We start from the raw sequence: 72,089 nt of genomic DNA on the forward strand, positions 1-72,089 counted from the left end.
CTGTATTATTCGGTGCTGGATTGAATAGGCTTTTGCTCTATTTGGAGACAGGCAGCTGTTGGGGAAATCTTTTTTGAGAAGCAACAGGTGGTGTTTTCTATTTCTGTCTGGCATTATAAAGACATTAAAATAGGCTGTATATTCAATGTATCTGTTTGAATACCGACACACAACTGTTATAGAATAACTCTAGTATCAAAGAAAACAGAGACACCCATTAAATGCTAACAGTGAAAAGCTAATGGTAGTCTGAATTTAAACTTCTAAACTAAGTATACTGGCGTCCTCCTCCAAACTCTTCTGTTATATAAGACTACCTGAATTATACAACGTGAACACACGACTGGTGCCTCTAAATCCCACTTCCCCGTCCAGTGCTCAGTTCTCTACCTCAGCACTTTCACACAAAGACAGATGGGCGAGCTGCCCCAAACGCCTGTCACCTTGTTTGGTATGAAGACAAGCGGCGTGCATTACATGGCAGCATCCGGAACAGATTATGGCAATTTTAAACGTCACAACAAAACCTGATGTGCACTGAGAAAAGACGAAAAAATATTGAAAAAAAAAAAATTAAAAATGTTTAAAAAAATATGTGTGAATAGTAAAAAGTATTATTTAAAAATTATATTAAATAAATAAAAATAAATAAATTTAAATAAATTAAATATGATTGTGATAAATCAAATAAAAATATTTCATTAATTAGTGTACATGGTGCATTTAGGTTTAAAAAGCAATTAAATTACATATTCTGGCTTGGATAAGAAAATGATTAGTGACTGGCAGATTAAAATTGTTCATTTGTATTCAAATGGCAGCTTTGATGAAACTGCTTTGCTGTCCTGCTCTGTTACACCTGTCATGTCTGCCAGCTGTTACTTTCCTTCTCCCTAATTCCCTTCCTGCTTCTCCCTTATGGGCAAAACAGCTCAGTGATGTTGAATACACTGCTGTCAGCTTGCTCGGGTTAAACTTAACACTTAACTGCCTCTCTTGAGATTGACAGTTTAAGACAAACTCACAGCTGTATAAAGTCCCATAGGTTGCAGAACAGTGCACAAAGCTTAATGGGCATAAAAGTCCCAGTGCACAATAATACACCGGTAGATTACTATTCTGGCACTTCTGCATCTTAGCAAGCAGGGGATATGGAAAGGCGCTGATGATAAGAGCTGCTGATATTGAAATGCCTGCCATGCTGAAGACAACCTTCCATAAAGGAGTAAAAAAGCATGTCAGGAATGTGCACAGAGGAGCCAAAGCAGAGGGAATTTTTTCCTCAGGAATTCGTTCATGTCTCCGTACTGAGAGATCTGCTGGCCACTTTGGCATGCATCCGTTTTGTGTATCTAAGTGCTCAGGAATGTAACAAATTTCATAAATGTGCATGTGTGTACAGGGAGCAGTTGTCCTGGGTTGGTGTACCCCTACACCAGGCTCCTCTTGCGGGGAAGGAGGGCGTGGCGGTGGTCTCCGGAAACCTTAGTGACTCCTCCAGTGGCGACTCGGCAGGTGGAACCCGGCGGAGACACGGCCAGTCCCCTACTCGTGTGCGTTTCGAAGACGAGTCGGAGAAAGACGCTGAGGTGCGCTACCTGGAGCGGCTACGCCAGAGGCGCAGGGCTGGAGAAAGAGCGCAGGGGCTGCTGGTGTCCAAACCCACCTTGTCGTCTTACATCAATGGACAGGCAGAGACAGGACATGGCTCCAATGATTCTATATTCTGGAAGACAAAAGCCAAGAAGAGTTTATTGAACGGCAAAGGTCCTGAGACAGCAAACAGGCAGTGCAACTCTTGTGGGACCTTTCTAAATGAACCCCACGGGCCTAGCTTGAACTCAAATACTCTGGCTTTGCCTAATGGGGAAGTCGAAGGGAAAAAGATACCATGTTGGGTTGCTCCCACCCTTCCTAACCGGCTTGTCCGGATCGAACAGATTAAGGAGACGTACATTGGGACGAGTCCCGCTATTGTCCACAGCGATGGAACGCATTGCAGTCCTGCAAATACCGTAAGCGGTAGAGGTACATTCCAGAAGCTAAAGAAGAAGGTCCGGAAGCAAGAGAGCAAGCAGGAACCCTTGTACGTCAATGGCCTGAGGGCTCCAACACCTCCGGACTGCAATGGTGGAACTCAAATGTGTCTCTCGAATGGACTAGCACTGCCACTCAACCCCTATGCCACGGATCCACTTGGACTGGGACAAAGAATCCCAGTCACATGCAGTCCCACATCGAGCAAGGGACCTGTGGCACCTCCATTGCCCCCCAAAGGAGAGCCATGCAGCTCCCATGTTTCTCAGCCAACCCCTCCACCTCTCCAACCGAAAAAATCAGCCCTGAAATCCAGCTCAAAGAACCGCTCTAATGGTAAGCGGACCGTCACACTCATATCTTCGCCGGAGTACAATCTGGACTCCACAGAGGCAGCGGGTGCTGTGGAGAGTTGTCCTCAGGAGCAGGCTTCTTCTGGTTTGGGTTATTGGGAGGACAGATCTCCAATGGTCACCCCTGGTCCCATACTCAGGACGAGCCCAGTTCTGTGTGCTCGAAACTCACCCATACAAGGAGAAGAAAGGCTAACAGGTTAGTTTAATTACATTGGCTTATAGCAGTAGTCAGTAAGCAGGGGTCTCCATACTTGGTCCTGGAGAATCGGTCCTGCAGAGTTTAGCTCTAACCCTAATTAAACACACCTGAACAAAGGTCTAGGCATTTTAGAAACTTCCAGGCAGGTGTGTTCAGGGAAGTTGGAGCTAAACTCTGTAGGACACCGATGCTCCAGAACTGAATTTGGAGACCCCTGATCCAAAGCAACTTACCATACACCAGGGATGTACAACCTGCTCCTGGAGGGCCGTTATCATGCAGAATTTAGCTTCAACTTACCTTGAAGTCCAACACACCAACAAGTAAGCCTAAAAAAACTTTGATTAGTTGGTTCAGGTGTATTTAATTAAGGCAGAAGCTAAACTCAGCAGGACAATGGCCTTTCAGAAACAGGTTTGGACAACCCTGAATTAGGGTTAACGCAAACCCTCTTCTTGGAGAGCTACTGTCCTGCAGATGTCAGCTCCAACCTTAATCAGGCACACCTGAACCAGCAAATCATAGTGTTCAGGGCTAATTGTCAGTTACATACAGGTGTTTTAAAATAAGGTTGGAACTAAAGTCTGAAGGAATGTAGGTCTCCAGACACACCTGACCAGCTAATCAAGGTCTTACTAAGCATACGAGAAACTTCTAGACAGGCGTGCTGAGGTAAGTTGGCGCTAAACTTTTCAGGACAATGGCCCATCAGGACAGAGTTTGGACACTCCTGCCCTAAAGAAACATTGGGTAAGTGCCTAGATCAGGGGTCTCCAAACTCGGCCATTGTCCTACAGAGTTTAGCTCCAACTTACCTCAACAGATCTGCCTGGAAGTTTCTAGCATGCCTAGTTAGACCTTGATTAGCTGGTTCAGGTGTTTTTAATTAGGGTTGGAGCTAAACTCTTCAGGACAGTGGCCTTTCAGGACAGAGTTTGGACACTCCTGCCCTAAAGAAACATTAGGTAAGTGCCTAGATCAGGGGGCTCCAAAATGGGACATTGTCCTACAGCAGGGGTTTTCAAACCTGTCCTGGAGCCTCCCCTGCCCTGCACATTTTGCTTGTCTCTCTCATCTAATACACCTGATTCAAATCATCAGCTCATTAGTAGAGACTGCAAGACCTGAATTGGGTGTGCCTAATAAGGGAGACATACAAAATGTGCAGGGCAGGGGAGGCTCCAGGACAGGTTTGAAAACCCCTGTCCTACAGAGTTTAGCTCTAACTTACCTCAACACACCTGCCTGGAAGTTTCTAGCATGCCTAGTTAGACCTTGATTAGCTGGTTCAGGTGTGTTTAATTAGGGTTGGAGCTAAACTCTGCAGGACACCGGCCCTCCAGAACTGAGTTTGGAGACCTGGCCTAGATTAAGGGAACTGTGGTGATTGCCCTTTGACTCAAACCAGCAACCTTTCTGGTTACTAGCACTGAGCTTTAGTCACTTAGGCATGACACAAAGTCTAGTCAAGCACTAGCTATTTTTGTGTTACACAAGTGTCCTACCTACTAGAACGTTCATGTTTTTTAATACATATTTGAGCACACTGCCAGTGATCAAGCTAATATTTAGCACTGTGAAGGTTAGATTTTAAATGCACGCTTGCATAATCAAATCTAAAAATGAATTCCCAGAATCAAGCAGCAATTCCAGGTAGACCTGTGAGCCCTGCTCCAGTCAGCAAGGTGTCACCTTCGGGTGAGCACATGTGCGCTTCTCTTGACTGCGTTCCTGTCCCACTGGGGATTGTCCAGATCAGCAGATCCACACTGTCCTGTTGGAGTAATCCCACAGTGGGCCAGTTGCTAGTGCGATCAGCTGTAGCTCTCTGACAGCCTTTTTCCATCTCCTTCAACAATTTTCCGTCTTGTGTGACGTGGATTGGAAAAACTATTTGACGTTTCAGTTACATAAATGATCGACTAATGTTCTACTGTTATTATCAACATATTCATATTCATCATGATATTTAACAGTATACATAGGATGTTTCATCATCACAGCCACGTTTTCCATTCTTTCTTAGATGCAGAACAGCACCAGAGTACAGGACAGCTGGGATCTGATGCAACATCCAGCAGTGCTGAATCAACCCAGACTCATCTCAATGACGGACACATCAGAGGGCCAATCAGACCAGTGCATCACAGGGCAACTAGCCCAAACTTTTCACAGTGAGTAAAGAGGGAAAGAAAGAGAGGTTGGAAATAATGAATGTGCTACGTCCATACCCACAGCTACCTCCCTTTACCGCAACCCCTCTTTTTTTAGGTTAAGGCTTTAACAAACCAGATCCTTTACTAAAATGTTCAATCCTTTCCCCGAACAATATAATTTCCGGGGCCACAATCATACAGATTGCTTTGGCACTTAAAGCTCAAAGTAGGTCAGGGGAGATGTGGGCCAGGCTTCCTTATGACTATGTGTTTGTCTACTACAACACTGCCACCTACTGACTGAGAATCACAATTGCATAAACCTTTATACAGATGTCACAATCAAAATTGCACCTTATATTACAAATAATGAATAAAAAAGACAGAAAAACAATCTAATGAAATACACCAACAAGTCACTGGAATAGCAAATAACATACTGAAATAACCTGTTTTTCAGAGCCGGGATGGATGCAGAGCAGCGGGAGGGTCGACCCAAACTCTCCTTGCGGCGGTTTTTCTCCGCCATGGGGCTGAACAGCGTGGGGCTGCTGGGAAAGGGACGATCTAGCAGCATGGATCAGCTCAGCCTGCAACCTAAACCCAACTCAAACCCGAATCAAAACACTCGACCGACTTCACCCTCCACTTCCCCCAGCCCCACACACAGACACCACAACCAGCTGAAGAAAGCCCCCTCATTGCAGACTATACGTCTGGTTAGCATCTATGATATAATATCAGCCTTCAGAACTCCCTCATTAAACATCTGTAATATGTACATATTTTTATTAATTACAATTGAAGAGATACTACGGATGCAGTTGCATTGATGTGTCAGTGTGCTACTTTTTTACAATTTCAAGGTGATAATTTGGAGAGTGGCTCTGACTGTATCCTTTCTCACCACTAGGGGTCTCCCTTTCTCCAGCTGAGGAGATCTTCATCGGCTCAAAACCTTCAAATCCCCAGAAAGAAAACAGACCGTTCCTCTGCATACACTCCGGGAGAACAGCCCTGTAGTCCTGTATTAACCAGGTACAGCTTCACAACAAACTAATTAATAAAACTAATGATGCATCACTTAAAATTACACCAAACAATATAATATAATATAATATAATAATACAGTTGCTAAAGAAAATGTTGTATTGACATTAATTTTGATGAATTAAAAAAAAATCATAATTTTTGAGTCATCAATATTTTTTTTTCAGGGTTACATTATCTGACCTTATTTATATTGTAATACATTGTTACATACCATTAAATGTATTTATTATTATTATTATTATTATTACAACTACATGTAATGTGTATTATATATATATATATATATACATTTTTTCAGCCATTCATTTACAGCAAATATCAGAAATTGTATGTATATTATAAATATTATAATAATAACTGACCTTATTTATATTGCAATACATTACTACATACTATTAAATATTTGTATTATTATTATATTTAATGTATTAATTTGAATAAATAAATAAATAAATCTTTATATATATATATATATATATATATATATATATATATATATATATTTGTAATATATATATATAATGTGTTTACGGCAAATATCAGATATGTTTTGCATATTTTAAATATTATATTGAACACACTTACATAATATGAATATTATTTTCATAAATTTTTTTAAATATTTACTTTTTTACTATTATCTTCAGTCATAAATATTACATTTTTAAGGCTATATTATATTTATTAAATATAATAAATATATTTATATAATTTATAAATATATTTATATAAGAAATATATATTTATAATAAATATTATAAATATAATTAATAAAAACTGCTATACTGAATATTTAATATTTTATAACTTAATATAACATTTGACATACAATTTTATTGTATTAAAATATATATTTATAAACATATAATTGCAAGTAAATATGTAATTATAACTTAAAAACACCATAAGGCCCTTTTATAATATAATAGAATTGAATAGAATAGAAATGCAATTGTCATACTGACATTTTCATGAATTAAAAAATGTATATGTTAAAATATATATTTATAAACTATAATCATAATTACAAGTAAATATATTAATATAATTTCAAAACGTCATAAGGCCCTTTTATAATATAATATAATGTATAATATAATAGAAATGCAATTGTTCTACTCATTTATTTTCATAAATTAAAAAATTCATAATTGTAGGGCTATCATATATATATATATATATATATATATATGTATGTGTGTGTGTGTGTGTGTGTGTAAACATTTAATATATATTTAAATAAATATTATAAATATAATTATCTAATTAAAAAATGCTATACTTAATATTTTATAACTTAATATAACATTTAATATACAAGTAAATACATAAATATAATTTTAAAATGTCATAAGGCCCTTTTATAATATAACATAAAATAATATAATACAATTGTTGTACTGACATTTATTTTCATGAATTAAAAAAGAAACAAGTCATAAATATTTTTATCTTAATATATCTTAATATATACACATTTGTTATAAATACCTTTTATAACAAATAGCAGAAATATTATTTATATCATAATACATTATTACACACTGTTACATCTTTTTATTATTTGTACTATTATATTTGATATTTATATAATATTAATATACATACATAAATATATGCTATTAAATCTATTTATTATTTAAATATATTTAAAATAAATGCTATACTTAAATGCATTTACAGCAAATTTCTGAAATTGTATATATATTATAAACAATAATAAACAAATATACTATTTACATATTATATGAATATTATTTTCAGAATTTCTGAGTCAAAATATGTTTTTAAGGCTATATTACATATGTTATAATAAATATATTTAAATAAATATATAATATGCTTACATAAATATAGATTACTATTATCCTTTTTATTAAATATCAGGATTTTAAAATAAAGAGTGTCTAAACGTACCCTGTCTGCTTTTCATGTCTTGCCGTTGACCTATATCCATCTGACACCATTCCCGTACTGTGGTAACGCCACAGTACACACCACTTGATCGCAATAAATCTGCCCGTTTACCCCTTTGTAACCTTTTAGCGTTACGAACGATGGCAATTTAAAGCATGACGTTCTGTGGAGCATGCATCATGTTCCGGTAATGTTCAGACAGCTGTCGTGTTGTGCAACAGGATAAGTATTTTCCATTGACTGGGTCAGCAGCAGCAGCAGCCATGAAAAGACACAGAGAGAGAGGGAGGGAGCGAGGGAAGATAAAAATAGAGGTGTGTGTGTCTGCCAAAGAAAGACATGGAATGCAGGGAATGATCACCCGTCTACATGCTGTTGCTATATTCAGCCTCTTGCGTGCGTTACTAAACGCTGCCCTTTAAGCGTGTGTGTGTTTGGGTTGTTCACAGTGCCAGAGAGTGTGTTTGTCGCCGGCGTTGTGATTCAATAGCGCCTGAGAGCGTGTTGTGTTTATGAGTGTGTGAATGTGTGTGTGTGAAGGAGATAGCCAGAGAGGAATTCCAGCCCCAGTGACTGGAGAAGAGCTGCAGCTTACATCATCTTTCTCCAGAGCCAGTAAGAAAGCAGAGAGCCGCTAGAGAGACGGGCTATAATTGGACACTCGCTCGCATCTGACGAGAAAGAATGGGGGAGATGAAAAAACAAGCTGAAATACAAGGAGCAAGCACTGCCATACGTCTAGGGATTATCGTTATTTGAAAAGCTTCCTTGAAAATTTTTCACAGTCGTTAAAAGAAATTCTTTACAATAATAAATATTAAATGGCTGTTCTAATCTAATCTTTTATGTTTTGGTAAATAAATTTGTTATAATATAATCATGTGTTATAATGTTAAAATGTGACGGTGCCTTATGATATATTGTTTATTTGTATATATTTTTATTTATTTAAGATTTGATTGTGTCTTGTTTATTTAGCCTTTACATTTTAAAATGTTTCTTTACAAAAACAAACATTACACTGGTATTATATTTTATTATATTAGTTTTTTGTAAAAAAAAAAAAAATTGATATACTTAATATCTATATAACACATTTATAATACAATTGTAATGTGTTAATGTATATATTTAGAAATATACAACTATAAGTAAATTGAATTATTTTTTTTTAAATATGTCATAAGGCCATTTATAATATAATAAAATATAACATAATATATATTATGTTATAAAGTAATTGATATCTCATTATATTATAAATATTATCTAATAATAAAAATAAATGCTATACTTAATACACGCATATATGTACGCATATAACATTTAATATGTAATTATTATATTATAAATACAATTATCTAATAATAAAATAAAAATACTATATTTAATGTATATAACATTTAATATACAATTTTAATGGGTTAAAGTATATATTTAGAAATATATAACTATAAGTAAATATATAAATGGAATAAATAGAATTAAAATATTTATTAATTTAAATGTCATAAGGCCCCTTTATAATATAATATATATATAAAAATGAGGGTGTAAAAATTAGATTAATATATAGGATAAATAATGTTATTAAATTATAATTATGATCTAATAGTAAAAATAAATGCTATACTTAACATACATATTTAATATGCCAACTTTATATATTAAATTATATATTTATAAATAGATAATATAAATAAAAGTAAATATATAATAAAATAAAACTACATGAGGGTCTGTTATACAATAATTAATAAATTAATATGATATATTTATTATATTATAAATATAATTAATAAAAATAAATGCTATACATATATATATATATACACACACACACACACAACATATTGTCACGATGTAGGCAGGAACACACGAACAACGACGTAGTAAAAGACGAATATTTAATAAATCCAACGGAATACAAGCAGACACAGGAACAGCAGGGTAAGACATCCATATAACATCAAAGACCGACAAGAGTACTGGGAAAACACACGCCTTAAATAGACAGACTAATTACAAACACAGGTGCAGACAATAAGGGAGAAACCAAAAACACTCAGAACTGCGGGGGAAAATGGGAAAAACCAACAAGAAAGTCCGGGGGTGTGACATTACCTCCCCCTCCCGGAAGGCACGTCCTCGTGCCGACAAACAGACAAAAGGAAACAGTACAAAGTCTTAGGAGGGGGCTTAGGTGGAGGACGGACTCCCGGGAGGAGGACACAAGATAGAGTCCAGGGTGGTGACGGAGGGAGGAGCCAAGGAGGTGACAGGAATGGGCTGGAGCAGGAGGAGCCAGGTGAGACCCAGAACGCAGCCAAGATGTATTCCCACGGTGGAGCCGATGGAGGGAGGAGCCATGTTGGAGGAAGGGCTGACGACTCCAAGGGGCCGACCGACGGAGGCGGAGCAGGTGGTGGGAGAGCCCGAGGCGGAGACGGAAAGCCGATGATCTTGGGTGACACCGCGGATCTGGAGGGCCAAGGCGGAACCCAAGGCTCTGGCGACCAAGGCGGAGCCGGAGCGACAGAGGACCGAGGCTGTGCCCGCGGGAGGGAGGAGGTCCACAGAGCCGGTGGGACGGCGCGACGAGGCACAGCCGGAGGAGTAGAGTCCAGAGGCGAAGGTGGGGTGACGACTGACCAGGGCGGAGCCGGAGGGACGATGGTGCCCGGTGGAGCTGGTGGATCGACGGGCGACGGCGGAGACGAGGGAGCAGAGAGCCGGGGTGGAGCCGCAGGGTCGGAGGGCCGAGGCGGAGTCCAGGACTCTGAGGCTGGAGGCGATGGTGAGGGATCCTCCAGCCATGACACCAATGGAGACTGGCAGACCCGCGGCGAACCCACCGCACAGATGGTGGGCTGAGGGTGAGCAAGGGGACTGACAGAAGACAGCGGGGATTCATGAAGGCTGGGCAGAACCAGCGGAGATTCAGGACTAGGCAGATGAGGGAGGGTGGGTGGGAAATCCAGGCAGATAGGTATTTCCATGACACAGTCCATAACATCCCCATAATCTTGTTTCAGCTCACCCTCAGTGATAGTGCAGTGGGCGGGGCTCTCTACCGCACTCTCTTGCTCCACGAAGCACTCCACCGTCGCAGATGTAATAGTCAGCTCACGCACCTGATCAGCAGTTTTGGCCCCGTCGGCACTCCATACTGCTGTCGCTCCGGGCTCGGGCTTCCCGTCTCTGATGGGCTCACAATCCGCGGGTCGGGGTGGCTGGCTGGGCTCTGGGTCTGGAGTGGCACTGGCGAGATTCTCCTGGGAACGGGTGGGAAACGAGGGTTTGTTTCTCGCCAGTGTCCACTCCATAAACGCGGCGAAGTCCGCTCGAGGGCCGTTCTCGGACGACGACGCTCTGCATGACGCATTGAGACTTGCGTCATAGAATGCACAGAGCGCGTCGTCCGAGTAGCTGGTGGTTTGAGCTACGAGCTGGAACATTAACGTGTATCCCTCGAGCGGTAATTCCCCCTGCTTCAGCCGTAGCAGGATGAATTTTGGACGTAAAAAGGAATCCATGGGGAAACACAACGGAAACAAAAAGGACTGGAAAAAACAAACGGGAAACAAAACGGAGGTGAACACGCAAAATAACTGTTTTGGTCGGTCTTTCTGTCACGATGTAGGCAGGAACACACGAACAACGACGTAGTAAAAGACGAATATTTAATAAATCCAACGGAATACAAGCAGACACAGGAACAGCAGGGTAAGACATCCATATAACATCAAAGACCGACAAGAGTACTGGGAAAACACACGCCTTAAATAGACAGACTAATTACAAACACAGGTGCAGACAATAAGGGAGAAACCAAAAACACTCAGAACTGCGGGGGAAAATGGGAAAAACCAACAAGAAAGTCCGGGGGTGTGACACATATTTAATATGCAATTTTATTCAATTAAATTATAATAAAAAGAAATATATAAATATAATTTACAAATATCATAAGGCCCCTTTATATAATATAATATAACAATATTATATAACTACACAAGGGTATTTGTTTAAGCAATACTCTTCAAAAATGATATATTATTATAAATATAACTATCTAATAAAAAATAAATGCTCTACTTAAGTATAACATTTAATATATAATGTTAATGTATTAAATTTTGCATTTCTAAATATATACATATAATTAAAGAAAATATATAAATATAATTTTTAAATTTGTCATAAGACCCTTTTATAATATAATATAATATAATATAATATAACTACCTGACAGTGTTTATACAACACTCTTCAAAAATAATCTTATATTATAAATACAATTATCTAACAATAAAAAATAAATACTATATTTAATGTATATACCACATTTAATATACAAATGTAATGTATCAAATTATGTATTTATAAATATATAATTACAATTAAAAGTAAATATATAAATATAATTAAAAAATATATCACAAGACCCTTATATAATAAATTAATTACTCTTAAAAAATCCTATACTTAATATATATATAACGCATAATGTATTAAATTATATTTTCCAAACATAAATTATAATTAAAAGTAAATATAATTTTAAAATATGATAAGACCATAATATAATATAATATACATAATTATATATTTAATGTATTAAATTACATATTTATAAATATCTAATTATAATTAAAAATAAAAAAAATCTAAATATTATTTAAAAATATATCTGCCTAGTAACCAGACAATACATACTAGAAATGAAATAACAAGATATTAAAAACATTTTTTAGTGGCTCTGTCATAGTGGTAGCAACTTTCACAGTCAAGAACCACTCACATATTTTATAAGAAAATAATAAAAATAAAAACAAAACTGCTTAAATGAACAATTCAAAATAATATATTATAATTAGTAAATAATAAATAACTCAGCATAAAATCTGGCATTAAAATAGTCCTCTGTGTGTTATAGGGGTCTTCAGCGTGCCTTGAGTGTAGAAGATGTGGGACGTCCCAGTGCGGTGCGTCCAGTGGGACGTGTGGCTCAGGCCTTCCCTGACGGCACCATCCTACTGGAGCTCTCCAGACCCCCTAACGGCCCCTTCGGCTTTCTCATCTCACGAGGAAAAGGCAGACCAGACTCAGGTGAGGACCTCCCACTCCTATTTGCATGCAATTCTGACACAGTCAGAAAGTTTTAAGACTAACCAGCTTTATGTTTAAGGGGTGTACGTTGAAGAAATGGGCGACAGCAATATGGAGAAACTCTACGCGGGGCTGCTCGGGGTCGGGGACGAAATCTTAGAGGTGAACGGCGAGAAGGTGTCGGGACTCAGTCTGGATCTGGTGACCCGTTTAATGACTCAAAACAACACGGCTTCAATCCGCGTGCTACGACACAGACGCCCACAGCGCTAAGTGAAGACTATACTCTTCCAGAATCACATTTTGTTGCAGTCAACGTAAATGAATAACGACAGGGATGAGTTTGTGTAAACGGCAGTATTACGTTTTACCAACCTTTGGAGTTTTATGATATCACAACAGTCTGTATTAAAGGGATAGTTACCTAAAATTGAAGTATTTGGATACATTTCATTACAGTCCAGTTTTAGTTTTGGGTAAATTTATTTCTGTTCACACCAAAAACAATAACTATAACAATAATGACAAAATGTTCATGTCTTTCTTCATTCGAAAGAAATTAAGGTTTTTGACAAAAACATTCCAGGATTCATCTCCATATACTGGACGTCAATGGGGATCAGCAGGTTGATGGTCCAGATTGCAGTTTCAAAGGGCTCTACACAATCCTAGCCGAGGAATAAGGATCTTATCTAGTAAAACAATCGGTTATTTAAAAAAAAAAAATATATATATATATATATATACTTTATAACCACAAATAATCATCCTGCACTAGCTTTGCATCCACAACTTCTAAACAGGTGGAGCTGGGGAGGTGGAGGGTTTCTGAAGTGCGCTGCTACAGCAAACACTAGCCAAGTATTTGATTGTATTTAAGCAGCAAGCTCATTGGCTGCTGATATGGCAAAAACCAATTAGCAACCAGATCAGACTGAGTTAGAACCAATGACCTGCGGCATCTAGAGTTTCATGATAGAACTTTGCATTTATCGTTATAGGCCGTGTTCACACTTGCCGTCCTTTTTCAAACTGCCAGCGTCTGTTTTACATTCTAATCCTATGGAGTAAACCGTCTTTTCAAAAAAGCCCTAGCGCTTTTTTTAAATGCCACCGCCGGCGTCTTTTTTTGCAGCTCAGAGCGTCTTTTTAAGTTGAAAAAAGTTGAACTTTTTTTAAGAAAACGCCCTACGTCAAGCGCTTTTTTGACAGCTGACCAATGACAAGCGAGTAGCAGGACCTATCGTTTCCATAACAACAAAAACAACAAGAGAAAACGGAGAAGTTGCCGGTAGATAATCTTATCGTACTAGTTTCGGAGCACAAGGAGTTGTATGATATGAGTAAACAACTCTATCATAATATACATCACAAAGAGGCTCTTTCTCGACATTTCTTCACCACACAGCACTACGCTACTGTTGCAGCTGTTGTTATAGCGACAAAAAGACACACTCGGCTGCTTTTTGTAACAGAACGCTGCCAGCTTTTTTTTTTACTAAAAAAACGCCCTAGTCAACTTTTTCTTGTCAAAAAAGACGCCAAGTGTGAACACGGCCATAGTCAACACTGTAGTTATTGTTTTTGGTGTGAATGGGCCTTTATTTTCAGCGGTACCTTAAAAAAAAGAGACTATTGAAGGTGTGGTCACATTAGCGAACTTTCAGTGAAAATTTGCATGCAAAAACAGGCATGTTTTCTTTTGTAAATAGCGTAGAGACAAAGCCCATCTCAAACTAAAATCACTTTAAAACCAGCTTTCTGTTGGTTCGTGTGGAGAATTCGCGCAACCAATTCGAAGTGAAATCTACGTTGAAACTTTTTCGCCCTCATATGAGACATAGTTAAATATGACTGGTATGATACTATTGTTACAACATCAATGCATGATATAAACTCAAAATTGAGAGAAATAAAGTCGAGATATAAACTCACGATTCTGGGTTTTTTTCTCAGAATTGCATGGTATAAACTCACAATTGTGAGAAACAGTCAGAATTGCAAGATAGAAACTTACTTTTTCTCAGAATTGCGTGATATAAACTCACAATTGCGAGTTATAGTGTTAAAATTGAGGTATCAACTGCAACCCCTTCAGCCGTGATTTATTCACGATACAGCACGGCCTCAAGTACCTTATTGCTTTTATAAAACGGTTACCGCACAATAAAAATATTAAAATCAAAAATATATATTAATTTATACATATTAAGTTGTACGTTTTCATAAAGTAAAATCATTAACTGCCTTCCGCTGTAAAAAGTAGTCCCTAACTGCTGCAGCTGTGTTTACGTTGCTAAGGGTGGTTTCTAAGGGGGTTCAATGATACACAAAACCGTTGAGTGAAGCGGTCATAGCAGTGCCGTATCATGAATACGACACAGCTGCTGACCAATCAGAATTGAGGAATGGAACTAACCGTTTTATAAACTCGCGATTCTTACTTTTTCCTCAGAATTGCGTGATATAAACTCGCAATTGCGAGAAATAGAATTGAAAAACTTGCAATTCTAACATTTTTCTCAGAATTACGAAGTCAGAATTGTGTGATACAAACTCGCAATTGCGAGTTATAAAGTCAGAATTGCGAGGTATAAACTCACTTTTCTCAGAATTGGGTGATATAAACTCAAAATTGCGAGTTATAACATGAGCGTAATCTTGAACGATTTTTGCCCTCACATGAAACTAAATTTATACGAATTTCAGCAAACGGCGTTAAATGTGACCGCACCTTGAGTGACACTCATTGGCTTGTTTTTTGCCAGAATGTTACTACCGCTACAACAGAATATTATATCTGTAATACAGTCATATATGAAGGACAAGAATATTTCATGTACTGAAAGTTAAACTCAAGTGTTATTGAAATGAAGAATGGTCTAAATGAACATCAATGTTTATCTATCTTCTGAACATTTTGTTGCATTTAAATCCTCCGTTGCTTTTGCATTCGGTTCTAGTACGAAACCTTCTCCATGCTGCTGACAAGTACACAGATCTATATCGTACACGGTCAAAGAGGTTTATATCCTCAGTGCAAACGCTGCAGTCACATTGATCATCAGCTTTAAATGCTCTTTAGTAAATTGATTGGATATTTCTCCATGAGCCAGCACTTTGTTATGCCTCTACAGTGCAGTCTGACACCATTAGCATGCTGTCCTGAAGGATATCAGTATTACGGTACGTGCAGCGCAGAAAGATACCAACCTAATGTATTTTGTTACAGTTATTTATATGTGTTCCTATGAAATAAAACAACTGGCTTTTGAGGGATGGCTTGGAGTATTTTTTTTCTTTCTTATATTGTTAGTAGGAGCAGGAATACAGTAAAGAAAATTAAACTAATTTTTGGAAATAACTGTTCATCAGCATTATGCTATAAATGGTATGGAATCAGGTTAACTTATACTGAACTGAAATATTCCTTTTAAGGGACAGTTCACCCAAAACTTAAATTCTTCATTTAATTTAAGACTTGATTTCCTGTATGTTTTCTTCTGTTGAACACATTTTGAAGAATGATGAAAACCAGACGGTAGCCATCGACTTCCATGGAATATTTTTTATCATGTGTCCAAACCAAAAGCAAATTTTTATTATTCGCACGAGTAGATTACGTACAAAGTCAATGCAAATTCGCACAGGATGACTTTTTTTTTATCAGAATTGTGAGTTATAAAGTCAGAATTGCATGATAAAAAAAGTAATAGTCATAATTCCGAGATTTACACAATTCTGTTTTTTTTTCTCAGAATTTTTTCTCGGCGCTGCATGATATAAACAATTGCGAGAAATAGTCAGAATTGCGACATAAAAACATGTAATTTTAACTTTTTTCTCAGATTAACATGTTAAGTCAAAATCACATGATATAAACTCAATTTTAACTTTTTTTCTCAGAATTGCAAGTTATAAAGTCACATTTGTGAGATAAAAAATCTGAATTGTGAGTTAAGTCAAAATTGCATGATATCAACTCACAATTGCATGTTATAAAGTCAGAATTGTGAGGCATAAACAATTCTGGCTTTTTTTCTCAAAATTGCATGATGTAAAAACTAGATAGATAGAAGATAAAAAACTTGCAATTGTGAGTTATAAAGCCAGAACTGCAAGATATAAACTCACGATCCTGACTTTTTTTTCTCAGAACTGCGTGATATAAACTCACAATTGCGAGCTATAAAGAGATAAACTCATAATTCTGACTTTTTTTCTCAGAATTGCGAATTATAAAGTCAGAATTGCACCATAAAACTCACAATTGCGAATTATAAAGAAATGTGGCTTTCTTTCTCCCAGAATTGTGTGATACAAACTCACAATTGCGAGTTATAAAGTCACATTTGCGAGATATAAATTCACAATTCTGGCTTTTTTCTCATAATTGTGAGTTCAGTCAGAAATGCATGATATAAACTCACAATTGTGAGTTATAAAGTCACACTGAACGATTTATATATAAAATATAAATATCTCACAATTTTGACTTAACTCACAATTCTGAAAAAAAAAATCTGAATTGTAAGATATAAACAATTCTGGCTTTTTTTATCTCAGAACTGCATAATATAAACTCACACCTGTGAGAAATAAAGTCAGTATTGCCAGATAAAAACTTACGATCCTGACTTTTTTTTCTCAGAACTGCACGATATAAACTCACAATTGTGTGTTAGTAAGAATAACGAGATCAAAATACAATTCTGGCTTTTTTTTCTCAGAATTTCATGATATAAACTCACACCTGTGAGAAATAAAGTCAGAACTGCGAGATAAAAACTCACGATCCTGACTTTTTTCTCAGAATTGCGCGATATCAACTCACAATTGCATGTTATAATAATGAGAAATAAATACAGTTCTGGCTTTTTTTTTTCTCAGAATTGCATGATATAAACATGCAATTGCGAGTTATAAAGCCAGAATTGTGAGATATAAACTCACAATTCTGACATTTTTCTCAGAACTGCATGATGAGCAATTGCAAGTATTAAAGAAATAAACTCATTATTCTGAAATGTTTCAGAATTGCGAGTTAAAAAGTCAGAATTGCACCATAAAAACTTGCAGGAATTGCGAGATATAAACTCACAATTCTGACTTTTTTCTCTGAATTGCACGATATCAACTCACAATTGTTGCAATGATGAGAAATAATTACAATTCTGGCTTTTTCCCCCCCAAGAATTACATGATATAAACTTGCAATTGCGAGATATAAAGAAATAAACTCATAATTCTGACTTTTTCTCAGAATTGCGAGTTAAGTCAGAATTGCATGATATTAACTCGCAATTGTGAGTCATAAAGCAAGAACTGTAAGATATAAACTCACAATTCTGACTTTTATGATGAACTCAAAATTGCAAGCTATAAAGAAATAAACGCATAATAATTCTTACTTTTTTTCTCAGAATTGCAAGTTAAAAAGTCAGAATTGCACCATAAAACGCAAGAATTGCAAGATATAAACTCGCAATTCTGACTTTTTTCTTAGAATTGCATGATAAACTCACAATTGCAAGTTATAAAGAAATAAACTCATAATTCTGACTTTTTATCAGAATTGCGAGTTAAGTCAGAATTGCATGATATTAACTCGCAATTGTGAGTCATAAAGCAAGAACTGAGAGATATAAACTCACAATTCTGACTTTTATGATGAACTCAAAATTGCAAGCTATAAAGAAATAAACGCATAATAATTCTTACTTTTTTTCTCAGAATTGCAAGTTAAAAAGTCAGAATTGCACCATAAAACGCAAGAATTGCGAGATATAAACTCGCAATTCTGACTTTTTTCTTAGAATTGCATGATAAACTCACAATTGCAAGTTATAAAGAAATAAACTCATAATTCTGACTTTTTTCTCAGAATTGTGAGTTAAAAAGGCAGAATTGCACCAAAAAACTCACAATTGTGATAAAGCAAGAATTGCTAGATAAAAACTCACAATTCTGACTTTTTTTTCTCAAAATTGAGATATAAACTTAAAATTGTGAGTTATAAAGTTAGAATTGCGAGACATACATTTGCAGAAAAAAAATATTGTGAGTTTATCTTGCAATTCTGACTCAGAATTGCAAGTTTATATCTAAAAATTCTGAGAAAAAAGTTTTTTATTTTTTCTTCAGTGGCGGAAACAAGCTTCTATAATAAACAGATGTCTTTGACTGCTGCGCTATGTCTTTTGAAAAAACGCGGTGTTTTAAAAACATCGCGCTAACATTAAAACAAGTTACATTTTAAAATGTAACACCTTGCGTGTTTTTCTGATTCAACTGCTCGTGTTTCACATTTTTCAACGCAAACGTGATCTATGTGAACGGCCCATAAGAATGCAGGATTGGGGGTTTCAATGGCAAAACGACACCAGTGGGTATATCCTCCAGACGTGTTTGAGGGTCTCGGGTCCTCCAGCTGTCAGGGTGAGGTGAACGTGAGGCACGTGCGCTGGTCAATAATCTGGCCTGTCCTCCTCTATTGATTAAACAATGATTGATTCCATCCTGCTCACGACATTCAAAACACACACGTACACAAAAACAACACCAAACAATCAAATACATGCATTTATTCACTCACTAACTAATAAAAAACAATCTCATTCGTGTCGTAATAGATGCTTATATGCATTTACCGGCATCAGCTTCAAGCAATTACACCCTTCATTACCCGATATTCATAGCTGTGTCACTGATAACTAGAAAAAAAGCTTGAGATTGTCCGTGAGAGCTGTTTAACAGGACTCTGGTGGGTTTATAGTCGTTTTGTATTCTCATAAATGTGATAGCTGCTCTCAAGTGCGGGTTCATGTTGTGTTTGTGTTGTGTTGTGTGTAGCGATGCTAATGAGCTCAGCTGGCGGAGGAGTGCGTCTCGTCCCCGCCCCCACCTCCACCTCCCCACGGGTACGAGAGCTCAGCTGTCCCCTCCACTTACTGCGGGATAAAGGAGCCCAACGCCGAACCTGCATCCTGCACCTGCTGCCTACACACACACACACACACACACACACACACACACACACACACACACACACACACACAGTCTTTCTAAATGCATCATTTGGAGCACTCCAGCTATGCAAAGCCAATTTTAGCCACAAATATCACCACTATTTTAAGCCAAACATTAGGGTTCTTGTACTGTCTCTCTCCTTCATTTTAATTAAAAATCTGTATCAAAACTGCAGTAAATGTTTTACTAGATATGACAAAAATATTAGTACTAATTAATTAGAAAAATGCAATAAAATATTAAATGTATAAATGCTGCCATTTTAATCCTATAATGCTATACAAATACTGATATTAGTAATCTAAAATATATTATAAATATTTATAATAATATGCACAATTATAATATTAAAATTATGATTATTACATGAAACAATAGTAATAATAATAATAATAATAATATACATTACATTTAAAAAAATCTAAAACAAATATATAATTTACATCCTTTGACAATGTTATAGAAATAAACATATTAATTACACAAAGCAAAAATTAAATGCATTCACTTTTATAATATATTTCACAAGTTTTTATATAAATAAATTCATCTGTTTTCATTAGTCATTTTTTATTTGTTTTCATTTGAATTCCTTTTATGTCCTCACGTCGACAAGAATTACATTTTGAATTTTATTTTTATTATTTTTTGCATATTTAATTTTTAAATACAACACAAACAATGAAATATTCATGCTGTAATATTAATCATAATGCTGTACTACATACATATAAAAATATTATTATGAATGTACATATTTAATATGTTTGTGTATTATATTTAAAATGTATTTAATTAATAAATGTCTTTATAATTTCTTTTTTATTACTTAATTAAAAATGTATTATTTAAAATATTATATGATTTAATTTTATAATACAAATATTTAAATATTAGATATACATAATATTACACTTATTTCTTTAAAATGTCAAATTGGTTATTTAAAATATATGATTTAATTTTATAACAGAAATATGTACATGTAAATGTTAATTAGATATCCATAATATTAAAATAAATAATATTGCACAAGTTGATGCAGAAATATGAAAATAATAATAATAATAATAATAATATATAAAGCTTCTATAAAAACATATGCAATACATTGTACAAATATGTTGTATAATATAAAATATAAATATATAATTTACATTTTTTGCATAGTATTTATATATTAAACAATATGCAATTTTCGTTTCACTTTATAATAAAAATATACATAAATATTACTTACGTAAATAAGTAATATTTAAGAATTTGGTCCACAAATATTATAATATTCATAATATATAAAGCATCTATAAAAATATATGCAATATAATATAGAAACATGTTATATAATAATATATAATACATTTTTTGCTTATTATTTAAATATTAAATAGCATGCAAACATAAAAATAAAACATGAATGCTATAATATTAATTATTCATCATTATTATAAATGAGCCAAAAATATCATTTAAAATTTGAAAAAATGAAATTTTTAAAAATATAATATAGTATTGAACATTTATATTATTATTATAGTGTATTACTGCTAAAACATGCAGAAGTAAATCATAAAATAGGCTCAATTATACATTTATAATAACATTATATATTTAATTTTATAATAAAAATATATAAATATAAATAAATATAAGTATTACTTACATATCCATAACATAAAAAGAAATAGTAATATTTTAAAATTTGGTCCACAAATTCGAAAATAATAATATAAAACATCTATAAAAATATAAGCAATAAAATATTACATAATATAAAACTTTTTCGCATATTATTGAAATATTTAATAATACGCAAACATAAAAATAAATCATTAATGCTAGAACATTAATTACAATAATGTACTATATACACAAGACATTTTATATTTTCATTTTATAATTATTATAAATGAGCAGTACATATTTAAAACCACATTTGTCAAAAATATAGTTTAAATATTTTAAATAGTTTAAACATTAAGAATGCTGGTTTAAATATAATATAGTATTAATATTTCGATTATTACTGTAGTATGCTCAAATTTGCACAACCCTATTATACATTTATTATATTAAACTAAAATAAATATCAATTTTTTTTTTATTCATAATATTATAACATAAGCTTTCTCCGTCTGGTCCACAGATGTGGTTTCTCTATAATCATGACCTCTACAATAGCTGAATGTAAGGGATCACTGAATACCGCTGTAGGTTCTGGTCCTGATGCTTTGGCTGTGTGGAGTTCAGTGGGACTCAGGTGTTGATCTTTAATCATTACTGGGCCAGACAAAAGAGGGAGGAAGGGGAGGCAGAGGAGAAAGACGCCACCTGTCATAAGATCAGGGAGAAACGGCCCCTCTCTAGCCTCTATGGGATGCTCCATCCTGCCTGCTGGATTAGAGGATCAATAGAAAGCAAAGCTCACCATCAACACAATCATCAATGCATGATATTCTGATCTAAGAGCCTGACAACACAACCACCAAAACACAACATTGATCATAGGATCAATACAAATTAAGCTCTATAAATTAAAATATAACAATTAAGGAGCCAAACACTACAGAAGCAAGCATCAGACCAAAAGCAGCCATTTTAATTAAAGCCATTTTAAGATGCCTTTAGTCAAAATACCTAAAAAAATCATATAAAACTACTCAATATATCACAGCTTTGCAGAGATACAGCCTCAAAAGCAGTTTAGCATCATGCCTCAAATTTGTAAACTTTTTGTCAGCACAGTGTAACGATGATCTGACTCGATTTTAGTGAAAATCGGACCAACAGTCTAGGAGGAGTACGAAAAAGTAGGTTTTTAACAAATCAAAATGGCGGACAGGAAGTTCGTCTGACTTTGGAATAATTGGTATGTATGTTGTCGACATGACCCAAGGAATGTTTTGAGGCCATTTTCATTACAAAGGCTAATCACTCAAAGGCTAATGCAATCAAAAGTTATTATCATTTTTGGAAATGTCATTATTAATGGTTAATGAATGGTTTATTATTTTTGACCAGTAGTTCATATACCAATTTGATATGGCATGGTCAGTGTGAGGTAACAATGGCACACACAAAGTTTGGTGTCAATATGTCAAAGCTTTGTAGAGATACAGCCTCAGACACAGTTTGGCATCATGCCTCAAATTTGTTGTAGTGCTATACAAAAGCAGTTTTGTCTATCAATAGGAAACCAATAACCTTTTGTCAGCACAGAGTGACGATGAACTGACTCAATTTTGGTAAAAATCAGACCAACAGTCTAGGAGGAGTACGAAAAAGCAGGTTTTTAACGTAAATCAAAATGGCGGACAGGAAGTTCGGCCGACTATGGGATAATTGGTATACATGTTATCGGTATGACCCAAGGAATATTTTGAGACCATTTTCATTAATAAAAGGTTTATTACTTTTAAACAATAGTTGTCGCTGTTACCAATTTGACATGGCGTGGTCAGTGTGAGGAGACAATGACACATACAAAGTTTGGTGTCGATGTCAAAGCCAATGCGTTCATAAAATATTGCATTTTACAATAAAATTCTAAATGGACGACACCCAAAATGGCTGACATGGGAAAAGCGGCTATCATTCGACTCGGCATACTCCTCCAAATTTAAAGAGACCTAAAGAAGAGATCTAAAGAGTTTTGTGATTTTTGGCCAAACCAATAAGTAGTTTTAAGCAAAAAGAACCATTTGTCATATCTCCTGACCACTAGGAGGCGCTTCGACAAAACTGTACAGGTAGCCTCAGGTCATGCTTGTTATTACACACACTAAGTTTGGTCTCAATACGCCAAACCATTGCGGAGATATAGCCTCATCCATTTTTGCGTGTTCTTCGTAGAATTTGTTCACGCGTTTTTCGAGAACGATTGAACTAATAAATTCCATAACTTTTTGCCAGCATGGTCTAAAGATAATCTGAGCCAAATTTGCTGCAAATCAGACAAAACATCTAGGACAAGTTCAAACAAGTAGTTTTTTCGAACTATTAAAAACAGTGAAAAAACGCTAACGCTTTTTAAATTGAATTAAATTATTATTCGAAAATTATTATTTTGACCTTATGGATCAGCAATTATTAGCATAAACATGAGTAAAACTTTGGAAAAGTGGTGGCGCTAGAGAGTTTGAGTTAGAGACTTCAAACTTGCTATGGTTAATGTTGAGACTGTCCTCTATCAGTGTGCCAAATTATATAACTTTCCCGCAAGTGGTTCTATGGGCTGCCATAGACTCATGAAAGGAAGAAACGGAAGAACAAGGAAGAATAATAATAAGAAATCTAACAGATACAAGAGGTGCCTACGCACCTTCACTGCTTGGCCACTAATTAACAAAATATGTATAATAAATGTAACATTTTTGTTATTAATAAACCAATTAAAAGTAAATCAACAGGAATTCAATCCGACAGCATTTTTCACTGATTTGTTTTTAATGGGGCTCAGAGCTTCACACAGTGACAAACTGAGGGGTTGTGGGTACATGGGGAGGTTTGACAGAGTTTTCTAAGGAAATAGGAGAAACAATGAGGGCTAAAAAAAAAATTGTCTTCAGGAGCAAACAAACATCTCAAACGAACACGTACAACTGAAATTCACACAGTCAGGAAGAACAGCGTTTATGAGCCGTTCATTACCTTGATCTCTCTGTTCCGTCACTGCGACTCAACGACAGTGACGTAATTGTGCAATTGTATCATTTTATTTGTATCGTAAAATTGCATAATCGATTCAGTCATACTTCGAACCAATCAGAGCTGAGCTACTGTATCATGCGACCGAGAGCAGTTAGAATCAGCTGAACACTATTATATGGACCGACAGAAATGTCTGAGAGATAAAAACACTGCAATTTTCCCTGTATTCCTCCTCATGCTTTTGAAAAAATATAACAAGAGTGATTGTTTGAAAACAGAAGGTTGGAACATGTCAAAGGGTAAATCACACAAAGTCTGTCAAAAACATGTTCAGGTCAAAGTTCACATTAAAAAACATGTTTCGCCTATAAGAAAATAATCCAGCCTATTTTTAGCATCACACTTTTTAGCATTATGTTATTTTCATGATTAAGCACATTTTTATAGCCAATTAACAATTCTGATTACTGTAAAATAAAAAAATAAAAAATACAGTAAATTACAAGAATTAAGAAATATTTGATGTATTCTAAGAAGTAGCATTGTATTTGTGAGAAAAAAAGTCAGAATTGCGAGATTTCAACTGGCAATTGTAAGATATAAAGTCAACTACGAAATTTTAACTGCCAATTTGGAGAAATAAAGTCAGATCTGCAAGATTTGAACTGGCAATTCGGAGAAGTAACATCTCAATTGTGAGAAAAAATTCAGAATTGCGAGATTTTAACTGGCAATTTTGAGAAAAAAAAAAAAAGAAAAGTCCGAATTGCAAGATTTTAAACAGAAATTTTGAGAAACAAAATATTCAGAATTTCAACTGGCAATTCAGAGAAATCAAGTCAGAATAGCGAGATTTTAACTGGCAATTTTGAGAAATCAAGTCAGAATTGCGAGATTTTAACTGGCAATTCAGTTAAATCAAGTCAGAATTGCAAGATCTTAACTGGCAATTCAGTTAAATCAAGTCAGAATTGTGAGATGTCAACTGGAAATTCAGAGAAATCAAGTCAGAATTGCGAGATTTTAACTGGCAATTTTGAGAAATCAATTCAGAATTGTGAGATTTTAACTGATTGTTTTGAAAAAAATTCAGAATTGCAAGATTTTATCTGGCAATTCGAAGAAATCAAGTCAGAATTGCAAGATCTCAACTGGCAATTTTGAGAAAAAAAAATTCAGAATTGCGAGATTTTAACTGGCAATTTTGAGAAATCAAGTCAGAATTGCGAGATTTTAACTGGCAATTCAGTTAAATCAAGTCAGAATTGCAAGATCTCAACTGGCAATTTTGAGAAAAAAAATTCAGAATTGCGAGATTTTAACTGGCAATTCAGTTAAATCAAGTCAGAATTGCAAGATCTCAACTGGCAATTTTGAGAAAAAAAATTCAGAATTGCGAGATTTTAACTGGCAATTCAGTTAAATCAAGTCAGAATAGCGAGATTTTAACTGGCAATTTTGAGAAATCAAGTCAGAATTGCGAGATTTTAACTGGCAATTCAGTTAAATCAAGTTAGAATTGCGAGATTTTAACTGGTAATTCAGTTAAATCAAGTCAGAATTGCAAGATCTCAACTGGCAATTTTGAGAAAAATTCAGAATTACAAGATTTCAACTGGCAATTCAGAGAAATCAAGTCAGAATTGCGAGATTTTAACTGGCAATTTTGGGGAAAAAATCAGAATTGCGAGATTTTAACTGGCAATTTTGGTGGGAAAAATCAGAATTGCGAGATTTCAACAGGTAATTTGGAGAAATCAAGTCAGAATTGCGAGATTTCAACTGGCAATTCAGAGAAATCAAGTCGGAATTGCGAGATTTTAACTGATAATTTTGAAATAAAATTCAGAATTGCAAGATTTTACCGGCAATTAGAGGAAATAAAGTCAGAATTGCAAGATCTCAACTGACAATTTTGAGAAAAAAAAAATTCTGAATTGCGAGATTTTAACTGGCAATTTTGGGGGGAAAAAATCAGAATTGCGAGATTTCAACAGGTAATTTGGAGAAATCAAGTCAGAATTGCGAGATTTTAACTGGCGATTCAGTTAAATCAAGTCAGAATTGCGAGATCTCAAATGGCAATTTTGAGAAAAAATTCAGAATTGCGTGATTTTAACTGGCAATGCAGAAAAATCAAGTCAGAATTGCAAGATTTTAACTGGCAATTTTGAGAAATAAATATTCAGAATTGTGAGATAAAAACTCACTTGCTCATTTTTTATTCAGGGGCGGAAACGTAGTAATGAAAAATGTACTTAACTGGCATGAAAATAACGTATAAAATTCAATAAAAGGCTTATTTTCGTATGCAAAATACAATTTCACATTGTTTTCTTTCGATTTTGGGGTGAAATATTACATTTCTTTGTGTGATTCACCCGAAAGAGATTATTAAAACAACAAACAAAAGCAATACAAATATTTACTTAAGATAAATGTACTCAGGTTTTCACAGAACATGTAGTGTTGTGTTGTCGAAAGACAACAAATACAATGATTTTCATAGTGACTGCTGCTTCATATGTTTCCATTTGAGTTAGCAGTGGAAATATACCGCAAACCAACAGTTTGCTAAAATAAGTATGCTAAATACTGGACGAACATCCTCACTATGCTGTTTAAGACTGCGAAACGCAACCTAAGGTTTTGTCACGAGTGCCTGGCTTTCTAAAATGAAATGTATGTTCACTCTCATCTGTGCTAAGGCACTGGCTAAATAGTGACCTATAACTATAAGAAACAGTTCACCCAAAAATAAACATTTGCTAAAAATGTACTAGCTGTAAAGACGTTAGTTGATTGACTAGAGTGGTGTAGATTATTGTGATGCTTTTATCAGCTGTTTGGACTTTCATTCTGACGGCACCCATTCACTGTCCATTGGTGAGTAAGTGATGCTAAATTTCTCCAAATCTATTCTAATGAAGAATCTTGAATAGCCTGAGGGTAAATCAGTTTTGAGCAATTTTTCATTTTTGGGTGAACTATTCCTTTAACCATTAATTGTCAAATTTAGCATTTATACTAAAAGTACATTTGGTCCAAAACTTCACTTTCATCCGAAGTGATCCGTTTTCAGACGTTCTACAGATTATAAACCAATTGTCACGCAATTCACATACTTAATGCTTACAAAAGCACAACGTTTTGTTAATATTCAAATTGTTAACCTATTTTGAGACCGTTATCCAGAGCGTTTAACATCAACAAACCAGTGCGTGTAAATAAATCTCACTAGTAACTGATCATCGATATCGAAAGTAAAAAAAAAAAAAAAGTAAACAAAGCACACAGAAATAAACACTTTGACAGTAAATAACTAATTTGCATTAGTATGATCAGTAACATACCCGCTTGAACAGTATCTGGTTTGTTAAACTCCAGTGTTTAGTAACTTATTAGTTAGTGTTGATTATTTACAGTGGTCTAAACCAACTATTAAAGCAGCGCATAGGCAATATTTTCTTGTAGCACATGATTTTTTTTTTTTAATAGTTCAGCGAAAAATGAAAATTACTTTATGATTTACTCACCCTCAATCCATCCTAGGTGTATATGACTTCGTTCTTTCAGACGAATACAATCAGAGTTATAATAAAAAATGTCCTCTCTACACTTTATAATGGGAGTGAATGGGTGTCGAGATTTTGAAGCACAACAAAATGCATCCATCCATCATAAAAAGTACTCCACACAGGGGTTAACAAAGGCCTTCTTAATGGAACTGATGGGTTTTTGTAAGAAAAAAATCGATATTTAAAATGTATAACCCTCTGGAATCTTTTTTTCAATCGTCGTGTGGAGCACTCTTTATAATGGATTTATGCGCTTTATTGGCCTTCAAAATCTCGACAGCCATTCACTGCCATTATAAAGCTTGAAAAGACATTTTTTAAAATAACTCCAATTGTATTCGTTTGATAGAAGTAAGTCAGATACACCTAGGATTGCTTGAGTGTGAGTAAATCATGGGATAATTTTAGTTTTTGGGTGAACTATCGCTTTAAGTGTTAAAAGTCATGGTCCGTTTGAAAGAAATGATTTACCCTGGATTACGACACAACTCGTACGAAATGATTCAGACCATTTGTGAAAAAACAGCCCTTGCTTTTACACGCCGTGCCCATTTGTTTTCAGTCTGGGTTGTTTAAGAAAGCAAAAAGGTACAAAGCAGTAGCTTTCTACTGTATGATGGACTAAAGATGGAGGAATTGTGTTTCTCTCCCAAGCACCTTCATTGGATTGACCGTTCGCAGGCGGGAGAGCTGTAGCGGTGAAGGACGGAGGAGTGCTGTTCACAGAACAATGAAGAGAATGATCACGACAAACAGGATGGCCACAAGAATTCCGATGGCACACCACTGTCGCCGATCTGCAGGGTCAAATGAGAATGTAACAGGTTAAAACTTATTTAGGTTAAAATGTTTTAACAGCTAATCCATACAGTCATAGAGGTTTTATGGTGAATGCAAAAGTAAATGTTTTCCCACTAAGTTCAAGAGAAGTTCAAATTTAATTCTGGGTTTCTTAACCAAACGTTTCCTTTGAAAAGGGCCGGAAGTTTGACTTCCTGTTCACGCTTTGCCATATAAGCCAATCACCTGTCACTTCAACAGGAAGTCAAAGGGGTAGTAAACAGAGTGGCAACCTTATGAATCATGACAAGTTTTGGCTTTAACATAAAAACAGTCCTAATTAGAATAACTTTGTTTCAGAAATACTGTATTTTAAATGTACAGATAAAATAAAAGTGTCAGGATGTCAAATTAGAGGTTTCAGTTTAATGATTGCTGAAATAATTTTCAGACTAATTTGAACCACATTTAAACATGTGAAATTGTAAACGAAGCATGCAGTATTACTCACCGCTGGTCATGTGAGAAACTTTAGCTAGTTTCTTCATGACGTTATCCAGTCTGGATTGAGTGCTGTCCATCTCATGTGAAAAATCATCCAGCATTCTGAATAAAGGTCAGACATCGATTCAGAAAGTTTAGAGGACTGTTAACTTACCCATACAGACTAGACAAACTGTCAGGATTCTCTTTCTTTTACTTATATATAAAAATATATAAAAACAAATCTAATACACAAAAAAATTATTTTTTAAAATCATAACAGAAATATCTTGAAATATTAAGTACCAATATATGCACAAGTGTTCTGATTCTGTTTTTTAATAATAATAAAAATATAAAAGAAAATGTATTATTGAAAGAAATATTTGAGAAAAATTAGTCTAAACTTTAAACAAATAATTATCTATATATGCTTTTTTCAAAATGTATGTGTTCTGGTTGTAATTATTTAAAAAATGAATAATAAATATATTAATAATATATATAAATTGGTTAAAATTATATATACAGACAGCAATTAGTATTCAGATTAGATTAGAAATAAAATAAAAACATTTGGGTGTATAAGATGTGGGAGTATAAATATATATATATAAAATTATGTATAAACACTACCAGTCAAAAGTTTTTGAACAGTAAGATTTTTTTTATGTTTTTTTTGTTTAAAAGTCTCTTCTGCTCACCAAGCCTGTATTTATTTACTCTAAATTATAGCAAAAACAGTAACATTCTGAAACAATACTATTTAAAATAACAGTTTTCTATTTAAATATATTTTAAAATGTAATTTATTCCTATGATTTCAAACCTAAACTTTTAGCATCAATACTCCAGTCACACAATCCTTCAGAAATCATTCTAATATTCAGATTTTCCGCTCAAAAACATTTAGTATTATTAATATTTTTATTTTTGATTAATAGAAAATTAAGAAGAACAGCATTTATCTGAAACATATTTCGTACCATTATAAATGTCTTTATCATCACTTTTGATTAATTTAAAGCACCCTCACTAAATAAAAGTATTCATTTCTATCATTTCTTTTATTACTATTACTGTTTTAAATATTGATAATAAAAATAATAATAATAAAAAAATGGTTTTTGGACAGCAAATCAGCATATTAGAAAGATTTCTGAAGGATCATGTGACACTGAAGACTGGAGTAATGATGCTGAAAATGTAGCTTTGATCACAGGAATAAATTATATTTTAAAATATATTCAAATAGAAAGCAGATATTTAAAAAAGTAAAAATATTTCACAATATTGGTGATTGTGCTGTATTTTGGATGCAATAAATGCAGACCTCTTTAAAAAAAAAAAAACATTAAAAATTTAAAATCAATTTTTTTAATAATCAATAATATCAAAACATACACAAAAACATTTCCTACCTACAGTAACTCCACCAATTTCAAAGTGACTTACACAGCTTGTTCATCCAGCTCTTGTCCGATCCTTTGGGACATGTTCTTCAAGACACCAATAGTTCCCGACACCAACTCCAGCTGCTCATCCTGCTGTTCTGCTATAAGCTGCAATGTACACATACAATAAAACACACTGTCAAGTGCTCATAAATATGGTATAATATGCTAATCATGTGATAATCATCTGTTAATTGCTATGTAAACATACCTGTTGCTGGGTCTGTTGTTCCTCAATGAACTGTGAGTTTGCCGTCTGTAGTTCCTGGTCCAGTCTAGTGTACTTATCAGCACTGGGTTGCCAGATTGGGCCACGAGACCCATCACCACCCATTAAAGTCTAATACGAGATCATAAATTGGCATGAGAAGATATGTAAACTATGAAATCATAATCTGGCTCCTGCTTTCTCTGTTTAATTACAAACCTGTCTATTTTTTCTTTCAGACACCGTAACGGCCATTGGACTAGTCATCTGGTCTTTCATCTCCTGTGAAATAAAAGTCCATTAGAGATATTCACATGCCATTGGTGTAAATGTGTGTAGGTTTCTCAAATCTGCTCACCCTGACTGTTTGCCTTGTGCTCGTAATGAAGGCTTTCCTCTTGGCCAGCTCCATCGCATCGAGATTGAACTTCTTTGGATTAGCCTCCACAATACTTAAACACAAGGTTAAGGCTACAACATATAAACACACATCCTGAACCATGTCATGTCCAAACATAGGCCGTCAAAAACAAAAGGATATTGATGGTCTCATCCAAGTCTTCCAAGTCCCATTCAATGGACCTCAAACTGTTCCTCAGCTCGTTGGTGGTCCAGTCCACCTCCTCCTTGCTGGCTCCACCCGAGTCCTGTAGCAGCTCCATCCATCTCTGATGAAGCCCCTGAGCTGTGTTCACAGCCTTCTGCACCTCTCTAATGAATAGCAAATCAAATAAACCTCTTTATAAAGTGAGGAACCCAACAGTATTTGAACTATGACAATGCAAATACTATAAAAATACTATAGTATAACAGAGTACTTTTTGCACCATGATAATATTCTGATTTTGGACATGACCATGATACCATGACACAATAATGGTATCACATGAAAATACCACAGTATTTTGATTTATACCATAGTATTCACATGACGTTCCAAGGTACCTCCATGAATACCACGGTGCTTGTTCACAAAGCATGATAATTTCATTATTTTGAACATGTACTAATGTAGCATGCCAAAGTACTTCCAGATATACCATGGTACAGGTCCAAAAATGTGGTAATTCCATGTTTTTGAACACCTACCATGTTACAGTGATAGTACCACATGGAAATACCATGGTACTTTGATTTATACCATGGTATTCACATGACATTCCAAGGTACTTTTCAGTATACCATGGTACATGCTCAAAAATATTCCATGGTAGAGTCCAAAAATGTGGTAATTCCACATTTTTGGACATCTACCATAGTACAGTGCTGCTACCACATAGGAATACCATGGTACTTTGACTTGTACCATGGTTTTCACATGACATTCCAAGGTACTTCCAAGTACACCACAGTACATGTTCAAAAAGCATGATTTTCCATGTTTTTGGACATGTACCATGGTACTTTGACTAATACCATGGTATTCATTTCAAATATACCATGGTCCAGATCCAAAAATTTGGTAATTCCATGTTTTTGGACTCCTACTAGGGTACAATGATGGTATCACATGGACATACCATGGTATTTTGACTTCAAAGTACTTACAAGTATACCATAGTACATAGTACAGGTTAAAAAAAATACCATGGTACTTTGATATACACCATGGTACTGACATGACATTCCAAAGTACTTCCAATTTACCATGGTAAATGCTTCTGGACATGTACCATTACTTACTTTGACTTGCACCATGGTATTAATGTGGAACACCAAGGTACCTTTTAAAAATGCCATGGCACAGGTCTATGTGGTAATTCCATGTTCTTGGACACCCACCATGTTACAGTGATTGTATTACATAGAAATACTATGGTATTCACATACCATTCCAAGGTACGTTGACTAATACCATGGTATTAATTTCAAATTTACCATAGTACAGGTCCAAAAATGTGGAAATTCCATGTTTTTGCACACCTACCATGGTACAGTGATGGCATCACATGGAAATACCATGGTATTTTGATTAATACCATGGTATTCACATGACATTCCAAAGTACTTCCAAGTACATGTTCAAAAAGCATGATAAGTCTATGTTTCTGGACATGTACCATGGTACTTTGACTAATAATATGGTACAGGTCCAAAAATGTGGTAATTCCATGTTTTTCAACACCTACCATGGTACAGTGATGGCATCACATGGAAATGCCATGGCCGTTTGACTTGTACCACAGTATTTACATGGCACTCCAAGATATTTCCAAGAATACTTGTTTTTGGACTTGTACCATGGTACCTTGACATATACCATGGTATTAATGTGACACGCCAAGGTACTTCCAAGTATACCATAGTACAGGTCCAAAAAAAGTGAACATTCTATGTTTTAATACCTTCGTATTAATGTGGCATGCCAAGGCACTTCCAAGTATACCATAGTACATGTTCAAAAAGCATGATAATTCCATGTTTCTGGATATGTACCATGGTACTTTGACTTATATTATGGTATTAATGTTGCATGCCAAGGTACCTCCAAATATACCATAGTACAGTACAAAAAATGTGGTAATTCCATGTTTTTCAGACACCTACCATGGTACAGTGATGGGATCATATTGAAATACTACGGCATTTTGACTTGTACCATAGTATTTACATGGAACTCCAAAGTATTTCCAAGTGTACCATGGTAGAGGTCCACAAAAGTGAAGAGCTTATGTTTTTGAACACCTACCATGTTACAGTGATGGTACCACATGGACATACCATGGCACTTTGATTTATACCATGGTATTCACATGACATTACAAGGTATTTCCAAGTACACCACAGTACATGTTCAAAAAGCATGATAATTCCATGTTGGATATGTACCATGGTATTAATTTAAAATATACCATCGTCCAGATCCAAAAAAAGTGGCAATTCCATGTTTTTGGACACCTACTAGCATCACATGGAAATACCATGGTACCTTGATATACACCATGATACTGACATCACTTTCCAAGGTACTTCCAATTATACCATGGTAAATGTTTCTGGACATGTACCATTACTTACCTTGACTTGCACCATGGTATTAATGTGGCACACCAAAGTACCCTTCAAAAATACCATGGCACTTTGAAATATAATAGCATGGTACAGGTCCAAAGATTTTGTAATTTTAAGTTTTTGGACACATACCATGGTACTTTGACTTATACCATGGCATTACTGTGGCATGCCAAGGTACTTTCAAATATACTACGGTACACATCCAAAAAGGTGGTAATCCCATGTTTTTAGACACCTACCGTGGAACAAGGTATCATATGGAAATACTATGGCATTTTGACTTGTACCATAGCATATTTACGTTGTATGATACACTGAAGATATCACTGGGAAATAACATGGTACTTTTAATTTACCATAGTATTTACATGGCACTTCCAAGTATACCATAGTACACGTCCAAAAACATGGCACATGTTTTTATGCGCAATATATCAAAGAGCAGATGTCTCATGCTGCACAACAATACCACTTCAAAGGAAAACGACATAGATATCGATTACTGCATGATACAATGGTGGGAAAATCGATAATAACGGTTGCCATGGCAACATGATAACGATCCCACTGAAACAGCTGTTTAAGCAGCATTACGTAGTGACACACGACCTCCCAAAGCGTTCACACGCAATGCTAACATTGGAAAACAGAAAATTTGAATCATAAGAAAGAAACTTTGAGCTAACAATTCGCTTTTTCCTAAATCGTTATCTGATATTCGCCCACAGTCCGCGATCTAAACCATAGACTCACCCTTTCACCACGAAAAACGGATCTTCCATCGACATTTTGGTGCTCAGATGAGTCGATTCTTGTGCGATAATCTCATGCTCCTAATCGCGGCTGGTTTTTGCTTTTTTTAAACAAAGGAGAGCGCTTAGTGTGTTGTTTACATGTGGGACGGAGCCCGGATCCGCTCAGCCGCCATTGCTCGGCGGAATCACATCCGGGTCCTCGAGCGTCTAGACACACACACACGCACACGCTTCCCGGTAAACAAACACCAGCGTGCTCTGCGTGGGTTATTTTGTTTGGTTGCAGCGGGTTGCAGTACTAAAAGAACAAAGCAATAGTGCCACAGATGGCACAGATATCTTCGAATGTGTATGAAAGCAAAATTGCATTTATAAGCACAAAATTCTGTTTTTTTTTATTTGCCTGTTTGATTCAGATACCACTATATGAATGTAATAATGTAGTTAAACATTTCAACACCACTTCATCACCCCAGTCAATATTACTTGAAAAATGCTATAGTATATTATACACTATTATGGTACATTATATTATTATTACTAGATACGTCTATAACATCTCAGGCAATATTACATTATTATTATTAGATACTATAACTATAAAATAATATAATTATTTTGTTAATTATTCATAATATTTATAGCTTAATAATAATAGTGATAATAATAATAGTGATAATAATAATAATTAATATTATTAAACCGCACCTTAATTATTATCATTATTGTTGTGTTAATAATATAATAATAATAATAATAGCTGCTATTGTTGTTTTAATAATTTCATAATAATTTAATGTATTTAAAAAGTAAACATTTTAATTATTTTAATATTTATAATTCATAAATATGTTCATGTTAATGTTGTTTTAATAATTAATTTAAAATGTAAATATTCGATTTTTTTTAATAATTATTCATATTATTTATAGTTTAATAATAATAGTAATAATTATTATTATTATTAAACAGCACCTTAATTATTATTATTGTTGTGTTGTGTTTATAATTTATTAATAATATTATAATAATAACAGCTGCTATTGTTGTTTTAATAATTAAAATTAATTTAATGTATTTAAAATGTAAATATTCGAATTATTTTAATTATTCATAATATTTATAATTTAATAATAATAGTAATAATAGTAATACTTTTTATTATTATTAAACTGCACCTTAATTATTATTGTTATTCTGTTGTGTTTATAATTTAATAAAAATAATAGCTGCTATTGTTGTTTTAATAATTAAAAATAATTGAATGTATTAAATTAATACATTTTTTAAACAAAATTGAAATAATCTAATTATGTTAATAATTATTAAGAATTGTTTATAATTTAATAATAATTACAGTTGTCTTAATAATAAAAATTAATTGTATTTATTTAACATTTAAATAATCAAATTATAATTATATAAGGTAAATATTCGAATTATTTTAATAACTAATTATATTTACAATGTAATAATAATAGCAATAATAATTATTGTTATTAACCCGCACATGAATTATTATTATCATTATTGTTGGGTTGTTGTTTTAATAAAATGTTTTATTAAAACAACAACACAATAATAATAATAATAATATTGTTGTTTTAATTGTGTTGATAATTATTAATAATTGATTATAATTGACCAACAATAATAATAATTGTTGTTTGAATAATTAACATTAATTTATTTAAAATGTAATAATTATTCATAATATTTAGAATTTAATAATAATAGCAATAGTATTATTATTAAACCTCACCTTTATTATTATTATTATTGTGTTGTTGTTTTACAAATTACAATCAATCTATTAAATTAATTTATAAAATATTAAAAATAACATTTAAATAATCTAATTATGTTAATAATTATTAATACTTGTTTATATATTTAAAAATATATAATAATAATACAATTTAATAGAATCTAGAATTTACTTTAATACATTGCATGAATTAAACACCTCTAATCTATTCCTACAAAACTGTTCAAATTAAAATAGATTAATAAAAACAGCAATAATAATATCAGAAATACTCTAAAATAATAAAAGGGCCACAATTATGAGTCTACCAGTGGTCCCTCTCAACAAACGTCGCTTTGCACCTCGTCTGCCTACTAAAACAGTGCTTCATCCATTATTCAACGCGGCGCACTGCCTTCTCATTAGCTGACTATCTACACCAGTGCTTTCAACCACTGGTAAGAGCACGTTGTGTATGATGTAAAACCAGCAAACCAGCTGGAAACACTTCAGCTCAGCTTAGTAAGTAAAGCTGCATAAATTATTAATCAACTCGGGTTTTATTTATAGTATCAGTTGCCAGTTTCCCATCAACACCAGACGTGCAATAGAAAAGAGCTGGGAATAGATAAGGATAGGCTTTATTAGTTCACATTTATTCCCTTATTGTATCCTTTTACTAAATGCAGGCTTTTATTTTTTAAGGCTTTTATTTCGGATTCTTGTTTATGGAAATACGACTTGAGGTACTTGAAATAAAGGATATTTTGCGGTAGCCATGATGACTGGTCGTTTATATTTAGATAAACAATCTCTGAAAGAGTCTTACGTCATACCCCGCTCTTCCTGTCAGGTTTGTTTATGACCCACATCTCAATGCAGGCGAACTCACAACCCAACGCACTTGTATAAAACACTCACGTTACATATAAATAACGAAAGCACCGCCACTTAGAAGCATTATCGTCAACTCAGAGCAAAATCTCCCACACTGTTCATTGTCGTTCATGAGTAGAAGCTAACTGTTTCTTCAAACAAAACATTGCCCTTCCCCCCACTAGCAGCTCCATTCACATTTGCCCAGACACCGCAATGGATTTGCACAATAGAGTCATGTGACACGACTGTAGCAGACAAACCATTACATCAGTCGAGGAAGTCAGTTGAAAAAATTAAAGGGGAAGTGCCCGTTTTTTTCTGAACATAACACGAGATGAGCTGCTATGCGGAAACCGTGTGCAAAATAACAACAGGGATAGAGAAATGTGTAGATTTAACATCTATTTTAGAAACTAAATATATAAAACAAAGAGCCCAGCCTATCCATAATCTATAAAAAGGTGGTTTAGCTTCTTATACATGTCTATTTTGGATATTGTGTTTTAAATATAGTTTGTTTTAGTTTTATAAATCGAAATAGCTAAACAACGAATTGTAAAAATAATAGAAAATAGTAGCACGTAGCAATAGCCAAAATACACTGTATGGGTCAAAATGATCATTTTTTTCTGATCTTTTATGCCAAGAATCATTAGGATATTAAGTAAACAGCATGTTCCATGAAGATATTGTGTACATTTCCTACCGTAAATATATTAAATCTTAATTTTTGACTAGTGATATGCATTGCTAAGAACTTAATTTAGACAATATTCTAATTTTCTTGCACCCTCGGATTCCAGATATATTCAAATAGTTGTATCTCGGACAAACCATACATCGATTAAGAGCTCATTTATTCAGTTTCAGATCATGTATAAATCTCAGTTTCAAATAAAATGACCCTTATGAATGGTTTTGTTGGTGTTAAGCTCGAAAACAATTCTTTCCCTTTAAACAGTTCTACCACGTTAGTATTTAAATATGACTCATCGCCAGGGCGCTCTCCCATTGGCCACCGCCTATTTGGCGGGGTGTGATTCACAACTGTGGCAGAACGCAACTCGAAACGTGATTGGCTAGTGTAGGCGCTGACGCCGAAGTATAAAAGCGAGTTAAAAATAGAAACGGTCTCATTCCTCCCTAGACCATTGTTGGGTGCAGAAGAGAATGTGTGAGGCATTACAAACTCCTACACTCACCCAATAACACAAATATCGCATTCTGTGAATGAGAATGAGGCTTGTGTCAACAAAAAACGGGACGATTTGATCTACGGGAGAAAAGAAGCACTTGGACGTTATTTATTGTCGCGTTTCCGCACTGAAGCGGTTTGAGGAGAAACCTGAGAGGAAATCAAACGGCGAACTTTGTACCGCTTGTGAACTTTAGAATATCGATTCCAGTCATGGAATACAAAGTGGAAGCCCATCGGATTATGAGTATTTCCTTAGGGAAAATCTACAACTCCCGCGTTCAACGAGGCGGCATTAAACTGCACAAAAACCTCTTGGTTTCGCTGGTCCTTCGTAGTGCGCGTCAGGTCTATCTGAGCGACTACTACAGCGGTGCGTGTCTGAACGCCGCTCAGAACGAACGCGAAGGAAACGAATGGGACATTACAGATTCAGAGCGGGAGAAATTCCCTCCCTCTACGACGGAATGCGACCGAGTGGAGAGCACAGAGGAACCCCAACAGCCCGAGAAAGAGCGGGAATTGAGCGAAAACGACGATGAGGTGAAATCAGACCAGCCGGATTGTACTTCCACTTTACAACAAGAGCAAAAGCAAAACTCTTCGTTGGACTCAGTGGCGAATGTTTCTTCTGAAACCCCGCCGGAAGCCATTAATGAACCCAAGGAGAGTCCCTCAGACAGTAACGTTACAGTAGCGCAACGCGACTTAACGCCTGAGGCGAAAGGGGAATCACATCAACCACCCAAAACGCACGTTTGTTCAACCAGGAAAAGAAGCGCGGAAGAGTCTGAAAGTGTCGATTTGCCTCAAAAAAGGACCAAAGTTGCTTCCTCAAACGCTGAGGACGACGATGAAGCCGAGGAGATGGACACGAGTAACGTGTCTAACCTCATTACGATATTTGGTTCGAGTTTCTCAGGACTTCTCAGCAAAGACGGCGCCAAACCTGAGACCGAAGCAGAGGATAATGGACAAATCTGCTGTGACCAAATGCTTAAGAACCTAAACCCATGGAGTACAGCGATAGTAGCTTTCTAACTGTATTGTACTATACTGTACCGGGTTGCCCTGAGTGCTTTGGTAACACGTGGTCAGGCCCGACATCGTAGTGTGGGACTTCCCAGCAAGCAGCATGAGTGGTGCTACCAAAGTACAAGCTCAGTTTGGCCTGAAGATGTCCGGGCATGCCTTTCTAGTGAAGGAACTATCTGAATGCTGGTGCTAGCCTACTACTTGGGATCTACTACAGTCCTTGGAAGTGTTGATGAACTCTCAGACAATTCTAAAGCCATGTGAGCGAGCGGTATTAGCCGACAACATATGCAAACGTGTCATGAAGGTCAATTATTCAGGGTCGATCACACCAAACTTTGACTGTACGAGGTTTTAGGCCACTGTTTTAAAACGTCTTTGTTTTATAAAGACCTGTACATTTTGTAAAATTCGAGTGTGTGTATATATTGTTTCCCATGTCGCATTCTGAATCTATGTATTTTGGTATCATGACAATTTACGTGGACGTCACGTATTAAAAAAATGTGAAATTACTCTGATTGTTTCTGTGCTTTCTGTTTTGTTGGTTCATTTATTTAAAAGATGTCAGCTTTTTTTTTTTTTTTTTGAATTTTAAGATTTGAAATTCCAGCACAATGCTGTTTTCAAAGTTCCAATGGTGATAGAACTTTAAGATAATTTCAAATAGATTACTCTGATTTTAAATAGAATATGTTAATATTTATTATATGTGACCCTGGACCACAAAACCAGTCATAAGGTTCAGTTTGAAAATCTGGAATCTGAGGGTGCAAAAAATCTAAATAATGAGAAAGTTGCCCAAATAAAGTTCTTGGCAATGCATATTACTAATCAAAAATTACATTTTGATATATTTATGGCAGGAAATTTACAAAATATCTCTTCATGGAACATGATCTTTACTGAATATCCTAATTATTTTTAACCCATACAATGTATTTTTAGCTATTGCTACAAAAATAACCATGCTACTTAAGACTGGTTTTGTGGTCCAGGGTCACATATTTTAAGTTTCTGAATTCTATATATTTTTAATTACAAATAATTATCCCGTAATCAAAAATGAGAATTTATGAAACTCTTAAAAATATACTTGATTTTTAATGTAAGAGTTGGCTGAGATATTTGAAAATCTGAAATCTGAGGGTGCAAAAAAATCTAAATATTGAGAAAATCACCTTTAAAGTCCAAATTAAGGTCTTATCAATGCATATTTTGGTAGAACTAGAAAATTTACAAAATATCTTAATGGAACATGATGTTTACTTAATATCCTAATGATTTTTGGCATAAAAGAAAAAAATAATTTTGACTCATACAATGTATTTTTGGCTATTGCTACAAATATACCCATGCTACTTAAGACTGGTTTTGTTGTCCAGGGTCACATGACATAAATATGTAATAACATCTATATATTTTTAATTACAAAGCATTATGCAATAATTAAAAATGAGAATTATTAAAGGAAAATTGCTTTAAAATGCAAGAGTCACTGATATACAACTTAGACTTAGTATTTAAGTATTTAACATGAAGCTTCTATTTGGACCAAAGTGACCCAACAAGTTTGAGAACAAGAAGAATGTTCAGCTGCTCTTCGACTTCCAGGCGATTTTTACTGCATGCTGTAAAGAGAGCTATTGTGCCCCTGAAGCATGTGTGGTATGCAGGGTTCAGTTTCAACGCAGACTGCTGTCTCTTCTCCCAGGGCCTGTCTTTGGTCCCAGGCTATTCAACATGACATGCCCATTCCTACAAGAGAGAAGAGTCATAATAGAATCATTGACTTCTAAACCCTTTTTCATGCAGCAACATCACTTGAGCAGTCTTACATTATTACTATGATTCATAATTTACAAAGATGAACAGGCTCAAAAATGCTTCATTTTATGTAACTAATTATAGAGAAATGTGTTTAATTCACAAGGCAAGAATGCAGTCATTGAGGTAAGTGGAGTATGAGTGTGTGTTGTAATATGCACAAGAGAGTTTATCTTATATAAGTTAAAATAAGCAAGGAACATCCAGGTCAAAAGAGCCATGAACATGACTGAAATACACAAGGTTAAACAAATGTGGGTTCCCACTGTCATGGAAAACCTTCGAAATCAGGAAAATTCCAAGGGTGGGAAAGTTGTATTTAGTGATACACTCATTTTTGTCTGTGTACACAGTTATTCTTAGAGTTATGGTTAGTATGACTTTATAACATATTATTATATAATATACACTGCCATTTAAAAAAGATTTGTAATTTTTTTTTTAAAAAGTCTCTTATGCTCACCAAAGCTGCTCTTGTTTGATTAAAAAAATACAGTACAATTGTGAAATAATATTAGAATTTAAAGTAGCAGTTTTATATTTTAATATATTATATTATAAAATGATATTTATTCCTGTGATTCAAAGCTGAAGTCATATGATCCTTCAGAAATCATTTTAATATGCAGGTTTATTATTAATGCTGTTAACAGATTAGTTGCTTAATAGTTCTTTAGAAACCTGTGATACATTTTCAGGATTCCTTGATGAATAAAAAGTTAAAAAGAACAGCATTTATTCAAAACAGAAATCTTTTGTAACAGCCAAAGTCTTTGCTATCAGTTTTTTTTTAAAATCAGTTTAACATCCTTGCTTTTGAATGGTAATGGTAATGGTAATGTAAACCTACTTTTGAATGGTAATGTATACTCATATATTTACAATATATATATGTGACCCTGGACCACCAGGAAACCAGTCATAAGGGTCCATTTTGAATACATTATGGATGAAAAGCTAAATAAATAAACTTTCCATATCACTGTAAAACTTCGCTGTAACTGACTAGTAAAATTGTGGTAAGTGTTTTTTAAAGGTCAGATCAGGTAGAAAAATCTCTGCATGTTTAAAGTATGTTCAAAGTGTGACTAACATAAAAAGACGACGACAAAAAACTTCTCATGACGCTAACTCCAGCAGAACCAGCTTGATGCCCGGCACGGCCGCATTCTTTCACACAGTCATGAGCAGCTATTGATAGATACATTCCCTCGAGAAAGACCAGAAGGCATGAGTAAAGCTGCTCTCTCGCCCTGCTGGTTTCAGAAATGTGGGTCATTCAAATCCCGGCCATGGTCGAGTCAGCTGACCACACCAACACAGAACAGTAACGAGGGCGTGGCCTGGCACATCAATTTCGGCTGCAGTGGACTTTTTCTCGAATTTCCGCAGTTCCTTTAATATTGTAATAGCTCACGTTATCACTGACACTGATCCAAAAATCAACATATAGATCTCAAAATGTCTGAAGATCAATATATAGACCTGAAAATGTTTGGCACATGTGATGCAACATTACTGGCTGTTTCACAAACCATGCTTAAACACATGCAGCTGTCCTCTCCTGACTGGCCTCTCACTCCTGCATTCCTCTGTCCTGGAAGGAAAGAGGGTGGGGGGTGGTGGGGCGGGAGGAAAAGAGCAAAGTTGTGAAAACGTTTCCTGCCGATGTGCAGTAGGAGAGAGCATGTGGGTCTGGAATGTTGAGGCAGAAGCCGAGAAATTTAGCGGGAAGGTTGGTCTGAAATATACAGTTGAAGTCAAAAGTTTACATACCTTGTAGAATCTGCAAAATGGTAATTGTTTTACTAAAATATTATGGATCACACAAAATGCATGTTATTTTTTATTTATTACTGATCTGAATAAGATATTTCACATAAAAGATGTTTACATACAGTCCACAAGAGAAAATAATAATTAAATTTATAAAAATGTCCCTGTTCAAAAGTTTACATACACTTAATACTGTTTTGTTACCTGAATGATTCACAGCTGTTTTTTTTTTATTTATTTTTAGTAATAGTTGTTCATGAGTCTTTTGTTTGTCCTGAACAGTTAAACTGCCCACTGTTCTTCAAAAAAATCCACAAATGCTTTAGTGTTTTAGCATTTTAGTGTATTTGAAGCCTTTCCAACAATGACTGTATGAATTTGTGATCCATTTTTTCTACACTGAGCCAGGGGTGAAAACTTTTTGAATTTGAAGATCAGGGTAAAATTAACTTATTTTGTCTTCTGGAGAACATGTAAGAATCTTCAGTAGCTTCTGAAGGACAGTACTAAATGAACAAAATATGATATTAAGGCAAAATAAGAAAAATGTCCACATTTTCATTCTGTTCAAAATTTTTCCCCCCCTGGCTCTTAATGCATCATGATTCCTTCTGAAGCATCAGTGAGTGTTTGAACCTTCTGTAATTGTTGCATATGAGTCCCTCAGTTGTCCTCGGTGTGAAAAGATGGATCTCAAAATCATGCAGTCATTGTTGGAAAGAGTTCAAATACACAAAAATGCTAAAAAAAAAAAACTGTTTAGGACTAACAAGGGACTCGTAAACAACTATCACTAAACAAAAAAAACAAACAAAAAAAAAAAAAACAGGTAACAACACGGTATTAAGAATCAAGTATATGTAAACTTTTGAACAGGGTCATTATTTTCTCTTGTGGACTAAATGTAAACATCTAATATGTGAAATATCTTATTCAGGTCAGTACTAAATAAAAAATAACATGCATTTTGTATTAATTCCCCTCTTTTTTGGTTTATTTATTAACATTTTGCAGATTCTGCAAGGTGTGTGTAAACTTTTGACTTCAACTTAAAAACTTAAGTTTAGCAGCTGCCTTAAAATGTTAAGTTAAATCAACTTGAGTCATTTAAACTTACAAGTTAAATCAACTCATTTTGATTGTAATAAGTTAAAATTACTTGTAGTTTTAAGCTGATTTAACTTAAAAATTTAAGGCAGCTGCTGAACTTAGGTTTGTAAGTTGAATCTGGTGAAAACTTTTTACAGTGTATATGTAGTAGCTAGGGTGCTTTGTGTGGATACTAAAAAGTTTCATTTCAACATTAAACTGTAATCACACCAGTCTAGTTTTTGCAAAGTTGGACTAAAGGTCAAAATTTCAGGCCAAAAAGTCAGTTTTCAAGTGTAGTGAAGAATGAAGCACTATCCACACAGAAGTCACTTTCTAACCATGCAGGGAAACCGTGTGAGCAACTTGAACCCAAAGCAAAATCTGCATTCTGCCCTTAGAAGAAATTCCAGATTGTGTGGATTCCTATTTAAATGACTGGAGTTCACCCGTGAAAATTTCACAGGAAATGTGACTGCACTTATTTGACAGGCAAATATTCAATTGCTCATTGTGTCATGTTTACTCTGTAGCTGAACTAGAGCACAACATTTAAACTCACTTTCTGATATCATACCACCACAACTACGGGACTTTATTATCCATTTGATCATAGGCCAGGCAAAAATGAACAATAGGACCATTTAGAAATCCAAAGTTCAGTACTTAGTGTCAAATCCCCGACTTAGCTTTTAGGATAGCAGTGAATAACAAAAAGAGACTCTCAAGCAATAAAGATAAGATGTCAAGGACTGTTTTAGGTGTTTCGATGATTTATTGTGTGCTAAGAGCCATGCCGTGTCCCTGTTTAACATGGTCAGTCCCAAAGAGCAGGGCGGAAAGATGTCTGAACAAACCACCAGTCTGGATACAAGTAGAGACAAGATCTACCCCAGCAGTTCTTTTGTTCAGAGCAAACAGAAAGTCAGGAAAACTTTCGACCACTCATTCAGCAAGATGGATATCTCCACATTGACACATCAACCGGAGTGACCCACAAAGCAATTCATCAATGATCTCATCAGTCTCCACAATGCTCCAAGTTACTTATCTACCTATTTTTAAAGGTATTCATACAGTATTCCTCCGAAAGTACCTTGGGGGATGGGCGACAACTTGACGATTAAGAGAATAATCTCAGAAACCAATACGTGAACTCTCCCATATTCACGCGACGGCTTAAAGGAGTCATTGTCCATTCAAATCAGCTTTGTGCATGCAGGAATTACCGAACCTAATCAGAAGCCTTCAAAACACTAGCAACCATCTGCCATCCGCCAAAAGATCAGTGCTTCCGGTCTTAAAAATAAAGTTTCAAAGAGAGATTGCATAGTGGAACCATTTTGGGTCCCACAAGTTCTTAAAAGAACCTTGAAGAACATCCAATCTAAAGAACCTTTTATGTAACGGAAGGTTCCATGAGTGTATTGAAGAAAATAGATCCACAATTTAATTGGCGAGTGATGCCAAAATACAGCATCACATAACACGGATTACCTCAGATTAGGTCGTTCATGTGGGACTGCAAAAATAAACAGGGAAACTCCGGCTCTAGTGTGCAATAAAACCAAACAAGGAACTAAAAGTTGTAACCGCAAAGCAGTTAGAACTTTGAAACTGGCCTACAATGACTCAACGCCCTTCCCCCCCACAAGAGCACAATCACAAAGACAATTCGGCAGTGATCTTTTCAAGAAGGGGAGAGAGAAAGAGCCCTCGCCGTGGCCCCGCTATTCATTCCGTTTGACCCCTGCCGAAGCCCAGACAAACTGAAGTCTTTGTTTATCTTGGGAAACTGGCAGAGGACAGGAGGGAAAAAGGGTTTGGGTGGGGGAGGGTACTGAGGATTGGAGGAGGAGGTGGTGGTTTGGAGGGAAAATGGGATCGGGGGAGGGGTATCCTGGGAAAAATGCCAGCATGGGATCAGTGACAGGGCCGGGCTTCCTGAAACAAGAGCAGCCTGGGATGGTGAAGGAAAGAGAGGGGGTGTCATTGTGGGGTGGTGGGGTTGGGGGAAGGGTGCACCTTGTTGGACCAGGCCAGAAGACCGGAGACGTACTACACACGCGATACGTCACATTGATGTATGTTTCCTGTTGGGCGTGGGGTCGCGTTTAATTACAGTTCCGAAAGCTTTATAGACTCCGCTCAACTGATAGCAAGCACTCGTGTGAGGCTTCTGCAATGACAACGGGCCTCTTGTGTGTGAACATTTAGGTGTCTCCTCAAACACTACAAGCTGGGGCATGTTGAAAGCAAAGGAAGCTTGGGGCAATTAAAGCAGACAGATGGCCGCTTAGAGAAAAAAAAGAGGCTGGTGTACCTTTCTCATGTTTTGTTGCTACAGGAGGGTCATGTGTTCCAACAGGAGCCGAGCCGTCGAGATATCTAAATAAGAGTGAGAATTTCATGTTAGTCAGGCCCTTTACGCACAGTAGTGATCACTGTTCTTGTTTTCAGAGACTGTACAACAATGACATAGCAACACCCTAGCAACTGCAACTGCAGAACACCCTAGCAGAACACACTGGATTTTTCACTTTATAAAACAACTTTGTTGCTCATGTAAAACTTGCTTCCGTCATTCCGAGTTGATGCCAGGACATTGCAATGCAGCTGCTAAGGTCTCCTGAGTGGTTTTGGCATGTTACAGTTGCTAGGGTGTTCTGGGTGGTTGCCAGGTTGTTGCTATGAAGTTACTAGGGTGCAGATGCTAAAGCAGTTGCTAAGGTGTTCTGGGTGGTTTCAGGATGTTTTAGTTGTTAGGGTGTCGCTATGTAATTGCTAGTGTGCTTTTTAATGATTTCATCTTAATGATGAAAATGTTGCTAAAACACTGCTAGGGTGTTCCAGTTTCCAGGGCAATGCTATGCAGTTGCTAAGGTGTCCGGAATGGTTTTGGCATGTTGCAGTTGTTAGGGTGTTCTGAACTATTCTAACATGTTGCAATGCAGTTGCTAGGGTGTTCTGGGTAGTTTCCCGGGCGTTGCTATGCAGTTGCTAAGGTGTCCTGAGTGGTTTTGGCATGTTGCTATCCAGTTACTAGGGTGTTATGAACTATTCTAACATGTTGCAAAGCAGTTGCTAGGGTGTTCTGGGTTGTTGCCAGGGTGCTGCTATGCAGTTGCTAAGGTACTCTCTGTAGTTTTATCTTAATATTTGTTAAGGTATAGTTACTAGGATGTTGCTATATTATTGTTAGGGTGTTCTCAATGATTCTAACATGTTGCAAAACAGTTGCTAGGGTGTTCTGGGTAGTTCCTAAGGTACTGCTATGCAGTTGCAAAGGTATTCTGTTTGGTTTTAGTATGTGGCTATACGGTTGTTAAGGTGCAGTTGTTAGTGTGTTGCTATGTCATCGCTAAGGTAATCTTAATGATTCTAACAAGTTGCTGAGCAGTTGCTAGGGTGTTGCTATGTCATTGCTAGAGTGTTCTGAATGATTGTAACATTCTAACATGTTGCAAAGCAGTTGCTAGGGTGTTCTGGGTCATTTCCAGGGCATCACTATGCAGTTGATAAGATGTCTTGAGTGGTTTAATGATTGTAACATGTTGCCAAGCAGTTGCTAGGGTGCTCTGTGTAGTTGCCAAGGCACTGCTATGCAGTTGCTAAGGTGTTCGGAGTGGTTTTGGCATATTGCAGTTGTTAGGGTGTTGCAATGTAATTGCTTGGGTGTTCTGAATGATTCTAACATGCTGCTAAGCAGTTGAGAGGGTGTTCTGGGTGATTGCCAGGATGTTGCTATGCAGCTCCTAATGTATTTTGAACAATTGTAGTATGTTACTAGGTTGTTGCTTTGGAGTCGCTAAGGTGCAGTTGCTAGGGTGTTGCTATGCCATTGCTAGGGTGTTCTGAATGATTCTAACATGTTGCAAAGCAGTTGCTAGGGTGGTCTGGGTGGTTTCCAGGGTGCTACTAAGCAGCTGCTAAGGAACACTCTATGTTAAGGTGTGGTTACTAGGGTGTTGGTTTGTCATTGTTAAGGAGTTCTCAATTATCCTAACTTGTTGCTAAGCAGTTGAAAGGGAGTTCTGGGTGGTTGCCAGGATTTTGCTCTGCAGTTGCTAGAGTGTTCTGGGTGGTATGGAGCTGCTAGGGTACTCTGTGTTAAGGTGCAGTTACTAGGGTGTTGTTATGTCATTGTTAGGGTGTTCTCAGTGATTCTAAATTGTTGCTAAGCAGTTGCAAGGGTGTCCAGGGTGGCTCCCAGGATGTTGCTATGCAGTTACTAATGCGTTGTGAACAGTTGTTACTAAGCTGTTGCTTTAGAGTCATTAAGGTGCAGTTGCTAGGGTGTTGCTATGCCATTGCTAGTGTGTTCTGAATGATTCTAACATTTTGCAAAGCAGTTGCTAGGGTGTTCTGGGTGGTTTCCAGGGTCCTACTATGCTGTTGCTAAGGTACTCTGCCTTAAGGTGTGGTTACTAGGGTGTTGGTTTGTCATTGTTAAGGAGTTCTCAATTATCCTAACTTGTTGCTAAGCAATTGAAAGGGAGTTCTGGGTGGTTTCCAGGATTTTGCTCTGCAGTTGCTAGAGTGTTCTGGGTGGTATGGAGCTGCTAGGGTACTCTGTGTTAAGGTGCAGTTACTAGGGTGTTGTTATGTCATTGTTAGGGTGTTCTCAGTGATTCTAAATTGTTGCTAAGCAGTTGCAAGGGTGTCCAGGGTGGCTCCCAGGATGTTGCTATGCAGTTACTAATGCGTTGTGAACAGTTGTTACTAAGCTGTTGCTTTAGAGTCATGAAGGTGCAGTTGCTAGGGTGTTGCTATGTCATTGTTAGAGTGTTCTCAATTATTCTAACTTGTTGCAAAGCAGTTGAGAGGGTGTTCTGGGTGATTGGCAGGATGTTGCTATGCAGCTCTTAATGTGTTCTGAGCGGTTGCAGCGTGTTGCTTGGCTTTTGCTATTCAGTCACTAAGATGCAGTTGCTAAGGTATTGAATGTGGTTGCTAAGGTGAAAGTTTAAAGCTATGGAAGTCTGAGAGTAAAAGATTAAAAGATACTTTAGATATATCACAGTTACAAGATATTCACAACTGTGAGAAATACAGTCACAGTTGTAAGATATAAAGTTCCATTTACTTTTTTTGACCATTTAGGTCAGTCTGTACTTTACTGTTGAGGTTTAGAACAAACCAAAAAGTTGGAAGTTAATTAACTGGCGCTACAAAAGGTTTGTAACAATGAAGTGTTTAAATGCTTTAAAGCTCTTTATGATTCCTGACCACTAAATTTGCCTCAAAAAAAGAGGAAGTATAGTACATTTTGCATGGCCAAAAATACCTTTGTAGTTTTCTCACTCTGTTAGTTCCTTGAAATGGCCAAAGTTCAGTTTAGAGGCAGGGGGAAAGTTCCTTCAGAGAATTTTTATTTACTCATAGTGAGTCACTCACACACAAAAGTCCACTAAAAATGACGCATCAAAATATATAAAGTTAAGGTGATCGTTCTTATTTGTCAGTTATTAAATCTTACATCTACAGAACCATTCATCCTTAAAAGTAGAAATTATCGTAAGTATTCAATGCCAGTAGCTTTGCCTCCGGGTTGAAATTGCGTCACAGGATCCTCTATATCTAAATGAGTCCAAAAATCAAGGTCGGAACCACCGGTTTTCTGGGTTTTGACGTAACAGTAAGTGTTTTTGTGTGGCAAATGTTACTAGGGAGACAAAACAAGCCTTATGCTGGAGAGTCGAAGTGGCTTAGTAACCAACAGCAGCTGCCACAACAATAAACACAACGGCGCTCACTAGAACACTAGAACACTACGCATAGTTTTACAGTAATTCATTCCATTCATGCATTTGCTAAATGAAAACACACCTATCTGAATTTTATTGATAACAATTGTGCTAATCATGTCTCTTACTATAAAACCAAATGGAAATTTGGTCAGAACTTTTTGGAGTGTAGGAATGACTTGAGTGAGTGTTTTAAAGTATCAGTACTCTTTGTCAAAACAAAGAAAACATTGTGCCGAAGTGCTTAGCAACAATACAGTAAAGTGATCTCCGCTCAGGCAGCGAACGGCTCCACCTATTATAAGACCATATGCCGTATGGAAACAGTGAGAAAATAAAGGACACCTTTTTCTCTCTCTGGCCTGCCACTGAGGAAACTCCAAACATTTCGACTTATTTGGGAGCAGGCAATTTTTGCTTCTGACTTGGCAAATGCAGGAAAACCATGATTCAATCTGAACTTTTTGGGGAGAAAAAAGGTTAGATTAGTAGCAAAAGGGATTTAGAGACAAAAGCTATGGAAGGAAAGTTTTCTACTGCTTAAAAAATTCTGGTTCTTTAAAGAATCCAAAACAAAGATCTGAAGATCAAGAATTTTTTTTTTTTCAAATAATCATATACAGTTGAGGTCATAAGTTTACATACACCTTGCAGAATCTGCAACGTAAATTGTTTGACCAAAATAGGAGGGGTCATACAAAATGCATGTTATTCTTTCTTTCTTTTTTAGTACTGACCTGAATAAGATATTTCACATAAAATATCTTTACATATTGTTCACAAGAGAAAATAATAGTTGAATTTATAAAAAGTTTCCATACACTTGATTCTTAATGCTGTGTGTTACCTAAATGATCCAAAGTTGTGTGTGTTTTTTTATTGCTTAGGGATAGTTGTTCATGAGTCCTTTGTTTGAACAGTTAAACTGCCCACTGTTCTTCAGAAAAGTCCTTTAGGTTCCACAGATTCTTTGATTTTTCAGCATTTTTGCTGAAAAAATGAAGTGAAGAGCTGATGAAGAGCCTGCGTGCTCGAAACGTCACATACGCTATGCGAAAGTTGTTTTAAAAATAAATATTTTTGATATTTTTGGAGCTTTGGTGTTGCCGACTTTACACTTTGTTTTATACTTTTTAACCACAAATACTTGTAATAACCTTGGAAAGGTCACTCAAGGTTTGTTCTTCGTCTATGTGTACTTCGGTTCAAAAAGGTAGGGTAGGACAAAAATCTCCATTTTATTTTCTCCTCCAACTTCAAAATTTTCCGCCATCGTTGTTTTACCTTTTTTTTGTAAAGGGCGTTTGACTTTCTTTGCACGCTTTGTAAACACTGGGTCGGTACTTTCCAATGTGACTACGTGTGCAAAAGCATTCTTGGTTAAAAAGTATATAAATGTACTTTTTTTTTTATAGAAAATGTCAGATCGTTTTGCTAGGTAAGTCCTTTATTCCTCGGCTGAGATTGTGAAGAGCCATTTGAAGCTTCACTGAAACTGCAATTTGGACCTTCAACCTGTTGATCCCCATCGAAGTCGACGATATGGAGAAAAATCCTGGAAAGTTTTGTTAAAAAACCTTAATTTCTTTTCGAACGAAAAAAGAAAGTCATGTCATTGGATGATATGGCGATGAGTAAATTATCAGGAAATTTTGATTCAGAAAGTGAACTAATCCTTTAACTTTCACTGTATGGAGAAGAGCAGAACAACGTGAAGGTGAGTAAAAAGTTTTAAATTTAAAATTTTTTATGTTGGGGTCAAATCTATAAAAGTGCACATAAGAGAGGGTAAAATTTGTCATAGACCAAAATGTTCTTATCTCGTTCGACACCTGCTCAAAACGAGCACCGCCCTTTTAACAACCCAAACCAAACGATCAAAGAACCGTTGAGGAGGTAATGTCATTTCTCTTGTCCATCACATTTACACCTGAACAAGAGTGAACATATGTGTCTAAGACACTCCAGCACTGATGTATGACGTACAGGTTAAAGCCAACGTCGACTTTAACCCCTCTTAAACGGGTTTCCCACAGTGCTTGGCAGTCCAGCAGGTCACACAATCTCGTTCATTAGCCTCCTGCTCTAGTGACCCGCAGGAGGCCAGCAGATTACGGCTACGGCTGCGATTTCCTGCTACATGCCAAGTCAACAGATGCCTAAAGAGACTAGCGGATTTTACACGCAAGACCCAGACTGAGCAGAATGTTCCAGCGAGAGCTCAGGCTGAAAGTTTAGCACAATTAGGAAATCCTGGGCCACCCATTGGGGCTGATGGGAAGGTGCCGATTTAAAAATAGAGAAGGGCCGGGAACAAAGAACAGTTGCTGAGTACAGTGGAAAAGAAGTGGCACTGAGTGATCGCCTTTCCTTTGACGTGTGATAGACTTAAAAAAGACCTTGGTATCACCGTGTTTTTGAGCATGGTACTATGGTAAAACCAAGGTATTGTTTGAAGTAAATACACCACAACAATATTACAGTATCTTTTAGTGACTCACAAAAAGTACAATGGTATTAGCAGGATACTATTGCATTACCATGTTATTTTGGAAATCTACCATGGTTTTCGGACACTGTCATGATGGCAGTACTATAGTATTCTTTAAAATAACAAAATTTTGAAAGATACCATGGTATTACCACAGTGTTTTAGACAAGGTACAGCACTGTACCATAGTACTATTACAAGGTAATACGGTATTCTGAAATATACAATGGAACCAAAATTAATATAGCATGGTTTTTATATAGTACATGCTACTTTCAAAATATTATGGTAGTACCATGCCACTTTTTTGTGAGCCATTAAAAAGATACCATAGTATTGCTGTAATGGTAACAACAGTAGTACTATGACACTTTTTACCATAATACTTTAAGTCATTAACATGACGTATTGGACATAGTACCATGAAAATCCCATGTTTTTCGATATGTACTATAGTACTGCAAAAACCATTGCCAATTATTATTTGAATCATATCATGGTGTATATATAAGAAGTACCATGGTATTATCTGACATGCTAAGTATAATGGTAACCACCAAGTGTGTAGGCTACTGTAAAGTTATGCAGCTATGGTACTATGGCTAATAATGTAATGTATAGAGGACAAATTGGGCAATAAAAGGCCAGATATCTTGTGTGTGTGTGTGTGTGTGTGTGTGTGTGTGTGTGTGTGTGTGTGTGTGTGTGTGTGTGTGTGTGTGTGTGTGTGTGTGTGTGTGTGTGTGTGTGTGTGTGTGTGTGTGGAGCGGAAACAAAAGGTGGCGGAGGGGGGATGTCGTAGCAGAAGGGGAGATTTTGAAGGAACGGGGGGTGGTGGAGGTATTGGTGACGGCAGATGCTGTCCCAGCATGACTTCAGTGAATCTGTGGTGGGGGCTGTTGTTGGGGGGAGGGTCTGCTGGCCTTGTTTGACATCAGCTGCAAATCTGGCCTGAGTGTGTATTCGTTTGTTTGTTTGTGGATGCATCCACGCTCACGTGCGTGAGAAGGGTGAGGGTGTCGGAAACGCATGTTTTTGTTTGTGTCTTTGTGTGGCGTGGAGGAGGGGTGGTGCTACTGTATGTTTGGAAAAACATCCTTGGGTGCTTGGGTGTCAGATTTAATTTGATCTGTCCAGAACAGAAGCACACTGTGAGTGTGCACATATGCATGTGTGTGTAAGAGATATAGATGGTTTGTCTAAGATAGATAGATAGACGGTTGGACGGACAGGCAGACAGACAGACAGACAGACAGATAGACTGTTGGAGAGATGGACAGAAAGACAGTTTGTCCTAATATTCAGACGGACGGATGGATGTATCGACGGACATAGATAGATAGATTGACGCTTAGGCTAAAGAACAGACGGATGGGTGGGTGGGTGGATAAATAGATAGTTAGATGGTTGGACGGATGGACAGAAAGACTGATAGACGGTTGGATGGCTGGACGGCTGGATGGAAGAACAGAGATAGACAGACAGACAGACAGACAGATAGATAGATAGATAGACAGAAAGACAGACAGAAAGACAAACAGTTTGTCCTAGTATTCAGATAGACAGACAGACAGACAGACAGACAGATAGATAGATAGATAGATAGATAGATAGATAGATAGATAGATAGATAGATAGATAGATAGATAGATAGATAGATAGATAGATAGATAGATAGATAGATAGATAGATAGATAGATAGATAGATAGATAGATAGATAGATAGATAGATGGACGGACGCTCGGACAGGTGGACACAAAGACAGACAGTTTGTCCTAATATTCAGATAGATAGATAGATAGATAGATAGATAGATAGATAGATAGATAGATAGATAGATAGATAGATAGATAGATAGATAGATAGATAGATAGATGGACGGACGCTCGGACAGGTGGACACAAAGACAGACAGTTTGTCCTAATATTCAGATAGATAGATAGATAGATAGATAGATAGATAGATAGATAGATAGATAGATAGATAGATAGATAGATAGATAGATAGATAGATAGATAGATAGATAGATAGATAGATAGATAGATAGATAGACGGACGGACGGACGCTCGGATAGGTGGACACAAAGACAGACAGTTTGTCCTAATATTCAGATAGATAGATAGATAGATAGATAGATAGATAGATAGATAGATAGATAGATAGATAGATAGATAGATAGATAGATAGATAGATAGATGGATGGATGGATGGATGGATGGATGGATGGATGGATGGATGGATGGATGGATGGATGGATGGATGGACGGACGGACGGACGGACGGACGGACGGACGGACGGACGGACGGACGGACGGACGGACGGACGGACGGACGGACGGACGGACGGACGGATGCTCGGATAGGTGGACACAAAGACAGACAGTTTGTCCTAATATTCAGATAGATAGATAGATAGATAGATAGATAGATAGATAGATAGATAGATAGATAGATAGATAGATAGATAGATAGATAGATAGATAGATAGATAGATAGATAGATAGATAGATAGATAGATAGATGGACGGACGCTCGGACAGGTGGACACAAAGACAGACAGTTTGTCCTAATATTCAGATAGATAGATAGATAGATAGATAGATAGATAGATAGATAGATAGATAGATAGATAGATAGATAGATAGATAGATAGATAGATAGATAGATAGATAGATAGATAGATGGATGGATGGATGGATGGATGGATGGATGGATGGATGGATGGATGGATGGATGGACGGACGGACGGACGGACGGACGGACGGACGGACGGACGGACGGATAGGTGGACACAAAGACAGACAGTTTGTCCTAATATTCAGATAGATAGATAGATAGATAGATAGATAGATAGATAGATAGATAGATAGATAGATAGATAGATAGATAGATAGATAGATAGATAGATAGATAGATAGATAGATAGATGGACGGACGCTCGGACAGGTGGACACAAAGACAGACAGTTTGTCCTAATATTCAGATAGATAGATAGATAGATAGATAGATAGATAGATAGATAGATAGACAGACAGACGGACGGACGGACGGACGGACGGACGGATGCTCGGATAGGTGGACACAAAGACAGACAGTTTGTCCTAATATTCAGATAGATAGATAGATAGATAGATAGATAGATAGATAGATAGATAGATAGATAGATAGATAGATAGATAGATAGATAGATAGATAGATAGATAGATGGACGGACGCTCGGAGAGGTGGACACAAAGACAGACAGTTTGTCCTAATATTCAGATAGATAGATAGATAGATAGATAGATAGATAGATAGATAGATAGATAGATAGATAGATAGATAGATAGATAGATAGATAGATAGATAGATAGATAGATAGATGGATGGATGGATGGATGGATGGATGGATGGACGGACGGACGGACGGACGGACGGACGGACGGACGGATGCTCGGATAGGTGGACACAAAGACAGACAGTTTGTCCTAATATTCAGATAGATAGATAGATAGATAGATAGATAGATAGATAGATAGATAGATAGATAGATAGATAGATAGATAGATAGATAGATAGATAGATAGAACCAAAGCAAGGTTCCTAAAAGGCAGCATAATGTCTATCTTTTGAAACAGCCTTAAGCATCATGCGATGACTAATGATGCATTCTAGATAGTGAGCTCACTAGGTTTTGTAACAGAGCTTAACGTTTGTTCCTGTCTGTGTCTTTGTATTGGTGCTTCTACCATCACGTCTGTGTGTAATCATGCACTTCCTGCGAACACTGCCGGCCATTCATCATCCAAACACACACAGCTCTTTTTTCCTCTTTGCAGGCCCCTTACATACACCCACCTCTCTTTCTCTCTTCTTTCCCACATATTCACACTTTTGTTTTTCTTTCTTCTACTCTCTACTTCCTTTTATACCTCTACACAAATAGACAGTTTTAATTTGATCTGTCTAGAACAGTTGCAGACTGTGTGTAAATGTGATATAGATAAATAGACAGATAGATAGATAGATAGATAGATAGATAGATAGATAGATAGATAGATAGATAGATAGATAGATAGATAGATAGATAGATAGATAGATAGATAGATAGATAGATAGATAGATAGATAGATAGATAGATAGATAGATAGATAGATAGATAGATAGATAGATAGATAGATAGATAGATGCTTCCTTTCTCTTTCTCTCTCATTACTCCTCCTATCTGTTTGTTCATAAGTCCAGAGCAGCAAGGACACTCTGTCCTAAATTATTACCCTTGAAATTACATAACCGGAACAGAAGTGGGGCGATGTTTGGAAGGGAGTGACACAAAACCTCCCTCAGCCTCACGCTGCCCAGTGCTCTGAACAGCTGAGCATGTTTGTTTTGCTTCATTCAGTTTCAGCGTGTGTGTGCAGAGCTGTTGGCCCTGTACGGCGGTTGCTATTTTCGTAAACAGAGCGGAGAGAGAGAAACAGCATTAGGATGATAGAGCAAGGATGTTTTAATGTCACTGCTGTGCGTCACAAGCGCGTGTCGCATGGGCTCTAACCAGAGGCACGACAGCGATCCGGACCCCTGAATTACACACCTCACAATTGATGCATGTCTCCCAGTAGATGCAGTAGAAACACAAACCTCACTGACTATCAACATTAGCAATTACGTAATAGCTTCCCTCCCACTACTTGCCATCAATAAAAGACATTACCAAGTCTGTAATCTAATGTCAAAACAGTCGCCACTCCTCCACAGCCTTCAAAACAACACAGCTTGAGAGAGAAAGGACACGTTTGTTGACAACTGGATGTGGAGACGGCCAGAGCCTAAGGCAGAGGTGTGTTCCTGTGGTGTCACACTCTAAACTGGTTGAACGAGCACAAAGCACACAATTGTGCGAGGTGAGCTCAATTTATGGTCATGTGGCGCGACCTGTGCCCTGGGCGCCGCCCTTCTACCGCCCCATGTCATAATCGTCAAGTAATTGTTTAAGTCCCATCACAAGTTTCACTACTTTTGTCCAATACTCTCCTTACCGGTTTTTCACAAATTGCTAATATACACAAATCTCTCAGCGGTTTCGCAGAAACTAGTGGTTTTGGTAGACTAGCTTGTGGGATGTGGTTGAAAGAACTGGATTTGTGTTTATGGGTAGGTTGAATTCAACTTTAATTAATTTTAATCTAAGATTAACAAAATTAATTATTAGCTCATCTTTCTAAAAATGTTATCAAAACATGTTACAGTATAAACAAGTGGCACTTGGGTAAATATAACTAGCTAGCTCTTTAGATAGGGTTGATTTGTGTTTAGATAGATAGATAGATAGATAGATAGATAGATAGATAGATAGATAGATAGATAGATAGATAGATAGATAGATAGATAGATAGATAGATAGATGGATAGATGGATGGATGGATGGATGGATGGATGGATGGATGGATGGATGGATGGATGGATTGATGGACAGAAAGACAGATAGACAGAAAGTTTGTCCTAATATTCAGATAGATAGATAGATGGTTGGATGGATGGATGGACAGATAGACAGAAAGTTTGTCCTAATATTCAGATAGATAGATGGATGGTTGGACGGATGGATGGACAGAAAGACAGATAGACAGAAAGTTTGTCCTAATATTCAGATAGATAGATGGTTGGTTGGATGGATGGATGGATGGACAGAAAGACAAACAGTTTGTCCTAATATTCAATTTATGTAACTAGCTATGTTGAATGCAATTGCAACAAACTTTTCTAAGTTTCACAACAAAAAAATCAAGTGGTCCTGCTAAAAAGTTGGCAAAACATTTTGTAGTATTAGAGCGTTGTGTTAGAGTAACTAGCTAAAAGTAGCTGTTTGTTTGACACTAGCAGGCACTAAGTACTTCTAGATACACTACCAGGCACAATCAGCACCAAGTACTTTCACATCACAACAGTGATTTAATTCATAAACTAGCGGTATCAGATAGCTAACTAGAATCCATTTTTAAAGACTGACAAAAGACATTTGTAAGTCACTTTGCTAATAAAGTTCGCAAAACATGCTACAACGTAATTGATCTTTTAATCAAGCAACTTTTCCCAGCAAAGATTTACCCCTTCTCCAAAAAGGAGCCTGTGGTCATTCTGAGATATTTAGCCGACAAGAATATCTCCCTGGGGGGGTGGAAGAGAGCGCAGTCGTCAAGCTGCGGAACAACAACAAACAAGAGTACTGAGGCGGGCCGATGCATTACCGTGTTTGTAGTTGCGTGCGGGGGAAAGTGGAATTAGCAACCCAAACAGTGTAATCACTCTGGGTGCTCCAGGCAGCGTGCGTTATTATTTCAATTACTCTGAGGGTTCGCAGTGCGCCCTGAGGTACACCAGATATTAGCCCACCGACTGCTCTTCCTCTCTGAGGGAGGGGAAAAAGTAGGAGACGGAGTTGGCAAATTCATCCCAAGAGGAAACCGAGGAGTCGCATTGGAGATGTGACTCAAGCTAATGACACATCTCAACGGATGTCAGAATCCTATAGAGGAGGGGCTCAAATCATAAATGTGTAAAATTTGCGTCAATTAGCCACAGACGAATGTCCTCGCATGGCATTTTTTTCCAAGTGGACTGATTAGTTGGGAATGCCGAGGACAGCTTGTTTAGGGGGAGCCAAAGTTTGACTCCATTCTCTGCGAAACCCCTCAAGGAGTCAAATGGTAATGAGAGTGACAAAAACCTCAAGACAAAGGGGGCACATCCCCCAAATCAGGAGCCCATCCTGGGAACTGTGACGGGGGTCACGGATGAGTGGGGGCAGGGCGTGTGAGGTAAACACATTCCTGCCGGAGGTTCTTCAACAACCCCCACTCCCCTCGTACGCCTTCTAGGACTCCTTTTTTACCCCTTCATGTCACAATACACAAACAGCATGGTTGCTCCCCCCTTCCACCATTTTTTTTACTTCCAACAGCTTTTCCCAACCCCCACATACACCCCGGGGGCAAAGGGGGCCAACCTCCTGCCAGCAAGCTGCCTTATTGTTCAAAGCCAGTCGCATTTACGACAAGGATAAAACACATACGGTATATAATCTCTTTACACCTAGCACTGCCCAGAATGCTTTGTCTGAGCATGATAGCTTAAAGTGTCCTTGGTATAGGCACACCTCTAGAGGGGGTTGAACGTCAAATATCACAAGAGTCCCGAATGGAAAAGACAAGAAACGTTCATTTGTACACAACTTTTTAAGACAGTGCCTTCTCTGGGACCTCCAGAAGCAATTCTGGACTTGATGTAATGGTTCAGAAACGGATCCGTTTTCAAGAAATTGCCAGTGAAGTCATAAATGTGGCATGCCAAAGTGAAATGTGCGGTCGATGACAACAGCTCCCCTCGCTTTTGTTCCTCTTATGGTAATGATACCTAACGTGATCCGCATTAGCATGTCTGCCAGGTAGAAGACATGTCCCTCATTATAAGAGTGTCCAAGAACCACTCCCTCCAGGCTAACTACATGGCAGTCAAAACAGCATCACTTCAAATCAATCTCTCCCCAGACAGTCCCCTCCTACCAGACAGTCCCTTAATTTCGCCATGACCAGGAGCCCAAGGACCCCCCGGAGGTCAGGGTTCAACACCTGAGATGCGAACGCTCAGACGTACATTTGCCAACACACGTGATTTCGTCACGCCTCCAGCCAAAACATAATCAGGGGCTGTCTGGGTGCAGGCATGCTAATACGGCAGATCATCTATGAACATAAAGCAATGTGACACATCCACCTCCCCCATGCGGAGCTGGTCAACCTTGTGTTTTAAAATAGAGCCGCTCCAAGAAGATGCACCAATGATATAAAAAGAACGCTGTGACCTGGCTGGTGATTCAGAGCTTGACGTAGAAAGGTGAAAGACCCACATGTATGCGCTTGTGAGGTAATTCTACTTGGACAGCAGCGCCCCCTCTGCATCAAATTTAGCGTGGGCTGGGTATTTATAGAGCTGAGAAACAGCAGACCGAGCCGCCCGCCGAGCTGATGGATGAATCACTCTCTCAACCTGCAGAGATAAGAGCCCGAGAGAGAGAGCGATAGCGCACATCTGTAGCCACGACACACACTCTTCTCGCTGATGATCTCATCCTTGCTATTTTCCTCCCACACTTAAACCCCCACAACACAATTATGATCCATAATGACCCGCAATACCTGGAATGCGAAGCATGCACAGTACGACATGTTTAATATAAACAGGTGTAAAATTTCAAATGACGAAAGGAGAAATTCCTACAGACCAAACCGGCAATTGTTTGTGTTTCACATGACCTATGAGAACCATGGTAATACCTTCTTTATTTTTACATTTACTATAGTAAAACTGTGGTTTTATGGATAAGGAACCATGATGATATTTTTGGACTTTTTTTTATGGTGCTTCTGAGAATACTAGAGTTTATGTACTATGGTGTTTGTATGGCACCTTCGAGAATACCGTGGTGCTAAAAATGTCCAAAACGTCATTCTAGTACCATGTCAATTTCAAGTGTAATGCACATTTACCATGATAATGCCACTTTCTTTTTTGCATTTGCCATAGTAAAAATGTGGTTTTACGGATATGGAACCATGGTTATATATTTTTTGGACACGTACCATGGTAAAACTGTGGTTTTAATGGACTTGGCAGTAAAGTACCCTGACAAAAGTGTACTATGGTGGCACAGTAATGGCATCAAATGGTAATACTATGGTAATATTATGGTAATTTATGTACTGAGCGTACTTCCGAGAATACCATGGTATGTCCAAAAAATAATCTAGTACCATGACCAAAAGACCTACTTTTTTCAAGTGTCATGCACATTTACTATGATAATTGTGGCATTATCATTCTTTTTTACATTTACCATAGTAAAACTATGGTTTTTTGGATATGGAACCATGATGATATTTTTGGACTTGTACCATAGTAATACTGTGGTTTTAAAGGACATGGCACCATAGTGTACTGTGGTGGCACAATGATGGTATCAGATGGTAATACTACGGTACTTTGAAATATATGATTTTAATGAAATCTATGTACCATGCTTTTTGTATGGTACTTCCAAAAATACCATGGTGCTATCATGGTACAAGCCACCTAGTACCATGTCCAAAAAAATCTACTTTTTTCAAATGTAATGCACATTTATCTTGGTAATGCCAGCTTCTTTTTTTACATTTACCATAGTAAAACTGTGGTTTCATGCATATGGAACCATGATGGTATTTTTCGTACTTGTACCATGGTATCATATGGTAATACTATGGTACTTTGAAATATATGATGGTACTGAGATGTATGTACCATGGTTTTTGTATGGTACTCCCGAGAATACCATGGTGCTATCATCGTACAAGCCACTCTAGTACCATGTCCAAAAAAATCTACTTTTTTCAATTGTGTTGCACATTTATCATGGTAATGCCAGCTTCTTTTTTTACATTTACCATAGTAAAACTGTGGTTTTATGCATATATGCATATGGAACCATGATGATATTTTTGGACTTGTACCATTGTACCATTGTAATACTGTGGTTTTATTGGCATGGCACTATAGTACCTATAGAGTGTACTGGCACATGGATGGTATCAGATGGCAATACTATGGTACTTTGGAATATATGACAGTACTGAAATTTATGTACTGTGTTTTCTGTTTGGTGCTTCCAAGAATACCGTGGTGCTAGCATGGTACATGTACAAAAAGCCATTCTAGTATCTTTTCCAAAAAATCTACTTTTTTCACATGTAAAGAACATTTACTATGATAATACCACCTTCTTTTTCACATTTACCACAGTAAAGCTGTGGTTTTATCGATATGGATCGGTGATATTTTTGTACCAATTTTGTACCATTTTTGTGGTTTTAATGGATGTGGCAATATAGTACTATCCCAAAAGTGTACTATGGTGGCACAGTGATAGTATCAGATGGTAATACTATGGTACTTTGAAATATATGATGTACTGAAATTTATGTACCATGGTTTTTGTATGGTTCTGCCGATAATACCGTGGTGCCATTTTAGTACCATGTCCAAAAAAAAGTGTAACACAAATTTACCATGATAATGCCACCTTCTTTTTCACATTTACTATAGTAAAACTGTGGTTTTATTGATACCATGATGATATTTTTTGGGACTTGTACCATGGTAACACTGTGGTTTTAATGTGCATGGCACTATAGTACCATTACAAAAGAGTACTGTGGTGGCACAGTGATGGTATTACTATGGTACTTTGAAATATATAATGGTACTTTAATGTATCTACCATGTTTTTACTTCCAAGAATACATGTCCAAAAAGCCATTCTAGTACCATGTCTAAAAAAACTTCTACTTTTTGAAACACACGCACACACATGTACCATGGTACTTTGAAATATATGATGGTATTAAAATTTATGTAACATGTTTTTTGTATTATACTTCCAAGAATACCATGGTGAGTCATTTGGCCATTATAGTCCAAAGTGTATTGCACATTTACAATGATAATGCCATGCATTTTTGGACATGGTACCATGAAAATACCATGGTATTTTCTGAATTAACTTTAACAAAGTAAACTAACATGAGACATATATCATGTTAATAGTGTAGTATTCTTGGAGTATCATGTAAATAGCACAGTATATAAGTAACATGGTTTACTGTAATTTTACCATAGTACAGTCATTATGTTTTGGAATGGATTTAAATATCATAGAGTATGAATTTGGTAATCTTCTAACTGATACCATTACTGCTTCTACCATAGTAGTTTTCGTAAGGTATACTGATGTTGTAAATCACAGCTGTGATTCAAGCAATTCCAGCCCTCAAATGCAGGAACACACCCTCAATTTCTTGCCAAATGAGACCCTGAAAAAATACTCTGTAGTAGGACCTGACGAGAAAACAGCACACTGACCCCATTCACTTCTGTTTATTCGTGACCTCATTTCTTCGCCGCTCTCACTCGATGACGCTCTGTCACTTACACTGCGCCAGCTGTGGGTTACTGTAGTACGGTTTACAGTAGCCACATCAAAGTCCATGTCAGACACCAGTAATTTTGCTGACTCTGTAACAAGAGATTCAGCAGCCGCCCTTTGGCGCAAAAACCTTTGGAGATACAAAAGGAACACTGTTTAGACAACTGGAAACAACCGGCTATAGATTATATAACTGATATTTCCTCAGGATTTTGTCGATGTTCCACAAAAATCAAGCAGGGTTTGCCAATGTTGCCAAACTATGGACATTTGTCAATAATTTGACTTAATGTATGGTTTATTGTATGAAGATCCATAATCCTACTTTGTCTATAATCCTACATGTAGGTTGAACAAGGCAAATATGTCAGGAGGGGAGGGGTGGCGTGACCTGGTTTAAGTGGAAAGAATGTCTTCCTTGTGAAAACAACTTTCCATAAAGCTCCTCTCTTCAGTGAAGACAAACTGCATGACCTTATACGGACTGAAGACAGGACACAAATGCAGGAGGAGCTTAGTGAAGAGCTCTATCTAGTGGACATTTTACGTACCTGTAAGACACAAAACCAAATATGCACTGTAAATTATTGATCAGATGTAATCACAAAAAATTACTTGTCAAAAACATTAACTCAAGCAGAATTGATTAAAAATAAAAATAGACTTAATCCAAACAGCTCTGTGACTGACTGAATTATTGATCCCACATAACATTTTATCCTTGATTTCCCCTAGTGGACATCGTTTTTATTTATTAAAGGTTTTTTTGTACAGATTGAGCTAAAAGCTCACAGTTTTCATTTTTATATGCAATTATAATATTATTAATATTAATATTAAGCCATATTATGAATATAAATAATTTTCTTCACCGAATAAAAATAAACAATACAACTACACAAAAAGCAGATGACTTCCGATCTGTAATGTAGTAGACAATATACATTGCTGTAAGAGAACTTCCTTAACTATCCCTTAAAATGATCCTTTTTTTTTTTTTCATTTTGTACCAACAAATCATGGGCCAATCGTGAATATATTCTATTTCAAAAGCGCATTCAATAACATGAGCACAATTCCAGTACTTAATTATTTTCTCCACAAGAACAGCTACCATTACAGAAATAAGCAGGTTAATTTATGAGTGAGAATGTTATACAATATCTAACCATAAGAGGGCGTTGTTGGATTGAGAAAAATTGAGCAGACACACTTTCTGAGGATCCACGATACTGCCAACACCAAATCCCGCCATTAGATGGCGTTATCACCATTATAAATGTTCTCCTCATTTTCACTCATGCCTCAAGTTCTCAAATTGTCCTCGGTTTGGTGAAACTTGTCCTGTTTTTGTTCGTTTGAAACTACTTTGAGCCAGTTCTTTATATTGAATAAAACTCATACAGTGTGACAACTGGTCAGATTCTCGAACAAATTAACAAATTACTTTTATGAACCGGTTCTTTTCAGTGAGTCAAAAAACAGCGCGACCAGTGGTAGTCCGATTCCTGAACGAATGATTCTTATGATCCGGTTCTTTATGGTAAAAACAAAAATAAAATAAACAACCAATGGTGCCAAAAACGAATGACCCTGGTGAAAAAAACAAACAAAAAACAGCTAAAACCAGCCTAGTCTGGTTGGCTGGTTTTAGCTGGTCAACCAGCCTGATTTTACCTGGTCATAGCTGGTCAGCAGGCTGGTTTTAGAGGGGGTTTGGCCACTTTTCCAGCCTGGCCTGGCTGGTCTTAGCTGGTCAGGCTGGGAAACCACCAGCTAAAGCCAGCCTGACCAGGCTGGGAGACCAGCTAAAAACCAGCTACTTTCAGCTTAAACCAGCTAAGACCAGCCTAGATTAATTTGAGACGAATCGTAAACATAAAGAGAAACCAGTTCAATTATTAACAGAATGATTCTTATGAGCCGGTTCTTTGTAGTGAGTCAAATCCAAAATGAACAACCAGAGGTAGCCTATACTAAAACGATTGAGTCATTTGAGACAGTTCTCTCTCTCTCTTTTTTTTAATAATACACAGAAACCAGTTCGAGTCCTAAAAGAATGATTCTTATGAGCCGGTTCTTTATGCTAAATCAAAGCCAAAAATGAATGATTCATTTGAGACCGTTCTTTCAATATAAATATCAAGAGAACCCAGTTCGATTCCTAAAGGAATGATTCTTATGAGTCGGTTCTTTATAGTGAGTCAAAGCTAAAACGAACAACCAGAGGCAGCCTGAATCAAAAACATACAGAGAAACCAATTCGATTCCTGAGCGAATGATTCTTATGAGACAGTTCTTTATAGTAAACAACCTGTGGTGTCAAATACGAATTAATTATTTGAGACCGTTCTTTTTAAGAATCAAAAACATAAAGAGAAACCAGTTTGATTATTAAAAGAATGATTCTTATGAGCCGGTTCTTTATAGTGAGTCAAAGGCAAAATGAACAATTAGAGGTTTTACCTTTTTTTTGTTCATTTTAGACAGTTCAACGATACTGTCAACTAGTGATGCGCGGGTCGGGGTTTTTTTCAACCCGCGGGTCCCGCAATTATGAAATTATTTGGCCCGCCCCAGCCCGCCCCGCAGTACTGTGTCTATTTTTACAACCCGCCCCGCCCCGCACCCGCGACAATTAAATAGACATACTATGCATTGTAATGCAAATGAAAACCGAAAGTGCTTTTCGCCCTTTAAACTGGCAACAATACTGTACGATTATGAATATGAACCATAAATCAAATCATATTAATAACAAGATAATCAGTGGTGTAACGTTAGTGGTGCCGGAAGAAATGTGGGTATATATGCTTCATTTATGAATATCGTTTTGAACTTTCTGTTTGAACGCATTCGTTTACTGGATCCTTGGACTGAAAGGTTTAAAGGTTCACTGGTTTAAGTAAGTTCTGATCATGAAAATCTGCTTCTTTTTATTTGTAAGATATTGTTTTCGTTATTATGTACTGTTTAAAATGACTAGGGTGCAGGAGACGCAGCGGGCGCAATCACCAAATACATTTCAAAGCAAGCCGGCGCCACAGTCCTGACTACATCATTGCTGTCTTTATTGTGTGTTTTTAGCGAATATTTACATTCATTCACATATGACTGGATGTGGTTGACTGTCATGATTTTGGCTAATGCAGGAAAATGCGCATCAGAGGAGATTTAAATACGCATAGCACCAGGCCTGCAGAGCCGAATGAGCGTTCGCTTGATGCGCTTGTGGCTGGCAGCGGGAGCTGCTTGGCGCTTTCGTGACGTGACGTGTTGATAACCTTATTAAAGAACTTAATAAAATATGAAAATAGATATTCCCAAATATGTAATATAGGCTATAGGGAATTGCACGCAACATACATTGATTTTTTTATTTTATTTTGTATTTAATGACCCGCCCCAACCCGCCCCGCAAATAAAGTGACAGTTTCTTTACCCGCCCCAACCCGACCCGCGGGTTACCCGCGGGGCCCGCGGGTTATGAGACGACCCGCGCATCACTACTGTCAACATCAAATCCCGCCATTAGAGGGCGTTATCACCATTATAAATGTTCTCCTCATTTTCTCTTAAGCCTCAAGTTCTCAAATTGTCCTGTTTTTGTTCGTTTAGAATGAACTACTCTGAGCCAGTTCTTTATTTTGAATAACACCCATGTGACAACTGGTCAGATTCGCTAACAAATGAACAAATTACTGTTATGATCTGGTTCTTTATGGTGAGGCAAAGCTAAAATGAACAACCAGTGGTACCAAAAACGAATGACTCGTTTGAGATGGTTCATTTTACTGAATAGAAGGCATAAACCAGTTCGAATATTAAAATAATGATTCTTATGAGTCGGTTCTTTATAGTGATTCAAAGCTAAAATGAACAACCAGAGGTATTAAAAAGAGTGACTCATTTGAGACGGTTCATTTTACCGAATCAAAAACATACAACTAAGTTCGAGTCCCAAACGAATGATTCTTATGTGCCGGTTCTTTATAGTGAATCAAAGCCAAAATGAACAACCAGTGGTACCACAAACGAATTACTGATTTGAGACAGTTTATTTTACTGAATCAAAAACATACAGACAAACCAGTTCGATTCCTGAGCGAATGACTCTTATGAGACTGTTCTTTATAGTAAATCAAAGCCAAAATGAACAACCAGTGGTGAATGATTCATGAACGAATGATTCATTTGAGACAGTTCTTCTTACGAATCAAAAACATAAAGAGTAACCAGTTTGATTATTAAAAGAATGATTCTTATGAGTCGGCTCTTTATAGTGAGTCAAAGCCTAAATGAACAATTAGAGCAGGGGTCCCCAAACTAAGGCCCGGGGGGCGAATGCGGCCCGCCCCCACATTTGGACCGGCCCTCTGAACAATGCCAAAGATATATTTTGAAAATGTAATTTTAAATATGTTTTACTTATATGTCGGTATTTGATAATAAAGGTTGGCTTTCAACCTAAAATGTCCCTTAGTTATTAACATAGCCTAATTATTTGTTAAATTCACCAACAGAATGGTACATTGCCATAATGTGTCATCGCAATCGTTCCTTGACACGTCTGTGTGTGGTGGCTCTTGATGCCTTGATCCCATCCTCAGTCCATTGCTTATGAAGTTCACAAATTCTTGAATCGATTTTGCTTGACAAGCCTCTCAAGGCTGCGGTTCTCTCGGTTGGTTGTTCATCTTTTTCTTCCACACTTTTTTCTTCAACTGAACTTTTTGTTAACATGCTTGGATACAGCACTCTGTGAACAGCCAGCTTCTTTGGCAATCAATGTTTGTGGCTTACCCTCCTTGTGAAGGGTGTCAATGATTGTCTTCTGGACAACTGTCAGATCAGCAGTCTTCCCCATGATTGTGTAGCATAGTGAACCAGACTGAGAGACCATTTTGACGGCTCAGGAAACCTTTGCAGTTGTTTTGAGTTGATTGGCATATTCACCATATTCTAATTTGTTGAGATAGCGAATTGGTGGGTTTTTGTTAAATGTGAGCCAAATCATCACAATTAAAAGAACCAAAGACTTAAACTACTTCACTCTGTGTGCATTAAATGTATTTAGTAGACAAGTTTTACAATTTGAGTTGAATTACTGAAATAAATGAACTTTTCCATGACATTCTAATTTACTGAGAAGCACCTGTATATCTTTTGAAAAGAAATGATCATTTGTCTGTCTGGTGCATAAAAAATAATAAACTATTCTAGCATTAAAAGGTATAATAAATACAGGTAAAATCATAATAAAATAGTAATAATAATAGTAGTCAGTCCAGCCCATGGAATTTTCTTTTATAAACCGACCCGGCCCCCCCTTAAAGAAAAGAAAATTATGTGGCCCGCTCAGAAAAAAGTTTGGGGACCCCTGAATTAGAGGTTTACTATGACTCATTTTAGACAGTTCATTTTACTGAATCAAAAACAGAGAGAAACCAGTTTGATTTTCGAACAAATTCGACTCTTATGAGTCGGCTTTTTTTAGTGAATCAAAAGCATTTAATTCAATCTGAATTTATCAGACCCACTTAGTTATTACCTTTATCATATTATAACCATATAAACTATTGATTTTGAGTTTTGTTGTGCATTTATAAAAACGAATGAATAAATAAACCAAATAGGCTAGGCCTATTACATTTTTTGAGTAGGCCTAGGGCCTAAATTTAAGCCTATTACTTTTTTTAATCTGACCTGTTCTTTTAAATCTCACCAATAAACTGCTGAACAGTAAATGCTTTTGTATGTTTTTCTATTCAAGTCTTCCTCAAAAGTGGGCTACAAATGTATTGTGGCTAATTTAATGCAGTAATCTTCAGTTTTGATTTAAGCCAAATCGGTTGGACGTTTGCCGCGCAAACTCAAATATTTGTTTTCCTTGCACATTTCACTGACTATCAGGCATTTTATTAACACATTTTCTTGGGATATACCTGTTATGTACAGATATAACTATCACTAATATAATGTAAATAACGACACTGTTTTACCTCAGGCAACACCTTTGGTTCGCTAGTCTATTTAGCGCATTCTGACTAGCTTTATTGTCATATTCATATTTATTTATGTCATTGGTTCATTTCGTTACTTGAACAATTTGTTTGAAAACAACTGTTGGTTTCGACTTCGTTTGAGGTAAGTATCCTTATTATTATTATACAGTGACTTAATGATAATTTAACGACGTGATTCGTGCAGTTCGTGAGAGAGGCTGCAGGAAACTGGTCGTGACATCAGCGTCTTCAAATACACGACTAGTTCGTCCTTGAAAACTGAGAATCGTGACAAGAACATTGGATCATGATTCTAACCAACAACCTTTTTCCTGTTTATGGGGAAATGGGTTAAAAATGAAGATATGTAGCTTTACAAACATTTAGCCATTTAAAAGTTTGAGGAACTTATGAAGAACTTACCTCAAGTGTGAAGGGTCAATTTGAGCCCATCTTGAGAAGGAGAGAGTTAGTCTGCATCTTGAAAGGGTAAATTTAATGTTCTTGGCCGGGGTGTTTATTATTAACACCTGGAAATAATGCGAGTAAATTTAGAGCAGATTTATATTGGATTGAGCAAACATGGGGGAAAAGCTTGTCATGGGAGGAAGCTGTCATGGTGGTAGTGTCTGCCAAACAGCACTAGTACACCCAGTGGCTCTCATCCCTGTCTGATGGATGAACCCGGGGTCGTTGGCTCACTGATACCGTCTTATCGCACTCCGCAAGGTGGTCCTTTGAGGTTTACACCAAATTCTGGCGCGTCTCGCAGGGCATCCTTCCCAAATCACTCAAAATCCGTGGCAATGAACTAACAAAGGCCCGAGATCAAAGGCTCTCAGATGATGGAGCTGATTTCCCACATATTATTCTGCTTGTATTTCATACATTCATTCATGAAGATATATTATCAACTGTCTGCCTTCTCCTCTATACCTGACACCCTTCTCCAGTGTTGACAATTACGGTTATCTGTGTTAATATTGGACTAAATGTGTTGACAACGATGATGACGAACTAATGGGCTTCATATCTCCATCATCATCATCGAAACATCTTCAGTACACAGATATTTGCACGTAACTGCAGAGAAAAAAAAACATCTGAGTGACCAAATTATGATGTAATTGTATTTCCTTTTGAAATGATTTCTGAATACACATTGGGCTGCACATATATTAGATAAGTGGCGTTTTTATAGTCTGTATTATATTAACTGTCACAATAATTTAATCAATAACGTACCGAATATCAAGGATGCACCAATATTTACATTTTGGCTCATTACAAATGTTAAAGCCACTATAAATTATACATATATTTCTTACTGTATGTAAAAAATAACATATCATTTAAAAAATCATATAAAATATCATTATATAGACAAAATAATAAATAGAAATGATTACATAGATATAAGGAAATTGTATACATTTTTAAAGTGTTCAAAGCTCCAATTTAGAATTTTACATATTTTAAGTGAAATGAATTCATCAAAACATTCTAAACGTATACATAATTTTAAAAAGGAGCCTAAATATCATATGTCAGACCTTTGCTTACAATATTGTCCAATTCTGTTCAACTTTAATAATGTTGAACCTGATGTGTACCTTAAAACAGGTAAATGGTTTGTAAGGATAGGACAATATTTGGCCAAGACACAACTATTCGAAAATCTGGAATCTGAGGGTGCATAAAAAAAAATATTGAGAAAAGTTGTCCAAATGAAGTCCTTAGCAATGCATATTACTATTCATAAAAATTAGGTTTTGATATATTTACGGTAGGAAATTTACAAAATATCTTCATGGAACAAGATCTTTCATTAATATCCTAATGATTTTTGGCATAAAAGAAAAAAAGATATTTTGATCCATACAATGTATTTTTGGCTATTGCTACAAATATACCCTTACTACTTACTTTGTGGTCCAGGGTCACATATCGCGATTATTTTTGTGCAGTCTTGGATTGGCCGGAAATGGAATAGAATTCACAATAGCTTTTGAAATTTGTGTCTGTCTACCTTTATAACCTGTCTAACATATTTACTCAGCGAGGGTGGGTTACGTACATGATTTCCAGTTTAATCTGACCGCCCGAAATGGCTGAAATGTGTAAAACAAACAGCCGCTAATGGTACTTTTCAACCCTACATCCCCAGCCGATATCACTGAAAATGTGTTACTTTTGGCCGCATAATTAATTTCTGATTGAGCCCTGAAGCAGTTCAACAATATTACGCATTCGTTTTTTCCCCTCAATCTGCTGAGTTATTTTTTATGCATATCCATTCACAATATAAGTCTATATATTTCTCTTCGCATTTGCCCTCGATAAAAAGCAAAATAATAATGAATCATTTCATAAATAATGGGTTTAGGGGCTTATCGACAGCGCAGTGGCCGCCACTGCGCTCTTATCTCGCCTGGCCACATTGCGCCCGTGTTCCGCTCCCCATACTGAGAGGCGCACGCTGGACGTGATGTGGAATTATATAGACCTCACTTCCAGT

At 36.4% G+C, this 72,089-nt stretch overlaps 3 protein-coding genes across 4 annotated transcripts in view; 2 read left to right on the top strand and 1 right to left on the bottom strand.

Annotated features, from left to right (window-relative positions):
* Window positions 1–16,105, top strand: part of kiaa1614 (KIAA1614 ortholog) — a 39,397-nt gene extending 23,292 nt beyond the window's left edge. For both annotated transcript variants that reach the window (XM_073844755.1, XM_073844756.1), the window contains 6 exons: window positions 1,403–2,589; window positions 4,619–4,766; window positions 5,209–5,467; window positions 5,662–5,786; window positions 12,658–12,830; window positions 12,910–16,105. In XM_073844755.1, coding sequence (XP_073700856.1) covers window positions 1,403–2,589; window positions 4,619–4,766; window positions 5,209–5,467; window positions 5,662–5,786; window positions 12,658–12,830; window positions 12,910–13,103 — 2,086 coding nt within the window. In that variant the 3' untranslated portion in view covers window positions 13,104–16,105. The remainder of the gene's footprint in view (window positions 1–1,402; window positions 2,590–4,618; window positions 4,767–5,208; window positions 5,468–5,661; window positions 5,787–12,657; window positions 12,831–12,909) is intronic.
* An 8,178-nt stretch (window positions 16,106–24,283) lies between these two features.
* Window positions 24,284–34,947, bottom strand: stx6 (syntaxin 6). The gene is made up of 8 exons (XM_073843959.1): window positions 34,781–34,947; window positions 31,544–31,723; window positions 31,371–31,464; window positions 31,232–31,294; window positions 31,016–31,144; window positions 30,806–30,912; window positions 29,379–29,473; window positions 24,284–28,884 (listed from the first exon to the last, which is right to left on the bottom strand). Exons 1-8 carry the CDS (start codon window positions 34,813–34,815, stop codon window positions 28,808–28,810), a joined length of 780 nt encoding a protein of 259 aa, XP_073700060.1. The 5' UTR covers window positions 34,816–34,947; the 3' UTR covers window positions 24,284–28,807.
* Window positions 34,948–38,562: 3,615 nt separating this feature from the next.
* On the top strand, window positions 38,563–40,153 carry ier5 (immediate early response 5). Its single transcript, XM_073844607.1, has one exon. It carries the CDS (start codon window positions 38,817–38,819, stop codon window positions 39,642–39,644), a length of 828 nt encoding a protein of 275 aa, XP_073700708.1. The 5' UTR covers window positions 38,563–38,816; the 3' UTR covers window positions 39,645–40,153.
* The last annotated feature ends 31,936 nt before the right edge of the window (window positions 40,154–72,089 follow it).

The sequence above is a fragment of the Garra rufa genome, chromosome 7 (genome assembly GCF_049309525.1).
Source record: "Garra rufa chromosome 7, GarRuf1.0, whole genome shotgun sequence".
Lineage (NCBI taxonomy): Eukaryota > Metazoa > Chordata > Actinopteri > Cypriniformes > Cyprinidae > Garra > Garra rufa.

What these genes read in the sequence shown, in the direction of transcription:
- ier5 (XM_073844607.1), top strand. Translation starts at nt 38,817, where the DNA reads ATGGAATACAAAGTGGAAGCCCATCGGATTATGAGTATTTCCTTAGGG.
- stx6 (XM_073843959.1), bottom strand. Translation starts at nt 34,815, where the DNA reads ATGTCGATGGAAGATCCGTTTTTCGTGGTGAAAGG. An exon ending in CCGTTTTTCGTGGTGAAAGG is followed by an intron (nt 31,724 to 34,780) that starts GTGAGTCTATGG and finishes GCTATTCATTAG; the next exon opens with AGAGGTGCAGAAGGCTGTGA. An exon ending in AGTTTCTCACATGACCAGCG is followed by an intron (nt 28,885 to 29,378) that starts GTGAGTAATACT and finishes TTGACCCTGCAG; the next exon opens with ATCGGCGACAGTGGTGTGCC.